This window comes from Haliotis cracherodii, unplaced genomic scaffold, assembly GCF_022045235.1.
Source record: "Haliotis cracherodii isolate W230 unplaced genomic scaffold, xgHalCrac1.p SCAF_19, whole genome shotgun sequence".
Taxonomy (NCBI): domain Eukaryota; kingdom Metazoa; phylum Mollusca; class Gastropoda; order Lepetellida; family Haliotidae; genus Haliotis; species Haliotis cracherodii.
The window spans coordinates 16,892,971-16,965,059 of NW_027266274.1; the positions used below are offsets into that span (position 1 = coordinate 16,892,971).

At 42.4% G+C, this 72,089-nt stretch overlaps 4 protein-coding genes and 1 long non-coding RNA gene across 11 annotated transcripts in view; 1 reads left to right on the forward strand and 4 right to left on the reverse strand.

The window, feature by feature from the left end:
* Positions 1 to 3,877: 3,877 nt before the first annotated feature.
* Positions 3,878 to 27,781, reverse strand: LOC139466615 (uncharacterized). The gene is made up of 13 exons (XM_071248202.1): positions 27,727 to 27,781; positions 24,623 to 24,704; positions 22,736 to 22,786; positions 16,050 to 16,643; positions 15,100 to 15,111; positions 13,860 to 14,072; positions 11,129 to 11,140; positions 10,469 to 10,732; positions 9,012 to 9,167; positions 7,802 to 8,148; positions 6,268 to 6,361; positions 5,580 to 5,659; positions 3,878 to 4,732 (listed from the first exon to the last, which is right to left on the reverse strand). The coding sequence occupies exons 2-13, from the start codon at positions 24,681 to 24,683 to the stop codon at positions 4,613 to 4,615; spliced, it is 2,004 nt and encodes a 667-aa protein (XP_071104303.1). The 5' UTR covers positions 24,684 to 24,704; positions 27,727 to 27,781; the 3' UTR covers positions 3,878 to 4,612.
* Positions 18,832 to 20,000, reverse strand: LOC139466808 (uncharacterized). Its single transcript, XR_011653630.1, has 3 exons — positions 19,956 to 20,000; positions 19,698 to 19,709; positions 18,832 to 18,882 (listed from the first exon to the last, which is right to left on the reverse strand). It is a non-coding gene; the product is annotated as an uncharacterized lncRNA (long non-coding RNA).
* Positions 25,550 to 26,174, forward strand: LOC139466616 (uncharacterized). The gene is made up of 2 exons (XM_071248203.1): positions 25,550 to 25,783; positions 26,025 to 26,174. The coding sequence occupies exons 1-2, from the start codon at positions 25,550 to 25,552 to the stop codon at positions 26,172 to 26,174; spliced, it is 384 nt and encodes a 127-aa protein (XP_071104304.1).
* Positions 27,782 to 30,429: 2,648 nt separating the features above from the next.
* Positions 30,430 to 50,181, reverse strand: LOC139466798 (SCO-spondin-like). Its single transcript, XM_071248492.1, has 23 exons — positions 50,079 to 50,181; positions 45,769 to 46,527; positions 44,399 to 44,941; positions 42,010 to 42,195; positions 41,533 to 41,718; positions 41,093 to 41,278; positions 40,720 to 40,905; positions 39,539 to 39,724; positions 38,728 to 38,913; positions 38,053 to 38,238; positions 37,698 to 37,883; positions 36,710 to 36,895; positions 36,355 to 36,540; positions 35,824 to 36,009; positions 35,439 to 35,624; positions 35,013 to 35,039; positions 34,451 to 34,645; positions 33,909 to 34,091; positions 33,589 to 33,744; positions 32,631 to 32,977; positions 31,946 to 32,036; positions 31,385 to 31,464; positions 30,430 to 30,456 (listed from the first exon to the last, which is right to left on the reverse strand). The coding sequence occupies exons 1-23, from the start codon at positions 50,179 to 50,181 to the stop codon at positions 30,430 to 30,432; spliced, it is 4,743 nt and encodes a 1,580-aa protein (XP_071104593.1).
* A 15,016-nt stretch (positions 50,182 to 65,197) lies between these two features.
* LOC139466796 (SCO-spondin-like) overlaps positions 65,198 to 72,089 on the reverse strand; it is an 85,336-nt gene continuing 78,444 nt past the window's right edge. For all 7 annotated transcript variants that reach the window (XM_071248489.1, XM_071248491.1, XM_071248490.1 and 4 more), the window contains 6 exons: positions 71,353 to 71,538; positions 70,859 to 71,002; positions 69,763 to 70,103; positions 68,927 to 69,032; positions 68,405 to 68,490; positions 65,198 to 66,364 (listed from right to left, as the gene is read on the reverse strand). In XM_071248489.1, coding sequence (XP_071104590.1) covers positions 66,326 to 66,364; positions 68,405 to 68,490; positions 68,927 to 69,032; positions 69,763 to 70,103; positions 70,859 to 71,002; positions 71,353 to 71,538 — 902 coding nt within the window. In that variant the 3' untranslated portion in view covers positions 65,198 to 66,325. The remainder of the gene's footprint in view (positions 66,365 to 68,404; positions 68,491 to 68,926; positions 69,033 to 69,762; positions 70,104 to 70,858; positions 71,003 to 71,352; positions 71,539 to 72,089) is intronic.

The window sequence follows — 72,089 nt, forward strand, 5'->3', positions numbered from 1 at the left end:
ATAGCTGGGCAGGTGACCAAATGCGTGTCTGTACACGTCAAGCTCTATGTGTGCAGATAGTTGGCCTCCTGGTGACTTGACTGCTGTCTTCAGTAACCTCTCAACAGTAGCTGAAGCGAGCCTCAGGCGCTCACCGGACACGGGAGGGCAGTTGTAGTCCTCCAGGAGATGGGCAGGGATGTGGCAGGGGGGCTCCAGGTTGCGTCTTCTAGGGGGTAGTCCGCCCACTTCACTAGATAAAGAAGACCCTGCAATAAATAATGAAAAGTATAATTTCGATTCATATCACCTCCCTCAGGAATAAGCTAATATTAGATACACTCAGGTAACACGTGGGATAAGTTGAATGGAAACACATTGTATGTCATAATTTTAATTATCTCCATGTCTGATGGTCCCTCTCTTAGAACATGAGGATATGAATACAATGAAGTGAGTAGTCATTAAATATAATCAGATGAATATATTTTGTTTTTATACTAGCCCTTTGGGCTTGTTGGGTTTTTGAGTTGATCTCAACCCAGTTATTAGTTAATGTTCAATACAAAATATTCATCTTATTGAGTCCTATATTCTAAATAATGTTGGTAAGTGTGTGAGTAGGGATTACGCCGTTTTGAAAGTATGTCAGTTATATCACGGCGTGTCAGCTTAAAGTGGGAGGAAAGCCCGAAGTGATGCCTGGCCAGCTAGAAACATACTCGGCGAGAACCGGCACTCGAACTCACAATTGTATGTTACTGGTGTGCCCAAGTGACGCAAGTCGACACAGCTAATTGCGGAGACCCACACAACTGCGACACCCGTGCCCCCATAATATTTACGAAAACAATTAATTGAAACACCACGTTTGGATAACCGTTAACCATAATAAGTAATAAATATCTTACATGAACACATAATGCAGTATCTATAAATATAGCTCTTAATATTTTTTCTTTGTCTGAATATTTCTGATATGAGCATAACTATGGGAATTATCAAGAAGATTTTCAAAACGCAAGTACAATTTATCGCAAGTCGGACAGAAATCTTGACAAATTTTGGTTGATATCATAAACAGAGAACTTCTCATCTTGATAATTTTTTATTTTAGTTTCAGAGACTTTTTACGCAATAATTTAGGCTTTTGGTACATTTCGCAAAAGTTCCAGTTGTTATAATGCATAAAATAACGGATCCTGCATTGCGGATTGTCAATTTCCTATTTTGAATTGTTTGTTTTCGGAGATGTGACACGTTTTGTCAACCAGACAACTTAAACTATTTGTCGAAAGTATAGACTATAAAATACATATTAAAATCAATAAGTTAATATATCAACATACCTGGAGAGACTTGCGCTTCCAAATGAGTTTCTCTACGAGGTAGATTCCAACTGTGACACGATTGCTGACAGATTTGTTAAAAGAAACAGTCTGTCCTTCATGGAGCACTCTGTAGTTTGTGACAATTCGAGGGCGAAGTTCCATGTTTAACATTTGGCGAACTGATGACACACACCAATGAGATTCCACACACATGTAGAGCTTATTCTTTCAATCCAATTGAACACAACATAAACAACATTTCAGTGCTTTCATTGTCCCCTATGTCGTAACGAGGATAACAGTACAAATATTGTTGTCATAGAAATTAGAGTAGGACAGGTGTAACTCTAATGGACCAAGTCATGTTTTCATATCAATAAAGTTAGTGAGTTAAGATTTAACGTCACATCGGCAGTATTTCAGCCATATCGTGACGAGCATATCAATAAAGGATTGTGTAGGTACACATAATCGTGTATATATAAATTTGAAGATTATCAACATTTCCTGGCTAAATTAACATTGTTTGTAATGTTAAAAACGACAGCAGTGGATATTAATGGTTATGATACTTTGTATGAAGGTCTTATAGACTGGTTTTAGAATGGCTCAGATGACGCAATAAATACAATCGTTGTTGTGCCTTTTGTAAATGTAATCTGTATTAACATTCAATGTTAGATTGTGATCAGGCTTATTTCATTTACCTCATAATCGTTTATTGTTCCCTAAACATTCAAACGCAAATAGGTTTCTTGACACCAATTCAGAAATTATTAAACAGTTTAGCGAGCGCTGCGATATCTGAACATTTCAGTGATGCAATTATTAACAAAACTGCGACAATGGAGGAAGCCATTTATCGAAAAATATTTCAGCTAATAATATCTTATAATAAACATCAATATGAGTATGCATATTGATGGCTTTATTCAGTTGAGTATGCAACCTGGTATTATCAATAATATAGCAGGAGTAGAATCTTATTCATTGTTATATTTATTCAACTACCAATACAATGTTTTCGAGAACTAAATGTAACGACAAGCTCCCGTGATGAAGCACACTGCAGGGGTCTGGTCATGGACTCTTGGTCCTAAGCCAAACCACATGTGCTGTTGTCTATATTGAAGGGCATTAAAATAATCAGAGGGTAGAACCACGCTTCTTATGACAAGACGAGTAACATGCCCTTGTTAGTACGGTTGGTTGCACATATGTGTGCATGAAGCGCCAAGTGAGCCATGGCACAAATATTTTGACATGCTATATCTGGCCTGCTGGTTGTGTGGATGGGTTTGTCAAGTTGGTGCCTGCTGGTTATCAGGACGTGTATATGCAGATATGGTAGATGTTTATGTACAAGGGTATACCTAAATGGCGAAGTATGTTTGTAGTTTGAAGGGCTTCTTCCAAATAGAACCGCAAAAGTTAACCCAGAAACAGGTTCGTAGAGAACCGGAAACGACCACACAAGATCTCCGATAACCTAAGTCAGTCAGAAGTCAGGCCATACATCTTCTCGAATCGCCCTCGTGTCAATACAGGCACAGCCTTCTAGAAACTGTCACACAACGGAACTTCTCTCACGATCAATCTGTCATTAGGGTACACTGCGTTTGTTAACAAACAAAGGGACGTAACTCTGAATCAGACTTCCGGTTACAAGCTAGCCACTCACATTCGGTATTTTAAGAGCGTTTCAGTCATTTACCGCCATTGACAATCATTGCTCAATAATCTGACAATAATGTGTACTGCCCGATAGCAGGGGACAGGGCTTCATCTTTCGGGGTCCTTCTGGATGGGATAGTATCTAGAAGGCTGGTTAACACTGCGACTACAGCCCCATAGTGGGGACAGGGCTTCGTCTTTCGGGGTCCTTCTGGATGGGATAGTATCTAGAAGGCTGGTTAACACTGCGACTACAGTCACAATATTCCCGACAGGTACAACTCATGGATCAAGTAGTCAAACAAAAATGCAGAGGAACATTTATTTGCCGTTGATGAATATGTTTACAGTTACAATACAGTATACAATATATAACAGGCAGCAGTGTAGTAGGAGAAAGATGGGGAGAGGAAGGGATATCCGGTATTGCCAGCAGCATACCACGTGCTTCAACGTTCAGCCTGTCTCGCAAGTGTCCCCCCTAACATACAACGTTCAGCCTGTCTCGCAAGTGTCCCCCTAACATACAAAAAGCGACAAAAGCAGGAAGGGATATGTAGTTATCTCGTGTATCCATGTGCTCAGTGATGTAGCGCAATTTATTTGTATTCATTAATGCAAAGATATTCAAACTCAGAAAGAGAAGCTCTTTCAAGCTTATTTCCTTGTCGCAAAACTGATTGTCAGTTGCATAGGCTGAATAGGGGTGTGAATGGCGGGAGGGGTTGAGGAGAGTAGCGGGTGCAGGTTACATGAAGCAGTAGAGCTCTACAGGGTGGCCAGAGGTGGGGGTCGTGTAAGAAATGCGTCTAATAAAAGGGAATACATAGGTAACCTATTGCATAATAGAGAAAACAAAATATAGAAGGAAGGATACGACTAGCGACAGTGATAGTCATAGTGATAAGGGTAGAGACAACAATAGCAATAGTGATAGCCATAGAAATATTTATAGCCATAGAAAAAGTGATAGCCAGAGAAATAAATAATAGAGCAATAGTGATAGCCATCATCAATGGTAATAGCCATAGAACATTTGATAGACACAACAATAGTGATTGCGATAGCAATAGTGATAGCCATAGCAATAGTGATATGTCGAAAGTTGACATGCCACATACAGGGAGTTATCATACAGAGGACACTAGGGGAAGACATGTGCGGGCTAGAGATGCATAGACAGGAAGTAAGCATACAGAGGACACTATTGGAAGACACGGGCTAGAGATGCGCAAACAGGAAGTTAGCATCCTGAGGACACTAGGGGGAAATACGGATGGGCTAGAGATGCGCAAACAGCAAGTTAGCATACAGAGGTCACTATTGGAAGACACGGGCTAGAGATGCACAAACAGGAAGTTAACATACAGAGGACACTAGGGGAAGACAGGGGAGGGCTAGAGATGCCACAAACAGGAAGTAAGCATACAGAGGACACTAGGGGAAGACAAGGGCTTGAGATGCACACACAGGAAGTAAGCTTACAGAGGATGCAAGGGAAGACAAGGGCTAGAGATGCACAAACAGGACGTAAGCATACAGAGGACACTAGGGGAAGACACGGCCTGAGATGCACACACAGGAAGTAAGCATACAGAGGACACTAGGGGGCAGCCACTTCCTAGAGTTTACTCTATAACGGGCGGGGGGCTTGTGGTTCCGACCAAGGCAGCATTGACGCTACCCTGCTTGAGAAGGTCAGAGGCCCTCTTGTATTGATGAGGGTTGCAGCCCACGTACACCACAAACTGTAAGGAAACAAGCCACTGCATCACACACTTGTTGCATGCGTACATGAATTTTCGTAGCATTATGTATCTAATTGGCATATTCAAAGATAGCACACGTTACAAGGACATTCTGATTGGCCTTGGTATATAGCAATACAAGGGGTCTTTTAAAGTAATCACATGTAAGTTGATATTCTGTGTATTTGCATTAAGTGATATTCCACCCATAGAATGACTAGCAGACTGCTGTGGTATTCTGACTTGCGTCCCCACGGAATGAGTTAGTTTAGATGCTTCATAAGGGCGCTCTGAAGTAGCCCAATTCTTTGAATTTCAAGAGAAATACTTCTCTGAAATGCCTTAATACAATCAGAGGGGTACAATTGTGAAAGAACTTGCATTGTGGATTGTCGGTCCTTCACAAGCCGATTCGTGGAGAAACATTACCTCACAGTACCCAGGAACACCTAGCTCCCAGCCATTACCTCACAGTACCCAGGAACACCCAGCTCCCTGCCATTATCTCAAGGTACTCAGGAACACCCAGCTCCCTGCCATTACCTCACAGTACCCAGGAACACCCAGCTCCCTGCCATTATCTCACAGTACCGAGGAACACCTAGCTCCCTGCCATTACCTCACAGTACCCAGGAACACCTAGCTCCCTGCCATTACCTCACAGTACCCAGGAACACCTAGCTCCCTGCCATTACCTCACAGTACCCAGGAACACCCAGCTCCCTGCCATTATCTCACAGTACCCAGTAACACCCAGCTCCCTGCCATTACCTCACAGTACCCAGGAACACCCAGCTCCCTGCCATTATCTCACAGTACCCAGGAACACCCAGCTCATGAGTCTTACCTGGACAATCTTCCCGTAGTAGCTTGGATGTTGGAGACCCTTGCCGATACTCAGCGGGCACTTCGTCGGGGGTATCTTGCCTGAATGGAATCAATCGGATCAGTTGTAGGAGGTAATCCGGATGTATTGGAGGTTTTCAACGTCGATTTGATACATGTTGAGTTCATTCGAAACCAAAACCGGTTCGAGATATTTGTGTTCCATTATTAAATTGTCAGTATTTCAATGTTCCAAAATTTGCGTTTCAGTGTAAGCGTTTCAGAATTTCAACATGAATATGGGTATTAGGTAAGAGCGCAAGCAATTATTGAATCTCAGAAGAGAGCAATGGTTTACACCCTCGCCAGACTGTCAGTCATGTAGTGGTGTACCCTATGTTCCTCTCACCATTCAGCTCTGTGCTGTGGCCTTGTCACTTGCCTCTTACCCAAACATTTGTCACTTCAGATAAAGCTTGTCACCATGTAATACGCATGTCTCTTCCCAAGGAAGGTGGTCATCCAATAATAATAATACACCCTAGAAATCCGTCAACCATCAATAATTCATTTATCTAGTACCCTCAAAATTGTTTTTTTCCAGTAATGATGTTTGTGTCACTTACGATAGAAATCCTTTATCCAGTAATGATGTTTTGGTTACTTACCATAGAAATCCTTTATCCAGTAATGATGTTTGTGTTACTCACCATAGAAATCCCTCACCCTGTATTCCTTTCCAGTGACGCCAATCATTTTGCCACCATGGATTTTCAACATGGCAAAACTCCACCCTGTCGCACCCTGTAATGACAACATCATCTACGAGTCACGTGCCAGGACGTGTCAAACAACTAACATGTGTGAGAGGCCGGCGTAAATCTAAAACGTCAACGCCAGGGTAGGTAGCGTCAACTTACAGATTTGCAAAGAGATTGGCGTCAATTTACAAATATGCAAAGAGACTGGCGTCAATTTACAGATATGCAAATAGATTAGCGTCAATTTACAGATATGCAAAGAGATTGGCGTCAATTTACAGATATGCAAAGATATTGGCGTCAATTTACAGATATGCGAAGAGACTGGCGTCAATTTACAGATATGCAAAGAGATTGGCGTCAATTTACAGATATGCAAAGAGATTGGCGTCAATTTACAGATGTGCAAAGAGATTGGCGTCAATTTACAGATATACAAAGACATAGGATTTCGATTACAGAGAAACACACAGAGTTGGTGTCAAATTACAGAAAAACTTTATATTGCTGTAAACACAGTGCTAGAGTCCACAAAGAAAAGTGAATGATGTCATATTACAGAAGCAGGGTGGTCGGTGTCAGATAACAGAGAGACAGAAACATAGCTGTAAACATAGTGTCAGATGAAAGAGAGACACAAACATAGCTGTAAACATAGTGTCAGATAACAGAGAGACAGAAACATAGCTGTAAACATAGTGTCAGATAACAGAGAGACACAAACATCGCTGTAAACATAGTGTCAGATGAAAGAGAGACACAAACATAGCTGTAAACATAGTGTCAGATAACAGAGAGACAGAAAAATAGCTGTAAACATAGTGTCAGATGAAAGAGAGACAGAAACATAGCTGTAAACATAGTGTCAGATAACAGAGAGACACAAACATAGCTGTAAACATAGTGTCTTATAACAGAGAGACACAAACATAGCTGTAAACATAGTGTCAGATAACAGAGAGACAGAAAAAAAGCTGTAAACATAGTGTCAGATATCAGAGAGACAGAAACATAGCTGTAAACATAGTGTCAGATAACAGAGAGACACAAACATAGCTGTAAACATAGTGTCAGATAACAGAGAGACAGAAACATAGCTGTAAACATAGTGTCAGATAACAGAGAGACACAAACATAGCTGTAAACATAGTGTCAGATAACAGAGAGACAGGATCATCGCTGTAAACATAGTGTCAGATAACAGAGAGACAGAAACATCGCTGTAAACATAGTGTCAGATGAAAGAGAGACAGAAACATAGCTGTAAACATAGTGTCAGATAACAGAGAGACAGGATCATCGCTGTAAACATAGTGTCAGATGAAAGAGAGACAGAAACATAGCTGTAAACAAAGTGTCAGATAACAGAGAGACAGGATGGTTGTGTCACATTACGGATGGAAAGGGACAACATGTCATTTTACCGAAGGTCATTTTAGCACATTGGCCCTTGCGTTGTGTCTGTTCAGTCTGACGCACTTACCGGACACGGCACGCACATCACAAACGTGTTGCCGTAGTTGTTTTTGACGTAAAAACAGACGCCGTCGGGGACCACGATGATGTAGACTGTGGCTTCTACGCCATCGCAGAGGGAGTTGCTCACGACGACGCGGGTGACGTTGTCGAAGCGGAAATAGTAGAAGGATATGGTCAGCTCATCGCCATAGTAACCGTTTCTGAAGTATGGCACGCTGAGAGAGCTGCTGCCATCCCACACTGCTGCAGGGATGTCATTGTGGATGTACACGCCGTGGTTGTCCACGTGGTGGTCGTGAGCGACGTCTTCAGTGTTGTAGTACAGGGGAAGGTACAGAACAGGCTTACAGACTACAACAGTATCAGACACACACAGATTAAACACATCGTTCATCTCAAAACGAGTTGTTTCAAAGCGCATCCTACAACATCAGACATGTCTAAATATAGAACAGCCTACAGCCTACAACATCAGACATGTGTAAATATAGAAGAGCCTACAACCTACAACGTCAGACATGTCTAAATATAGAACAGCCTACAACCTAAACATCAGTCATGTCTAAATATAGAAAAGCCTACAACCTACAACATCAGACATGTCTAAATATAGAACAGCCTACAACCTACACCATCAGACATGTCTAAATACAGAACAGCCTACAACCTACAACATCAGACATGTCTAAATATAGAACAGCTTACAACCTACAACATCAGACATGTCTAAATATAGAACAGCTTACAGCCTACAACATCAGACATGTCTAAATATAGAACAGCTTACAACCTACAACATCAGACATGTCTAAATACAGAACAGCCTACAACCTCCAACATCAGACATGTCTAAATATAGAACAGCTTACAACCTACAACATCAGACATGTCTAGATATAGAACAGCTTACAACCTACAACATCAGACATGTCTAAATACAGAACAGCCTACAACCTACAACATCAGACATGTCTAAATATAGAACAGCCTACAACCTACAACAACAGACATGTCTAACTATAGAACAGCTTACAACCTACAACATCAGACATGTCTAAATACAGAACAGTGAACAACCTACAGCGTCAGACATGTCTAATTATAGAACAGCTTACAACTATAACAACATCAGACATGTCTAAATACAGAACAGCCTACAACCTACAACATCAGCCATGTCCTTCAGGGAATGTAGGACACTATTTAATACTTGCCTGGAATGAACGGCACGCGGGAGTGAATGTCACAGTTGCAGGAGGTCTCGTTGTATGCCGTGCCTGGTGCACACGGCCGCACAATCCATTTGGAGTGTTCATACTCCAAGTACACGTGCGTGTTGGCAGGGTGGGCCTTCTTCTCTAGGCACGGGTCTGAAGTGCAAGGACACGTTTTAAAAACATCTAAGTACTGTGTGACCTCCGTCAAAAACATCAAGCATAGAACACTCTCCGTCATTTCTTATTTCTTCATGTCCAACGTTGAACATCCTGTACGCTAGAACCAGCGTTGTCCCAGTCCTCACAGTGGGCTGACGGGGTCAGGACGGAGAGGGATGTTAGCTGGAGGAGGGGGGTGGGGTTTAACGCCGCTTTTAAAAGTGTTCCAGTTATATCGCGGTGTGTCAGCTTAATGTGGGAGGAAAGCCCGAAATGATGCAGGTCTCAGACGTTTACCACTTCGTTGAAACCCACGAGCACGGTTATGGTGCTGACAAACCTAGAAACATAATCGGAGCGAACCGGGATTCGAACCCACAATCATAGGTTTCTGGCGTGTCCAAGGGACGCAACTCTGCACAACGAATCGCGGCGCCTTAGTCGACTGGGCCACCCGTGCCCCCTGGGTGCTTAAGAGATTCTGACTATATGACTACGGTTGAAACATCGGATCAAGGAAAATCCTCTACAAGATATGCACTGTAATAACTATAACGACTTAAATGACATTTGTGCTACACATGTAAGTCCCGAAGATTTGTTATGTATAAACATAACCAGGCATCAGTACAATAAACGTTTTGCTTCACTCAACACCTGAATCTGATTTAATTAGTTTTTTGTACTGGATTCTCAGGCTCAATCAATAATCAATATCCGATCAAAGAACGAGTTATTGCTAGGTCCTAATTGCATAAGAGACTGGACCTACTGCACAGGAAACTGGACCTACCCATCAAACAGGAGATTGGGATCTACCTACCACACAGGAGTCTGGATATACCCGCAACACAGGTGACTGGACCTACCACACAGGAGACTGGACCTACCCATCATACAGGAGATTGGGACCTACCTACCACACAGGAGACTGGACCTACCCGCCACACAGGAGACTGGACCTACCACACAGGAGACTGGACCTACCCGCCACACAGGAGACTGCACCTACCACACAGGAGACTGGACCTACCCGCCACACAGGAGACTGCACCTACCACACAGGAGACTGGACCTACCCGCCACACAGGAGACTGGACCTACCATATAGGAGACTGGACCTACCCACCACACCACACACATGAGACTGGATCTACCCACCACATAGGGCAATGGACCTACCAGACAGGAGACTGCACCTACCACACAGGAGATTGGATCTACCCACCACAGAGGAAACTGGACCTACCATACAGGAGACTGGATCTATCTACCACATAGGAGACTGGACTTACCCGCCACACATGTGCAGGTGTCTCGGTTGTAGATCTGCTTGAATGCGCACCACTTGACAACCCACTTCCCGTTCACGTATTGCTTGTAGGCATTGGGGTTGCTGGGATGGTACTCCCTGTTGTAACACGGGTCTGGTACACACGTGCACGTGTGAGGGTCATACATCTCTCCAAGTGGACACTCCTTGACCAGCCACGTCCCTGAGACCAACTTCTTGTAGCCGTAGGGGTTGCTTGGATCTGGGGCCATGAACTTACATGGATCTGTCAACCACACAATAAATATACACATGAACTTACGTGGACCTCTCAAACACATACATATACACATGAACTTACATGCACCTGTCAACCACACAATAAATATACACATGAACTTACATGGGTCTGTCAACCACACAATAAATATACACGTGAACTTACATGTCAACCACACAATAAATATACACGTGAACTATCTTGTCAACCACACAATAAATATACATGTGAACTTACATGGGTCTGTCAACCACACAATAAATATACACGTGAACTTACATGGGTCTGTCAACCACACAATAAATATACACATGAGCTTACGTGCACCTGTCAACCCACTTTCATCACCACTAGAATTGATTACAGGATTGTGTTATTTTAAACTGTATACCGTTTACTCACCTGGCGGGTTGGCTGAAACGAAAGGATGAAAATAATAACACACATGGCAATCATTTCCTCGACAAAAACAGGGCATTGGCAGAAGCATGTAAATACTATCTTAGAAACATGTCAGCTACATGTCAGTTATATGTCAGTTTCATGTTAGTAACATTTGAGAAACATTTGAGAAACATGTAAGAAGTGAGGGCATTGTCAATAGCATGTTAATACTGTCTTAAGCCCCATTCACATGGACAAAATTTACTCATGTAAGCAAATTTACTCATGGAGTATATTTACTCATGTAAGCAAAAGTATTTACATTGCGTTCACATGACGTTTATGCAAGGCAGAAGTACACATCATTTCATAATTAAATTGGACTTTTATCATTTGAGGCCATGTCGCTGTCGAAGATAGTCAACCAGGGGCGAAAGAGAGACCTTCCATACTTTCTTAGTATGGGATTAGTCTTAGGATTATGCCAGGAAAGAGAACTGTGGAAGAGAGAACGTTCTCAACACTTCTGGAACAATGTCGTCAAACGATCATTTGATGATAAACTGTGATGATAACTTTCGCATGACACGTGAAACATTTTATGTTCTTTGCAATGAACTACAGCCGTATTTTCCTGCACAGGAAATGTATGTGAGGGAACCATTGGAGCTGGATCACAAGGTGGCCATAACAATTTACTCGCTTGCCTCCTCTGCGGAGTTTAGAGCAATCAGCAACCTCTTTGGGTTGGTATCTCAACCGTGCATAAATGTGTGCCTGATATCTGCAATGCAATGCAATTACAAAACAAATGTTGGCAAAATATGTGAAGCTTCCAGTAGATGAAGAATTAAAGGTTGTCATTAATGGCTCCCAGGAGACATGGGGATTCCCAAACTGTGTAGGGGCAATTGATGGAACCCATATCCCCATAATTGTACCTTCACTAGCTCACGGTGACTACCTCAATAGGAAAGGATTTTATTCTATTTCCCTACAAGCATTGTGTGACCAGCAGTACATAATCACCGAGGTGAATGTAGGATGGCCGGGTAAAATTCATGATGCCAGGGTCTTTGGCAATTCAGAACTGTACTATAGAGGAGAGACAAACGACTTATTCCCAAACTGGACCAGGCAGTTGAGATTGCCGAACAAGCAAGTATCAATGCCAGTTGTGATTTTGGGTGCAGCTTACCCTTTGAAGCCATGGCTCCTAAAGCCATACACGCATATCATGAGATCATTAGTGTTTCAAATTTGCTGTTACTGGCCGAATATTCCCTCATGACCGTTCCGAGAGCTGTCTCCAAACTTTTTTTTTTTTTATTCTCTTGTCTGTTTTCACATCTTTCTTCTTTGGTTCCCTATTATCTGTCTTCCCATCTTTTTCCCATCTTTCGCTTGTCTTGCCACTCTTATTATCATTTGAATCTTCATTATCTTCCACTCTGTTAGCTGTATTATTTCCATCATCACCCTTCTCTTTCGGAGGCTCTTCTGTCTCGTTGTCATCTCTTTCATTGTCCTCCACTTCTTCTGAGTTTCGCTTTCATCTGTCATGTCCTCATTCGCAAAATGCTTATTTCGAGCCATGCTTTCCACTAGCTTTACATGGGAAGTCGCTGGTCTTTGTCCTAATATCTCATTCAGCTTGTTATAGAACTTGCAGAGTTTTCGCCCTTTACCACTTGTCTTCATGTTTTTCTTGCAATCCCAAAATGTTCTCTTCAACGTGTGCATGCGTATTTTGCACTGTGCATTACTCTTATGAAATCCTTCCATTTCCATTTCAGCTGCAATCATTGTATATATTGCTCCTTTATTCCTCTTTGGATCTTCGAGCTGTTTTTCAACATTTTTCTCATTCCTCAGCGATAACAAACGCTCTGTCTCTTCATCACTCCAAGAAAGTCTACGGGTAGACTTCCTAGCATTTGTTTTAGGATCAGAGCTCTTTTTAGGTGGCATTTTCTATGGCAGACTACTAAACCATGCACACTCCAGACGGCTGTCTGGACGAGAGTAGCTATGATGCAATCCCTGTTGCTAAATATAGCCCTTACGAAATTACATTCGGAATTCTTTACTGATTATCAGTATCTTGGATTTAATATGCTTACGTAAGCAAATAGAGAATCTGTTCACATGACCAGAAATACTCCAGGAGCATTTATACTTATGAGTAAATATACTTTTACGAGACCTCATCAGGTGTAGCTAATATACACTCATGTCTCTTTACTCATGGAGTATATTTACTCACGTAAGCAAATGCGTTCACATGCCACAATAAGTAAATTTACTTATGTAAGTATATATACTCACGTAAGTAAATGAGTCAATGTGAATGGGGCTTTAGAAACTTGTCAGTTACATGTCAATAACATGTCAGTTACATGTCAGTTGCATGTCAGTTACATGTCAGTTACATGTCAGTTGCATGTCAGTTACATGTCAGTTACATGTCAGTTGCATGTCAGTTACATGTCAGTTACATGTCAGTTGCATGTCAGTTACATGTCAGTTGCATGTCAGTTACATGTCAGTTGCATGTCAGTTACATGTCAGTTGCATGTCAGTTGCATGTCAGTTACATGTCAGTTGCATGTCAGTTGCATGTCAGTTACATGTCAGTTACATGTCAGTTGCATGTCAGTTACATGTCAGTTACATGTCAGTTGCATGTCAGTTACATGTCAGTTACATGTCAGTTACATGTCAGAAGAATGGAGTAAAGGCTACTTACAGCAACTGGGGACGAGGTATGGCCAGTTGCAGGCCAGAGCCTGTGCGTCCCACACCAGGCCTGGTGGACAGTGAAACGTGTAGTACACCCCTTTATCCCGCACGCACTGGTAGTAGGTGTTGCAGTCCTTTGGGTCTCTCACGTAGCCATAACCTTTGTCGTAGTCGCATTTATCGCATACGACAAGGAATGTTGCAACTACCTTTAGAGCTGCTAAAGAAGAGAATGCTCCATAAAGAAATATTTAAAAAATTCATTAATTAATCAATATCCCATTGATGAAGTGAAGTAGTACCTCAAAGAGGTGAGTTAAACACTGATATGTTATCATCTGGCGGAATAGATGAAACAAAGGTTAACGAATCTCAAAATCCATATTGATTTGCAACTGCCGATAACAAATATGCATGTAAACAATGCCTAAACAAGATCAATCAAGCATCAATGTAATTGTCTGAACAACAGACACGCCTCACAAGAATTATCCACATAAAAAGATATCATACAATTTCCTTACAACATTCGAACCATTTGGGTCGTTGTAAGGAAAACTGTTTAAGTTGACATAAAGAGGGACACTGTGACATCTGCTCTCAATGGCCAACATATTACTGTGAAGACTAATTAAAACAGTCGAAATATTATAATGGGTGCTGTCACTTGATACCCTCGATACCCTCGATATCCCGTCACTTGATACCCTCGATGTCCTGTCACCTGATACCCTCGATATCCCGTCACTTGATACCCTCCATATCCCGTCGCTTGATATCCCGTCACCTGATACCCTCATTTTCCCGTCACCTGATACCCTCGATATCCCGTCACTTGATACCCTCCATATCCCGTCGCTTGATATCCCGTCACCTGATACCCTCATTTTCCCGTCACCTGATACCCTCGATATCCCGTCACTTGATACCCTCGATATCCCGTCACTTGATACCCTCCATATCCCGTCACTTGATACCCTCCATATCCCGTCACTTGATACTCTCCATATCCCGTTACTTGATACTCTCCATATCCAGTCACTTGATATGCCGTCACTTAATATCCCGTCACTTGATATCCCGTCACTTGATACCCTCCATATCCCCGTCACTTGATACTCTCCATATCCCGTCACTTAATATCCCGTCACCTAATATCCCGTCACTTGATACTCTCCATATCCCGTCACTTAATATCCCGTCACTTAATATCCCGTCACTTGATACCATGCCATATGTAGACTCACCTGGTTTGGCAGCTGGAACAAAAAATAGCAGAAGTCAATATCAATATTAGACTTTTACCAATAAATATTATTGTCTGAGCAGTTGACAAACTAAGCGATAGTATATATATATCTTCAAGAGAAAGTGAAGGATCGAAGTATTTTAGTTTAGATATCACACTCCCTCATATCATGCACTTCCATACTCCGCCAATTGATAGCCCATCACATAGTATCATGCACTTCCATACTCCGCCAATTGATACTCCATCCTTTGATATCATACACATCCATAATCCGACAGTTGGTATCCCACAACTTTATATCATACACATCCATACTCCAACAACTGATATTCCATAGCTTTATATCATACACATCCATACTCCAACAATTGATATTCCATAACTTTATATCATACACATCCATACTCCAACAATTGATATTCCATAACTTTATATCATACACATCCATACTCCAACAATTGATATTCCATAACTTTATATCATACACATCCATACTCCGACAATTGATATCTCATAATTTTATATCATACACATCCATACTCCATACTCTGATATTATACATATCCATACGCCGCCAATTGATACTCCATACTTTGATATCATACACATCCATACTCCGCCAATTGATACTCCATACTTTGATATCATACACATAGATACTCCGGCAAATGATACTCCATACTTTGATATCATACACATAGATACTCCGCCAAATGCTACTCCATACTTTGATATCATACATATCCATACTCCGCCAATTGATACTTCATACTTTGATATCATACACATCCATACTCCGCCAATTGATACTCCATACTTTGATATCATACACATCCATACTCCGCCAATTGATGTCCCTCCCAAACGCTTGATGAGGTTTCAGGGAATTCGTTGCTATGTCTCGATGAGACATCGCTACAGGTCCTAGAGGTCAACCAGTGGTACTTGTCTCCTTCCGATTCCTGTCACGATGATCCTGCAAGTTCATGCTGATGAGGAAGTCCCGAGCCAGCTTTGCAGTAGCGTTTTCATGCTTGACGGCAATACTTCTTGGCTGTTGGATAAATGGCAGCACAACAGTCACGAAGCATCTTCCTGATACCACCGGGCAGTAGTGTTGTCTCGTGTCCAATTCTCCAATGACTCCTCCCAATACCATGACGCCACCCTTCCGTAGGGGTGAATGTCCTGTACACAGTTTGATGCAAGGCGTGTTTGTGCACATGTTGTCGGGCATGAGGTCGTAACAGGCAACTCTCATCAAAACTGCCAACGCCGAACCCGCCTGGTCCACGTCAACGTCATTTCGCTGTAGGATCGACGTGCTCGGATACCATGTCCCCTCAATCTCACTGATGTTGTCTGTCGACCGAGACGATGCCCAAGTGTTGTCTGTGCCGATGCAGTCTATCTGTTGTCTGAACTTTTGTTGTCTGAACTGTCCGTTGTCTGACCTGTTTGACCGTCTGTTGTCTGACCTGTCAGACCTGTCTGTTGTCTGAACTGTCAGACCTGTCTGGTGTCTGACGTGTCTGTTGTCTGAAATGTATGTTGTCTGACCTGTCTGATTTGTCTTTTGTCTGACCTGTTTGTTGTCTGACATGTATGTTGTCTGACCTGTTTGTTGTCAGATAAGTCTGTTGTCTGACCTTCTGCTGTCTGAACTGTCTGTTGTCTGACTTGTTTCACCTGTCTGTTGTCTAACCTGTCTGTTGACTGATCTGACTGATCACACCACTAATTACCACATCACTTGATACCACAACACTTGATACCACAACACTTGATACCACACCATTTGAAACCACACCACTTGATACCACACCAATTGATACCACAACACTTTATACCACACCACTTGATACCACACCACTCGATACCACAACACTTGATACCCCAACACTTGTTACCACAACACTTGATACCACACCACTTGATACCACATCATTTGATATCACACCACTGAATACCACACCACTTGCTCCCCCATCACTTGATACCACACCACTTGATACCACACCAATTGATACCACACCACTTGATACCACAACACTTGTTACCACAACACTTGATACCACAACACTTGATACCCCAACACTTGTTACCACAACACTTGATACCACACCACTTGATACCACATCATTTGATATCACACCACTGAATACCACACCACTTGCTCCCCCATCACTTGATACCACACCACTTGATACCACACCACTTGATACCACACCACTTGATACCACAACACTTGTTACCACAACACTTGATACCACAACACTTGATACCACAACACTTTATACCACAACACTTGTTACCACAACACTTGATACCACAACACTTGTTACCACAACACTTGATACCACATCAATTGATACCACACCACTTGATACCACATCATTTGATATCACACCACTGAATACCACACCACTTGCTCCCCCATCACTTGATACCACACCACTTGATACCACACCACTTGATACCACAACACTTGATAAAACACCACTTGATACCACAACACTTGATACCACACCAATTGATACCACACCAATTTATACCACATCATTTGATACCACATCACTTGATACCACACCAATTGATACCACACCAATTGATACCACACCACTTGATACCACACCACTTGTTACCACACCAATTTATTCCACAACAATTGATATCGAACCAGTTGATGCCACACCACTTGATACCACACCAATTGATATCACACCAATTGATATCACACCAGTTGATACCTAACCACTTGATACCACACCAATTGATACCACACCACTTGATACCACATCACTTGATACCACACCAACTGATATCACACCACTTGATACAACACCACTTGATACCACACCAATTGATATCACACCAGTTGATACAACACCAATTGATACCACACCACTTGATACCACACCAATTGATACCACACCATTTGATACCACACCAATTGATACCACACCAATTGATACAACACCAATTGATACCACACCAATTTATACAACACCAATTGATACCACACTACTTGATAACGTGTATACCCAGCCAGGAATTCTTTATGATTATATATCCCACTACTTGACATCCAACTACTTGATTTCATACAATCGGTAAACTCACCTAATTTGACAGCCGGAACAGAAATGAGCAAATATCGTTATCAATATTAATTTGCAAATACTTACAGCAACATTGTATTGAAACAAGTAATACAATTATTAAACAAATTATGAATATCAAAACACTTGACAAAGTAAACGACAGTATATGATGTTCATGTGAACTGAACAGTCAAGGATTGTATCAAGTTTACGTACGACAGCTGATACATAAGGGAAACTATAACATTAATTTGCCACAGCCTGATATCCAGTATTTGACATCCCGTCACTTGATACCTGACCTCTGTATACCCGGCTTTTAATACTGAAATCTTGTCGCTGTAAACTCACATGCTTCGGCAGCTGAAACAAATATGAGCAGATATCAGATAATTTACAGCTACTTGTAGCAACATTGTATTCAAATAAGTAATAAATATATTAGCCAATATTAATGTCCAAACACTTGACAAAGCAAACGTTGCTATATGATGTTAAGATGAACAGTCATAGATTGTATCAAGTTTACTTATGAAAGTTAATACATAAGAGATGATATTTTCCCCGCCATTAGCTACCACACCTCACTACACATCACTTGTTTCCCAATAATGGATACCTACCCACTGTTGAGGCGCCGCGTGTATCATCCCTAAAGTCAGCTGGCTGGGTAGCTGAAATAAAAGGAGCGGATATCAGATCCATATTGATGTCAACCTACTTGACGCAGATATGCATGTAAACCATCATACAGAAATGATCCAATGTTGTTGTCTGAGAAGTTGACAAACACAACCATAGCATATACATGATTCGATATATAATGAACACATTAACAGGAATCAGTGTATTTATAAAAGTCGACCCATGTGAGAGTACTGCTGATTGCAGATCACATAAAGAAGGATATTTCTCAGATTCGAACGGTCAACACATAACAATGGAAATTGTCAGATTTGAACGGTCGATGCATAGAGAGGGAAACTGTCAGATTTGACCAGTCAACACATCAAGAGGGTCATTAACAGATCTGAACAGTCAATATATCAAGAGGGACATTGTCCCAGTTCTTGATACCACACCACTTGATACCACACCACTTGATATCAAACCAATTGATATCAAACCACTTGATATCACACCACTTGATACCACACCACTTGATATCACACTACTTGTTACTACCTCACTTGATACCACACCACTTGATATCACACCACTTGATACCACACCAATTGATATCACACCAGTTGATACAACACCAATTGATACCACACCACTTGATACCACACCAATTGATACCACACCATTTGATAACACACCAATTGATACCACACCAATTGATACAACACCAACTGATACCACACTACTTGATATCACACCACTTGATACAACACCAACTGATATCACTCCAGTTGATGTCACACCAATTGATATCACACCACTAGATACCACATCACTTGCTGAAATCCTGTCGCTGTAAACTCACATGCTTCGGCAGCTGAAACAAATATGAGCAGATATCAGATAATTTACAGCTACTTGTAGCAACATTGTATTCAAATAAGTAATAAATATATTAGCCAATATTAATGTCCAAACACTTGACAAAGTAAACGCTGGTATATGATGTTAAGATGAACAGTCAAAGATCGTATCAAGTTTACTTATGAAAGCTGATACATAAGAGATGCTATTTTTCTACACCTCTCTACACATCACTTGTTTCCCAATAATGGATACCTACCCACTGTTGAGGCGCCGCGTGTATCATCCCTAAAGTCAGCTGGCTGGGTAGCTGAAATAAAAGGAGCGGATATCAGATCCATATTGATGTCAACCTACTTGACGCAGATATGCATGTAAACCATCATACAGAAATGATCCAATGTTGTTGTCTGAGAAGTTGACAAACACAACCATAGCATATACATAATTCGATATGTAATGAACACATTAAAAGGAATCAGTGTATTTATAAAAGTCGACCCATGTGAGACTACTGCTGATTGCAGATCTCATAAAGAAGGATATTTCTCAGATTCGAACGGTCAACACATAACAATGGAAATTGTCAGATTTGAACGGTCGATGCATAGAGAGGGAAACTGTCAGATTTGACCAGTCAACACATCAAGAGGGTCATTGTCAGATCTGAACAGTCAATATATCAAGAGGGACATTGTCCCAGTACTTGATAACACACCACTTGATACCACACCACTTGATATCAAACCACTTGATATCACACCACTTGATATCACACCACTTGATATCACACTACTTGTTACTACCTCACTTGATACCACACCACTTGATATCCCACCACTTGATATCACACCACTTGATACCACACCGCTTGATATCACACCACTTGATATCACACCGCTTGATATCACACCACTAGATACCACATCACTTGCTGAAATCCTGTCGCTGTAAACTCACATGCTTCGGCAGCTGAAACAAATATGAGCAGATATCAGATAATTTACAGCTACTTTGTAGCCACATTGTATTCAAATAAGTAATAAATATATTAGCCAATATTAATGTCCAAACACTTGACAAAGTAAACGCTGGTATATGATGTTAAGATGAACAGTCAAAGATCGTATCAAGTTTACTTATGAAAGCTGATACATAAGAGATGCTATTTTTCCACACCTCTCTACACATCACTTGTTTCCCAATAATGGATACCTACACATTGTGGAGCCGCCGCGTGTATCATCCCTAAAGTCAGCTGGCTGGGTAGCTGAAATAAAAGGAGCGGATATCAGATCCACATTGATGTCAACCTACTTGACGCAGATATGCATGTAAACCATCATACAGAAATGATCCAATGTTGTTGTCTGAGAAGTTGACAAACACAACCATAGCATATACATAATTCGATATGTAATGAACACATTAAAAGGAATCAGTGTATTTATAAAAGTCGACCCATGTGAGACTACTGCTGATTGCAGATCTCATAAAGAAGGATATTTCTCAGATTCGAACGGTCAACACATAACAATGGAAATTGTCAGATTTGAACGGTCGATGCATAGAGAGGGAAACTGTCAGATTTGACCAGTCAACACATCAAGAGGGTCATTGTCAGATCTGAACAGTCAATATATCAAGAGGGACATTGTCCCAGTACTTGATAACACACCACTTGATACCACACCACTTGATATCAAACCACTTGATATCACACCACTTGATATCACACCACTTGATATCACACTACTTGTTACTACCTCACTTGATACCACACCACTTGATATCCCACCACTTGATATCACACCACTTGATACCACACCGCTTGATATCACACCACTTGATATCACACCGCTTGATATCACACCACTAGATACCACACCACTAGATACCACATCACTTGCTGAAATCCTGTCTCTGTAAACTCACATGCTTCGGCAGCTGAAACAAATATGAGCAGATATCAGATAATTTACAGCTACTTTGTAGCCACATTGTATTCAAATAAGTAATAGATATATTAGCCAATATTAATGTCCAAACACTTGACAAAGTAAACGCTGGTATATGATGTTAAGATGAACAGTCAAAGATCGTATCAAGTTTACTTATGAAAGCTGATACATAAGAGATGCTATTTTTCCACACCTCTCTACACATCACTTGTTTCCCAATAATGGATACCTACACATTGTGGAGCCGCCGCGTGTATCATTCCTAAAGTCAGCTGACTGGGTAACTGAAATAAAAGGAGCGGATATCAGATCCATATTGATGTCAACCTACTTGACGCAGATATGCATGTAAACCATCATACAGAAATGATCCAATGTTGTTATCTGAGAAGTTGACAAACACAACCATAGCATATACATGATTCGATATGTAATGAACACATTAAAAGGAATCAGTGTATTTATAAAAGTCGACCCATGTGAGACTACTGCTGATTGCAGATCACATAAAGAAGGATATTTCTCAGATTCGAACGGTCAACACATAACAATGGAAATTGTCAGATTTGAACGGTCGATGCATAGAGAGGGAAACTGTCAGATTTGACCAGTCAACACATCAAGAGGGTCATTGTCAGATCTGAACAGTCAATATATCAAGAGGGACATTGTCCCAGTACTTGATAACACACCACTTGATATCCCACCACTTGATATCACACCACTTGATACCACACCGCTTGATATCACACCACTTGATATCACACCGCTTGATATCACACCACTAGATACCACACCACTAGATACCACATCACTTGCTGAAATCCTGTCGCTGTAAACTCACATGCTTCGGCAGCTGAAACAAATATGAGCAGATATCAGATAATTTACAGCTACTTGTAGCAACATTGTATTCAAATAAGTAATAAATATATTAGCAAAGTAAAACACTGGTATATGATGTTAACACGAACAGTCAAAGATCGTATCAAGTTTACTTATGAAAGCTGATACATAAGAGATGCTATTTTTCCACACCTCTCTACACATCACTTGTTTCCCAATAATGGATACCTACCCCTTGTTGAGCCGCCGCGTGTATCATCTGCAAACACAGCTGGCTGGGTAGCTGTAATAAAATGAACGGATATCAGATCCATATTTTCATCCACCTACCTGGCGCACATCTGGTTGTCTGAGAAATTGACCAACTAAACCATAGCATATGATTCCATAAATAATGAACATGCTACATGGGAACAGAACACGTGTAAAAACTGTTACCGATATTATTGTCTGATGTTTCTTGATCTTCATAAGAAATGAACGCTCAAAAGGTTTTTTTCAAATGTTACTTACAACATTCGATCAATAAGGGATACCGTTAGACCAACTGATCACATTTGACACACAGATGAACATTGTAAAGATTATTTGCAATGAACGACATCTTGATGAACATTGTAATGTCTGCTTTCAACTCATGGCGACGGTTGAAACACTTGCTATCAAAACCTTACTCCTTTACCAACCACTTGTTCCCCACCACTTGTTCCCAACCACTTGTTACCCACCACTTGTTACCCGCCACTTGTTACCAACCACTTGTTCCCCACCACTTGTTCCCCACCACTTGTTACCAACCACTTGTTACCCAACACGTGTTACCCACCACTTGTTACCCAACACTTGTTACCCGCCACTTGTTACCCAACACTTGTTACCCAACACTTGTTACCCAACACTTGTTACCCGCCACTTGTTACCCACCACTTGTTACCCACCACTTGTTACCCGCCACTTGTTACAAACCACTTGTTACCCAACACTTGTTACCCAACACCTGTTACAAACCACTTGTTACCCTCAACTTGTTACCCACCACTTATTACCCAACACTTGTTACCCACCACTTGTTTACCGCCACTTGTTACCCACCACTTGTTACCCACCACTTGTTACCCGCCACTTGTTACCCACCACTTGTTACCCGCCACTTGTTCCCCGCCACTTGTTACCCGCAACTTGTTACCCACCACTTGTTACAAACCACTTGTTACCCAACACTTGTTACCCGCCACTTGTTACCCACCACTTGTTCCCCGCCACTTGTTACCCACCACTTGTTACCCGCAACTTGTTACCCACCACTTGTTACAAACCACTTGTTACCCAACACTTGTTACCCGCCACTTGTTACCCACCACTTGTTACCCGCCACTTGTTACAAACCACTTGATACCCAACACTTGTTACCCAACACTTGTTACCCAACACTTGTTACCCAACACTTGTTACCCGCCACTTGTTACCCAACACTTGTTACCCAACACTTGTTACCCGCCACTTGTTACAAACCACTTGTTACCCAACACTTGTTACCCAACACTTGTTAAACACCACTTGTCACCCACCACTTGTTACCCGCCACTTGTTACCCACCACTTGTTACCCGCCACTTGTTACCCACCACTTGTTACCCGCCACTTGTTACAAACCACTTGTTACCCAACACTTGTTACCCAACACTTGTTACCCACCACTTGTTACCCGCCACTTGTTACCCGCCACTTGTTACCCGCAACTTGTTACCCACCACTTGTTACCCGCCACTTGTTACCCACCACTTGTTACCCACCACTTTTAACCCCACCTCATGTTACCCGCCACTTGTTACCAGCCACTTGTTACCAACCAATTGTTACCCGCCACTTGTTACCCAGCATTTTTTACCCCACTTCATGTTATCCGCTACTTGTTACCAACCACTTGTTTCCCGCCACTTGTTTCCCACCAATTTTGACCCCACCTCATGTTACCCGCCACTTGTTACCCATCACTTGTTACCCACCACTCTTTACCCCGCAAGTTGATAATGGACCATTCATACTCCGCCACTTGCTACCCGCCTAGTGTTAGTGAGACTAAGATATCAAAAGCGTGATTGCTGTGAGATGCTACCTACTGTTTTGAGCGTGGACGCCAAGTTTGACGGCATACATCACCATGACAAGATACAGGAACATCTCGGCTCACTAGAAACTCAGCTGAAAGCACAAAACATATCACTCTAAATGGCAGAAGAAACCATGTTGTGTTTTCAATGTAGTGTTATGCTACCTGTTCTCAGTGTTCGAATTTTTTTATCCTCTATTGTTATCCCCATTTCTTATCCCCCTTTCTTATCCACCTTTGTTATCCCCCTTTGGTATCCACCTTTGTTATCCTCCCGTGTTACCCTCCCTTGTTATCCTCCTTTGTTATCCCCCTTTCTTATCCACCTTTGTTGTTCCCCTTTGTTATCCCCATTGTTATCCCTTTGTTATCCCCTTTGCTATCCCCTTTTGTTATCCACCTTTTTTATCCAACCTTGCTATCCCCCTTGTTATCCACCTTTGTTATCCATCTTTGTTACCCTCCTTTCTTATTCTCCTTTGTTATCCCCTTTGTTATCCTCCTTTATTGGGTTATCTCGAACACATGGATCGGAGAACCTGTAGCTATTTCAAAAGTATTCAAAAGCGTGGAATTTAAAGATATTCCCCGGAATTTTAATCCTCTGTTAAAAAAAATAAACTGAGGGCCAAAAGAAACGTTACCAACATTAACTGATTTGCCAATTTGAAACAAAGATGCCAACTTGTTCAAAAGCAGTAACGAACACATCTCACGAATACAGCCTTCATGTTCTCTGTCGTTCTTTGCACGTGCTTTGCGGATTTTGGGAGATATTGGTGTTTTCAAGCAATTGTTTAAAACATTCTTTCCCAAATTATTGCGCAATTTCCGGGTTTAAGTTACGCACGGATCTGTTCCCCATCATTGGTTGCGATGATTAACACCAACGAATATACCAAGACTGACTGATGTCCAGAGGGAGAGAGCCATAGGTATGCTGCAGATGGGAGCGACACAGAGAGCGGTTGCCATTAACATGAACTGCTCCAAGATGACCATAACCAGACTGGTCGCACGCCTCAGACAGTCTGGCAGAACCACAGACAGACCACGGAGTGGCAGACCAAAGGTCACGACCCCGCAGGATGACCGCTTTTTACGGGTACTTCATCTGAGGAACAGAATTCCTACTGTGACGTCATCAGCTGCCAACAGCTTAGGACATCCGGTCAGCAGACAAACAGTGACCTGATCATTACGACATTATGGTCTCCGGTCTTATCACCCTTTCAAGGGCATGACCTTGACCCGTCAACATCGACGTGCCAGATTGACGTGGTGCAGGCAAACTCAGCGATGGCAACAAAGGGAATGGCGGCAAGTGCTGTTTAGTGACGAGAGCAGGTTCCAACCCTTCAAACCTGATGGGCGGACGACATGGTGAACGTACGGCTCCTTGTTGTGTCCAGGAGGTGGAACTTTACGGGGGCGGAAGTGTGATGGTCTGGGGCGGCATTTGCGGGGATGAGAAGACTGAACTTGTCAGCATCGAAGGCAGTCTGACAGCACAACGCTACACTGACAATATCTTACGGCCAGTGGTTCTTCCTTTCATCTAGCGTCAACAACGGACGGTGTTCCAACAAGATAACGCCACACACGTATTACTAGAGACTTCCTCAATGCCAACAACGTCACTGTCCTGCCGTGGCAAGCTCGATCACCAGATCTGTCACCCATAGAACATCTCTGGGACCAGCTTGGGCGTCGTCTTCGGAAATATCAACGTCTCCCTTCACGAGACAAGCGTTGATCGTTGCCCCCGTGAGGAATGGAATCGGATACCTGCCGTCGATGTGAGGACGCTTGTCTACTCAGTTCGACGCTGCATTCGAAGATGCATTGCCGCTCATGGAGGTCATATCCCGTATTGAACGGTCTGGGCCGTCGTCACCTTAAAGTTGTAACCAATGTTGTTGATCGAATACTGGACAAATGACCCCTTGTCGAGAAATGTCCCTGTTGGAGGTCAAGGACTTTGTTGTTGAATTAGTAAATTCGCATTTTACTGTTCTGAATGATGAATTTCTACAATACATTTGTTATTGATGCTTCAAATTTGTTGGTCATATTTTATCCTAGAAATATTGTTGGTAACGTTTCTTTTGGCCGTCAGTTTAGTTTTTGACATTCAATTTACAGAGAATATAAAATCTTGTTAGAACCTGAGAAATACATACATACAGTAACTCTCCCGTAATATCGTTCAGTATCCGGCAAATATGTTGACGTTGACAAGTAATGAAGGAACTTGGTTGTGTTTGAGTTATGTCCATTGCGTGACCTGGCATAATATCACTTCGATTTACTGACTTAAGAAAATAATCCATTCTATCTGTGTCATGATTCTATCCAACTAGTCCCTATTAAACAAATGTAGTTCTTCAATAGGAATAGGTTCTGTACGCATGCTACACCTACAGGAAGCTAACTGTAACAACAGGCGCGGTCTTGAATTAACGTAGCTATGCCAGTGGTCTAGAATGCAATACTCAATTTGACTTGATTTGACTTCACCTAGATATGATGGCGTCTTATTAAATTGAAACGACTACCATAAAACCGACACGTAACATTGCTTAAGCTTTTCAAACATATTTAAATATTATATATTTGTTGAATATCCATTTAACTCAAACCATGTTGTTCCCCTTATTGTTTTCATTAACTGATAAACAAACACACACACACACACACACACGCACACACACACACATACACACACACACACACACTTCACTCTAATTAATGGTGTTACGATGTTACGAAAATAATAAGGGGAGCAGCATGGTTTGAGTTGATCAGATATTCAACAATAACGCAGGTACTCTAGCGACTCACGCCGTCTCCGTTAGATATTCAACGATAACGCAGGTACTCTAGTTACTCACGTCGTCTCTGTCAGATCAGATATTCAACAATAACGCAGGTACTCTAGTTACTCACGTCGTCTCCGTCAGATCAGATATTCAACAATAACGCAGGTACTCTAGTTACCCACGTCGTCTCCGTCAGATCAGATATTCAACAATAACGCAGGTACTCTAGCTACCCACGTCGTCTCCGTCAGATCAGATATTCAACAATAACGCAGAAACTGCAGTTACTCACGTCTTCAGATCAGACAGCTCCAACCACAGCAACTGAACTTAGAAATTGATTTCGTCATTTATAGAGGCACCTTATATATAATATAATGCCTGTCATGTCTTTAATGGTGGGCTAAAAGTAATTACTTTCATATAATACACAGCGAACTCATACAGACAGAAGCCAAGATTCAAACCGACGCCCAAATTTGCAGCACAATGTTTCACAGTCCAATTGATTAGATGTATAAAAGCAACGCATCCTGTTTCCGGGTCGGGACAAACATTTATTCTAAAAGCAGCATATTACGGGAATGGGTGTGGGGTTGATTGCCTCAGCGGGTGGCAATACCCGGGTCCATGCCGTGGTTTCTCAATCAAGATGAACAACAGTGGCAGTGTGTACATGCACTTGTTGTCTTCTGTGTCCATGCTGACCAACCAATGACGGTTGTAGACTATACACGAGGGGGTAGGGGGGGGGGGGGGTGGGGGGGGGGGGTTTCCAGCCAGGTTTGTTGTACTTGAGTGGTGGGTGAAACTAACACACATTTAGTGTGGTAACAACTGATCTGTTCAAACTCCAGATCTGGAGTGTACACGCATCAAATGTGATGGTCACGTTCAGTGTGTAATTTTAGCATCAACTTGCTTGTTTGTTTGTTGTTTAACGACGCACTCAGCAATATTCAAGCTATATGAAGGCTGTTTGTAAAAAATCGAGTCTAGACCAGATAATCCAGTGAGTGACATCATAAGCAAACATCCATCCAATAGGGATACGATGACATGCTTCAAACAAGTCACGAGCCTGACACCCCGATCACGTTAGTCGCCTCTTACAACAAGCATAGTCGTCTATTACGGAAAGTAATTGAAGACTTATTCTATTATGATGGGTACATTCAGTGTGTAGTTATAGCATCAACTGTGATGGGTACATTCAGTGTATAGTTATAGCATCAACTGTGATGGGTACATTCAGTGTGTAGTTATAGCATCAACTGTGATGGGTACATTCAGTGTGTAGTTATAGCATCGACTGTGATGGGTACATTCAGTGTGTAGTTACATCATCAACTGTGATTGGTACATTCAGTGTGTAGTTATAGCATCAACTGTGATGGGTACATTCAGTATATAGTTATATCATCAACTGTGATGGGTACATTCAGTATATAGTTATATCATCAACTGTGATGGGTACATTCAGTGTATAGTTATATCATCAACTGTGATGGGTACATTCAGTGTGTAGTTATAACATCAACTGTGATGGGTACATTCAGTGTGTAGTTATAGCATCAACTGTGATGGGTACATTCAGTGTGTAGTTATAGCATCAACTGTTATGGGTACATTTAGTGTGTAGTTATAGCATCGACTGTGATGGGTACATTCAGTGTGTAGTTACATCATCAACTGTGATTGGTACATTCAGTGTGTAGTTATAGCATCAACTGTGATGGGAACATTCAGTATATAGTTATATCATCAACTGTGATGGGTACATTCAGTATATAGTTATATCATCAACTGTGATTGGTACATTCAGTGTGTAGTTATAACATCAACTGTGGTGGGTACATTCAGTGTGTAGTTATATCATCAACTGTGATTGGTACATTCAGTATGTAGTTATAGCATCAACTGTGATGGGTACATTAAGTGTGTAGTTATAGCATCAACTGTGGTGGGTACATTCAGTGTGTAGTTATAGCATCAACTGTGATGGGTACATTCAGTGTATAGTTATAGCATTGTATGTGATGGGTACATTCAGTGTGTAGTTATAGCATTGTCTGTGATGGGTACATTCAGTGTGTAGTTATAGCATCAACTGTGATGGGTACATTCAGTGTATAGTTATAGCATCAACTGTGATGGGTACATTCAGTGTGTAGTTATAGCATCGTCTGTGATGGGTACATTCAGTGTGTAATTATAGCATTGTCTGTGATGGGTACATTCAGTATGTAGTTATAGCATTGTCTGTGATGGGTACATTCAGTGTGTAGTTATAACATCAACTGTGATTGATACATCTGTCTATAGGTGGGAACAGTGATTGAAGATAGATGTGAACTGTGATGTAATAGCAACTACACGTCTGTCTTTGCTTCTCAGACAAATTTAACAAATGAACAAGCAAAATATTTTGCAACATGATTTTATTTGCATCTGATTCAATTCAAAACAAAATTGTTTTGATGCCGGTAATAGGGTATAAAAAAAGTAAGAAACGAGAAAACACAGTGGCGACCCAGCGTAGCTATAGCAACACACGGTCTCTTCGCTGTCAGGCTCTCACCAAAACACACATGACGAAATAAACGAAACATGCATGACCAGAGATAAAGGTGGTTCTTCCTTCAATAGTGTATGTCCAGGACCAAACATATATACATGAACATTCAAACACACTGGACATATGGAATGTCACACGTCGACGGTGGAGAGACAGTCTTCTACCAATAAACCACATCAGAGGTTTGTCTATTAACTTACTACTCGTCACTGATCAATAAATATTAGTGTCTTGAAATAAATAAGAGACAGATATTTATATGGAACAGTATGTGGTACAATATCCCTACTTTCTATTAGCGCATCATGGCGTGATCCTATGTACACGTTCCTAAAACAACTATCCTATATCGACTAGAAAATGGCAAATGGAATTCAAAGATGTCATCAGAACGGTGGTGATGTCTTCTTCAGGTGATCAGGGCCGACACAGGTAGATGGTGAGCTGGAGAACAAACAAACAATCATGTCAACAGTACGTAAATAATAAATACTACTATCCGTAACGAAAATATATGAGTGGGTATTGTAGCAATATTCAAGCAATGCCAGCTGGACGAGCGATCTGCTAGGCTATCACATCGCCCATTGAAAGCGAGGAAGTGTTTTGGTTAAACATTTGTTGGCGAGCAAAGATTGGTGTGCTCATGAGATACTCACACATGAGGTACATACACACGAGACACACACACGATACACACACAAGACACACACACGAGATACATACACGGGATACACACACTAGAGACACACACACGAGACACACACAAGACACACACACGAGATACATACACTAGACATACACACATACACGAGATACACACACTAGACACACACACACGAGACACACACGAGATACACACACGAGACACACACAAGACACACACACAAGATACACACACGAGACTCACACGAGATACACACACGAGACACACACAAGACACACACACACAGGACACACACATAAGACACACACGAGACACACACACGAGATACACACACAAGACACACACACGAGATACATACACGGGATACACACACTAGAGACACACACACGAGACACACACAAGACACACACACGAGATACATACACTAGACATACACACATACACGAGATACACACACTAGACACACACACACGAGACACACGAGATACACACACGAGACACACACAAGACACACACACGAGATACACACACGAGACTCACACGAGATACACAGAAGAGACACACACAAGACACACACACACAGGACACACACATAAGACACACACGAGACACACACACGAGATACACACACAAGACACACACAGGACACAAACACGAGATCCACACACGAGACACACACATAAGACACACACGAGATAGACTTACATTGTCTATGTAACCCCGGAAGTTGGCGTAATTTGTTCCTCTGCCGATCTGCATGGCACAGTTGGCTCTCTGAACATTCCCTGGAGAACAACAGAAGATGAGGATGAGTCACAGTAGTGCATCACGTCATTCCAGCAGTCATGTATGTACCATTATCTCAGCAGCATTTACCCTCTGTTACATATCTGTAATTACCCCACTTAGACTTGTCGTTCCTTCCCCACTATGACACACAAGACAAAGTTTGGCTTGTTTGTTGTTTAACGCCGCACTCAGCAATATTCCAGCTATATGACGGTGGTCTGTAAATATTCGAGTCTGGACCAGAAAATCATATGATGGACATCACGAGCATCGATCCACGCAATTGGGATCGATGACATGCATCAACCAAATCAGGGAACCTGACCTCCCTATCCCGTTAGTCGCCTCTTACGACAAGCATAGTCGCCTTTTACGGCAACCATGGGTTGCTGAAGACCTATTCTACCCCGGATCTTCACGGGTCACAAAAAAGAAGTAGAGAGTAGGGGCCACACGTAGAAAGAAGGGGGCACCTACCGAGGAGGGCGGTTTGTTTCATAGAGGATCCCACGCTGCCGCTCAGCATCCCACCGTCAAGCTTGAAGAAAGCCTCGTTCCATCCATTGCTCTGAAACATGAGATGAGGACACAGTTGGACACAACACATCTGGTGCCTGCTATTGAAGCGCAAATCAAGAGACTAGTGACTTATACTAGTGGATAACATAGCGGAGGTCGCTAACCTTCGTATATTTACCGAACTTAAATCCTGCCATGGAGATCTACAACAACACAAGCCAAGTCACTAGAACATGAATAACCCTGTTCTACAGAAGGAACTCACTAGAATAGGATATTCTCTGTGGGATCCAGAGTAAGAACTCACTAGAATAGGATATTCTCTGTGGGACCCAGAGTAAAAACTCACTAGAATAGGATATTCTCTGTTGGACCCAGAGTAAGAACTCACTCGAATAGGATATTCTCTGTGGGTCCCAGAGTAAGAACTCACCAGAATATAACATTCTCTGTTTGACCCAGAATAAGAACTCACTAGAATAGGATATTCTCTGTGGTACCCAGAATAAGAACTCACTAGAATAGGATACTCTCTGTGGAACTCAGAATAAGAACTCACTAGAATTGGATATTCTCTGTGGTACCCAGAGTAAGAACTCACTAGAATAGGATATTCTCCGTTGGACCCAGAGTAAGAACTCACCAAGCTGCTGACCGACACGCTGGCGGACTTGTTAGCCTCAGAGCGGACACCGAAGTACGTAGACGCTGGTCCCCTGGCAATGGAGATTGAGCTGTCCTTGCCACAGTCACCATTAGATAACAAGGCCTGTTTCCTGGTGGCAGATCCCTCCCCTCGGTACCTGATTCTGATGTACACAGTGCTGCCTAACCCGGCGTTAGCGAATCTGGGAATCCTCAGACCGCTCTTGCCGTCAAAGTAGCCCACGCCGTTCCGGACCTTCACGCCGTCGTTTTGGATGTAGACTCCGCTGTCGGACTTGTCGCCAACGTCGTCGGTGAAGGATAGATAAACTTCCGGTTTGCAGGCTGGCAAATATGATAAATAAACATGATAGCTATGTTTGTGATATTTCCGGTGATATCGTGATTTTATTCTGTATTATTTTGGGTCCTGATTTTACAAATGAAATGGGGTGGGGTGGGTCTATTTCTCATGTTGTAAAGCAGGAGGAAGCTATCTCTGGACGAGGCCATCTGTTCGGGTGTCCGGGTATCAAGGAAGGACGAAATCATCTGTTGGGGAGTCAAGGAAGTACGAGACTATCATCTGAGAGTGGAGGAAGGACGAGGCTATCTGTGGGCTACATAGGAAGGGTTTTTTTGTTTTGTTTTTTGTTGTTGTTTTGTTTAAAGCCGCATTCAGCACTATTTCAGCTATATGACGGCTGTCTGGACCAGACAATCCGATGATTCACATCACGCAATTGGGATACGATGACATGCATCAACCACATGAGCGAGTCTGATCATGACCACCCGATCCCGTTAGTCGCCTCTTACGACAAGCATAGTCGCCTATAAAGGCTTGCTGAAGACCTATTCTACACCGGATCTTCACGGACAAGACTGAAGACTAAACAGGAAGAATGATACTATGTAGGGGTGTTAAGTAGGGATAACCGATGACTCTGACTCACTGTCTGGAGAAATGATCCCGCCTTGTATGGAGCACCTGCACTCAGTAGAGTTGTAACTACTTCCGGGGGCACAGGTCAAGGTTATCCATCCGTGACCTTTAGCGAACTGTTGGAATCGAGAGCTGTCACCGGCTACGGGTCTCTTGTCGCAGGCACCTGAAAACGAGGGTAAGTTTATATACTGGGGGATAATGTCGGGGTCTCGTAGATGGGATACGCTTGAGAACCTTACCGTAATGAAATAAGACACCATCGCGTACAAGTTATCATCTTATCCCGACATTCACGTCGTTGATCATCGAGACTTGGGTGATACGTACCCTGACCTCCATCCCCCTTGCAAGGAGTCTTGCACGTTGTGCTGGGGACGCAGTACCCGGCAATGCTGTAGGCCTGGCCCTCGGGGCAACACCTGCCCTTGGACACGCCCCCTACACACTCCCAGTATCCGCTGCAGGTCGTAGCGCTGGGGTAGGACGTCGTCATGGGGTCATTGCACCGCTCTGGAGACACAAGTTCAGTTAGGGTTAGGGTTAGGGTTATACACAACGATGCAGTACTTTGTACACATTTTCTTCACTTTCTTTGAATACTTCACACATATATGTCCAACAACAATATGTATCGGGTTTGTCTTCCTACATTATTCCAACCTGTTCATGTTTACCAGTGCCAGGTGCTTCTACATGTATGTTACATAGGCATGAGTCAGACACTAGGTGCTGAGGGAATTTGTTCCTGCTAAATACAAATGTGTTGTGACCAGGCGAGTGCTACCTATGTAGTATAGAGGCTAGTGATGATGCTAGTGTCCAGTGCTTCCTGTATGCTGGATGATAATGTATGGTGTGACTTGACTCACCAGCAGGACACGTGACCTCCTCTGCTCTGTTGCAGGTCAGTTTGTCCTGGTCCCAGTATAAGCCATGAGGACACTCCATCTCCTGGACCTTGATGAGCTGCTTGTTGTCGAACATGCACTGAATATACTTGTTGCAGTCGCTGGGGTGAGGGTTGTAGCCGATACCGTTGTCCATCTTGCAGTCGTTGCAGAGGCCTGAGGACAGAAGGACATCAGTATAACAGAAGGACATCAGTATAACAGGAGGACATCAGTATAACAGAAGGACATTGCCTCTGTGTCACAGAAGGACATTGCCTCTGTGTCACAGAAGGACATCAGTATAACAGAAGGACATTGTCTCTGTGTAACAGGACATATTACTTTTCGTGGATATAATATCACGATATATTGCGTTTCGGAACCACTGATTTCATCTGTTCATATTAAAAAACATGATATTGATTTACAAAAGTAATCTATGTAAGTTGAAAACATAGTGTTGTTTTAAAAACGTAATATATTCAGTTTGTAAACATAGCGTTGTTATAAAGCATAGTCTATGGAGGAAGTAAACACATACCAAGATCCGGCTTCTCTGTCGTCGTCACTGGAAGAGAAATGAAAACATTTTGTCTCAACTTGGTTCTTTCTTAACGGAAAGGATATGCCTATAGAAATGAAAACGGACTACAGTTTACACTCGAGGCCACTGTGACAGTCGGACGTGACAACAGGCTACAGTGGTCTACACTCGAGGACACCGTGACAGTCGGACGTGACAACAGGCTACAGTGGTCTACACTCGAGGACACCGTGACAGTCGGACCTGACAACACGCTACAGTGGTCAACACTCGAGGACAATGTGACAGTCGGACGTGACAACACGCCAGTAATCTTTACTCGAGGAGCCATGACCGTTGGATGTATGCACGTGACTTACACACGTATTAATTCACACTTGAATAGTATAAATCACCCAGGTTTAGATGGTGGGGCTGAATTACCTGGACATTGTTGTGTGTTGCACGCTCGTGTGACAATCTCCCTGGGTTCCCCAACACAGTCGCTACCCCCGGCGCTTGGGGCGGGGTTGGTGCAGCTTCTCATCCTCACCACCGTCTGGGTTCCCCCGCCACAGGTCAGCGAACACTCTCCTGCAGCCTCTGTCCACGCAGTCCAGCCACCGACCACTACAACACACGACACACACTTACATCACGAGCGGGAGACTCTCGGGATACCATTGGAGTCCATGTCATGTTGATCATTACTGTGAGAAAATTAAAATCATCTGATGTATCTACAGCCTTTGGCGTGGGTATCGTGGACGCTGAATAAAGGTTTGTAAAGTGTTTGTCGATATGATCAAACTATTTGCTTAAAGGTTACCTGGGCAACCCTGGGTGTTACACGCTTGTGTGAATGTAGTTCTGTCATCTCCAACACAGTACTGGCCGTTATAGGCAGGGGCAGGGTTTGTACAGGTTCTGGTTCTAGTGACAAGTTGAGATCCTCCACCACAGGACACAGAACACTTGCCCACAGTGTCCGTCCAATCGCTCCAACCTCCGTCAACTAGAGATAAAATAACACATCAAATATATATCCATTATGAATTGTGTGCAATTTAAGGTTTATGACTCTCCTGAATCTGTGTAATCGTTTTTTGCATTAATGAGAATATATCTGATACCAAGTGGTATTTGTAAACATTGCAATAATAAAGACTGTGGTTGTCAGACCCCCTGGATCAGCTTCAATATGGCTTCCACTGGAGACTCCGTCACACGCCTCGAGAGGAGGGCGAAGACCGGATGTCCCTAGGTGCGACAGACATTAGTGGGGAACGCTCACAGCATGAGTGAGATTTAAGGAGATAAAACCAACAACAATCTACAGTCATTTCAATCTGCTATGTACCTGGGCAGCCTTGGGTGTTACACGCCTGTGTGAATGTAGTTCTGTCATCTCCAACGCAGTACTGGCCGTTATAGGCAGGGGCGGGGTTTGTACAGGTTCTGGTTCTAGTGACAAGTTGAGATCCTCCACCACAGGACACAGAACACTGAGTTTCAGTGTCCGTCCACAAACTCCAACCTCCGTCAACTGGGGACACACAGCACAAATATTAAATTATTCTTAAAAAGGTGAAATTCGCAAATTGTTTTAAAGTTGACGATGTTTGACTAATTGAACATAATCAACATAATCTGTTCCCAAAAACAAATATTGATATTGTCCGTCAACAAGTTGATTTATTTCACAAGCAAAATACCTGGGCAGCCTTGGGTGTTACACGCTTGTGTGAATGTAGCTCTGTCATCTCCAACACAGTACTGGCCGTTATAGGCAGGGGCGGGGTTTGTACAGGTTCTGGTTCTAGTGACAAGTTGGGATCCTCCACCACAGGACACGGAACACTGAGCTACAGTGTCCGTCCACAAACTCCAACCTCCGTCAACTGGGGACAAAGAGAAAACATTAAGCATGTAGGCAGGGTTAACTGATGGAATTCACTTTTTTGTAGTCTTCCATTGCTACATTTTGGCACGGCCTTTAACACGAAGTAAGTTATAGCACTTTCAATAAACTACAGCTTCTTAATGCTAGTCAAAGAAACATCTGGATATTTGGCAACCAAACCCGGCAACTTTCTCTTGGGCGTATGTCAAGGGTCAAAGTTCGATAGTTTCTGTTGTTACTTGTGGTGACGAATCTATCCCCTGTTACTTGTTGTGAAGAATTTTGCTATTGTTGTTTATCTTGACCAATGTTTTGGGGGATGTATGTGGTGACGGTTTTTTTCTTTTGCTATTTGTGGTGACGAATGTATCTCCTGTTGCTTTTGGTTTACGAACTTGCTACTGTTGGTTGTGGTGACGAATGCTTCTACTGATGTTTGAGTGGCGAAAGTTTCTATTGTCACCCGTTGCGACGAATGCTTCTTCTGTTAAATGTAGTGACGAGTGTTTCTGTTGTTAGTCATTCTGACGGTGCAGTGTCACGCTGTGTATTGCTGCTTACAGACAATGCTGGCTACCCACCTACACGGAAGCTACTCCCCCTACCCCCTACCCCCCACCCACAGCACCCACCCCACCCCACCCCCATCCACTGGAGACTCCGTCACACGCCTCGAGAGGAGGGCGAAGACCGGATGTCCCTAGGTGCGACAGACATTAGTGGGGAACGCTCACAGCAGGTGTGAGATTTAAGGAGATAAAACCAACAACAATCTACAGTCATTTCAATCTGCTATGTACCTGGGCAGCCTTGGGTGTTACACGCTTGTGTGAATGTAGTTCTGTCATCTCCAACACAGTACTGGCCGTTATAGGCAGGGGCAGGGTTTGTACAGGTTCTGGTTCTAGTGACAAGTTGAGATCCTCCACCACAGGACACAGAACACTGAGTTTCAGTGTCCGTCCACAAACTCCAACCTCCGTCAACTGGGGACACACAGTACAAATATTAAATTATTCTTAAAAAGGTGAAATTCGCAAATTGTTTTAAAGTTGACGATGTTTGACTAATTGAACATAATCAACATAATCTGTTCCCAAAAACAAATATTGATATTGTCCGTCAACAAGTTGATTTATTTCACAAGCAAAATACCTGGGCAGCCTTGGGTGTTACACGCCTGTGTGAATGTAGCTCTGTCATCTCCAACGCAGTACAGGCCGTTATAGGCAGGGGCGGGGTTTGTACAGGTTCTGGTTCTAGTGACAAGTTGAGATCCTCCACCACAGGACACAGAACACTGAGCTACAGTGTCCATCCACACACTCCAACCTCCGTCAACTGGGGACACAATAATTACAATAATTACAAAACGACAAAACAACAATACAAGGAAGTTCAAACGTGCTGAGTCAATGTAAAGACATCTGTATGTGTCCTTGTTGCTCTAATACTTTCGTTTACTGCTGAACATCGTAAATACGACTTTTTCAAGTCATTGAACATTCCCATGCGGTAGATTTAAGTGGTTTGTCTTCCAATCGACAATTGTTTAAGGGATCCCCAATTCTATGAACAATTGCTGAAGAATAATATATCTATATAGAATATCATGACAATTATTTTAGACTAATCAAAATTTCAATAATAAGACAATCACATTTTGCACTCGGTCACAAAGCAACGAATTCGGAGTTGAACAACTGGGAATATTATTGAAAAAGATAAAGAGTAAACAAACATTCCATTTTTATCGACAGTAATTGAGATTATTGTGATCAATACGATACTGACAGTTTAGGATAATATTTCCATAAATGTTGTTTATACCTGGGCATCCTTGGGTGTTACACGCTTGTGTGAATGTAGCTCTGTCATCTCCAACACAGTACAGGCCGTTATAGGCAGGGGCGGGGTTTGTACAGGTTCTGGTTCTAGTGACAAGTTGGGATCCTCCACCACAGGACACAGAACACTGAGCTACAGTGTCCGTCCACAAACTCCAACCTCCGTCAACTGGGGACGCAAAGGAAATAGTCATTGTACAGATACAAAACAACAAGAATAAAGGTTCGTTTACGGTGTATTGATCGGTAAATGCTCTTTTCAGCAATGAAACTATAAGTTGAAAGTATGAGAACAGCAAATTTTATTTCATCACTATTGTATATGTCCTGCTTGTCTGGTATTTGCGTGTGGTGTTCGTCTGAAGGTTCAAGATTGTCTGGTATTTGCGTGTGGCGTTTGTCTGAAGGTTCCCGATTGTCTGGTATTTGCGTGTGGCGTTTGTCTGAAGGTTCCCGATTGTCTGGTATTTGCGTGTGGCGTTTGTCTGAAGGTTCCCGATTGTCTGGTATTTGGTTGTCGTGTTTGTCTGAAGATTCCCGATTGTCTGGTATTTGCGTGTGGCGTTTGTCTGAAGATTCCCGATTGTCTGGTATTTGCGTGTGGTGCGTGAAATCTTTGACATCGTCTATCAGCCGATGCTCGTAATAATGGTAATGTGTTCCTTATCAAATTGAAAGAATGAGAACGCTAAACACTGCACGTGTTGCAAGACAACGCCCGCTGACTGAAGTTCACATGCTGCAACCACCACGTGATAGTTCCAGAAATGTCACCTAGACAGAGGGACAAGTACCTGGGCAGCCTTGGGTATTACACGTCTGTGTGAATGTAGTTCTGTCGTCTCCAACACAGTACTGGCCGTAATAGGCAGGGGCGGGGTTTGTACAGGTTCTGGTTCTAGTGACAAGTTGAGATCCTCCACCACAGGACACGGAACACTGAGCTACAGTGTCCGTCCACAAACTCCAACCTCCGTCAACTGGGGATATAGGAAGGGTAACGCTACAGATACAGAACTACAGGAAGACCTCTCTACAAGCTGAATACATGATACATGGTACATGATACATAGTACATAATACATGATACATGATATCAAGCTAAATACATGATCATACACGTGGTTGCAATTGCATCTAGGAGTACGATTTATATAAAACACTACAATATACATAAGAATATTAGTATGTGGTCATACCATCAACACAGATTAATACGTTCTATAAGCATGCCAGGTCGAGTGCGCCAAAAACATTGAATCTATATTTGAATACATTGTGAATAATCATCAATCAGAATGTGTCTATTATTACACCAAACGCCGCCATATATGTACTGCATATTGACATACTGAGAAAGTGAGTAATCACAATTATTACACACTTCAGTGTGTTAAACTGAAGTTTCTTAAGTTGAGAAATATCATATTTTCAGTGCATGTAATATCATGTGTTATGATTCAAGGATTTCAAGAATATTTTTCCTAAACTTGAATGTGTATGTTATCCTACCGAAATGCATGAAAAAGACTTTTATTGATCTCAATTACTTTTTGTTATTTTTGTCTATATTCGCAATCACGAGGGTGGTGAAACGGCCCTGCGTGTCAGGTAGGAGGGATGTACGTTTAAGGTTTTACATTTACAATTAAATTATTGAATGTCCCGGTAGACAACTGCAAAAATGTAGATGATTAATTGGATATTACATGTCGTGAAATGGTATGTATCACTCGACACATGGAATATGCTTCTTCACTTTTTACCATCAGAGATACCTACAGAGAGGCAGCCTGTCTCAGTTATTCGCCCGGAAGTACTTAGGTTGATAAGGGGTTGAAAAATGTGTAGAATCTTCCTTTGCAAGATGGTTTCTATTTAGCTTCACCTTCTTATGTCTGTGCTGAGTACTATGGCGCGCAATGTCGGCTATCATTAAAGTCTCAGTAAAGTCTATTAAACATGGCTAATGTACCTGGGCAGCCTTGGGTGTTACACTCCTGTGTGAATGTAGCTCTGTCATCTCCAACACAGTACAGGCCGTTATAGGCAGGGGCGGGGTTTGTACAGGTTCTGGTTCTAGTGACAAGTTGGGAGCCTCCACCACAGGACACAGAACACTGAGCTACAGTGTCCGTCCACAAACTCCAACCTCCGTCAACTGTGAACACACAGCATCGAGGCAAACATTAGGAAGTTATTCTTGATAAAGTTAAAACTCGCTAATTGTTTGTAAGTTTATGGGTTTGACCAATTGAACATAAACGATAATACGTGTGTACATTTAGTGCTCCCAAAGAAAATATATCTTATAGGCCGTAACCAAGTTGATTTCACATGCAAAATACCTGGACAGCCTTGGGTGTTACACGCTTGTGTGAATGTAGTTCTGTCATCTCCAACACAGTACTGGCCGTTATAGGCAGGGGCGGGGTTTGTACAGGTTCTGGTTCTAGTGACAAGTTGGGATCCTCCACCACAGGACACGGAACACTGAGCTACAGTGTCAATCCACACACTCCAACCTCCGTCAACTGGGGACACAATTGTTTACCATTCAGATGCTGGCCAAGAGTATTTATCGTTGAGTTTATTTGGGTTTTAGGACTTAATGGCAAATTTGACTTCATTTTAATTCCAATATAACATACAGTAAATGGTTCGAACTTCATATTGAACGAATTCTAGTGCGATTTAGTTTCTTGGTGACGGTTGCGTTACCAAATTTTACTGATGGCAAAAGCCAAACATTTGTTTCTTTCCAGGGAAATTACCAACAAGACAGTACCTGGGCAGCCTTGGGTGTTACATGCTTGTGTGAATGTAGTTCTGTCGTTTCCAACACAGTACAGGCCGTTATAGGCAGGGGCGGGGTTTGTACAGGTTCTGGTTCTAGTGACAAGTTGATATCCTCCACCACAGGACACAGAGCACTGAGCTACAGTGTCAATCCACAAACTCCAACCTCCGTTAACTGGGGACAAGGATAATTCAATGATGATCATCACCAAAATCACATCGCGTTTGACATGACACCAGCGTGTCGGTCCAGTTTATTGTACCACAGGTGCGCTCACAGATTAGATATACATCACTAGATAAATTAGCTGTACATCAGCAGATATAGTGGATATACATCACTAGATATAGTTTAATTTACATACTTATATACGGTTAATGTACATCACTAGATATGGTTCTTCTGTATAACCATACATACATATATTGGTATATTTGTTATACATAAATGTGACTCGCCACCTACCTGGACATCCGTGTGTGTTACAAGCCCCTGCCAACGTCACCACGGCGTCCCCCACGCAGTACAAGCCGCCATTGGCGGGGGCAGGGTTGGTGCACGTTCTGGTGCGCGTGATGACCTGTGACCCACCACCACACGACACTGAGCATGCGCCGTATGAATCAGCCCAGTGGGTCCATCCTCCTTGAACTAGAGAGGAAGTACAGCGATGAAGAACAGACATACATTGTGGGGCAATATGGAGAGGTGTAACATAGGCGATCTATATACATCAAGTTGCAAAAGTGATTTGGCGTAACGCCGTTCTTAACAGTATTTATTTTATCTAAAACATCGTGAGAATAATTCTGGCATTCGAACCACCCCAGCAATATTCCAGCCATAATTCAACAATATTCTAGCCATATTCCAGCAATATTCTAGCCATATGTCAGCAAAATTCAAGCAAAATTCAAGCAAAAATCAAGCAAAATTCAAGCAATATTCCAGCAATATGATGACGGGGCACACTGCTACTGCCGACTGCTGTGATGGTATGTCGGCCCTGGTTCTCCACAACAGCGACGTACGTTAACGTGAGACTGACGAGACATTAGGGGGCGAGAAACAATAATGTAACGACCACACTACACAAGTATATATATATGTAAACTGTCACCACGGAGACAGCCAGCCACGGAGACAGCTCACTGACAGGAGGGGATTGTCACGTGACGTTTATGAGAAATAAACGCCCTGTTTATTTCGCCTATGATCCCTGTACGCGCTGTCTTCATGTAAACATTTATGACGCCACATTTCAGCGTGTGTGTGTGTGCGTGCGTGCGTGCGTGCGTGCGTGCGTGTGTGTGGTGGCAGTTGGGGAGGGGGGGGGGGGGGGTGGAGGGGGTGGTCAGACAGTTGTCGGCGTTCTACGGTCTACGTAATTAATACATTTCAGGCAGTCAGGTCCAATCAAAGTGTCGTATCGCATTAACAATTAAGTTATCGGCAATACCAGTGTGTAAAGTGGCACTGACAATCCTGCATAGCACCAAGGGAAAGTGTATAGGGGCAATCTTGGTGTTTAGGGTGAGCGTTTAGGGTGATAATTAAGTGTCAGTAAACGGTTAAACACATGTTGTACACTATGGCGTTTATTGGGGCCTGTGTCGAGGAGGTGACATCACTCCAGTCACATCCTTCTCTACATCCCTCCCCCACATCCCTAATATTCCCCGACTCTTTGATGTCGTCATGTGAATCACGAGTTACTATAAATAGGAGTGGTCACGTGACGTCTATCCCCTGTTTGAGATCACGACCAGGACATGGTCATTTATCAGGCAGCTTCTGTGATGGCCGCCATCATCTATCACATGTGTCATGGCAGCGCTACAAAGTATCTTGGGATAACATCAATTGGAAATAAGATTTTAATCCGAGTGGTCGGTGACCCCCTTCTGGTTGTCTGAACCTTACGTAAGATGTAGATTCCTTCTCATAGGGTAGGAACTAGATCCCTTTTCATAGTGACGACATGGTGCTTCGGCCGCATATCAAAGTATCATGTATTTTACATCGCGCTCTGAAAGACTAGCACTACAACTGTTATAACTCGAGTACTTTACATCGCGCTCTGAAAGCCTAGCACTACAACTGTTATAACTCATGTACTTTACATCACGCTCTGATAACCTTGCACTACAACTGTTATAACCCATGTACTTTACATCGCGCTCTGAATGCCTAGCACTACAACTGTTATAACTCATGTTCTTTACATCGCGCGCTAATAGCCTAGCACTACAACTGTTATAACTCATGTTCTTTACATCGCGCTCTGATAACCTAGCACTACAACTGTTATAACTCATGTTCTTTACATCGCGCGCTAATAGCCTAGCACTACAACTGTTATAACTCATGTTCTTTACATCGTGCGCTAATAGCCTAGCACTACAACTGTTATAACTCATGTACTTTACATCGCGCTCTGATAACCTAGCACTACAACTGTTATAACCCATGTACTTTACATCGTGCACTAGTAGCACTACAACTGTTATAACTCATGTACTTTACATCGCGCTCTGATAACCTAGCGCTACAGCTGTTATAACTCATGTACTTAACATCGTGCACTAGTAGCACTACAACTGTTAAAACTCATGTACTTTACATCGCGCGCTAATAGCCTAGCACTACAACTGCCCTGCGCTTCCAACGATATCTCCAATCAAACTGAGCCCAAACCCTTACAGCCATGATGTCAACCGTCCCGCTTGAGCTGCCTGTCACGTGATATAATCAAACAGTGTTTGTGGTACATGAAGGGTACCAATCACGTCACAGTGTCTTTCATCTACAACATTCATGCTTTAATTGCGTGTTTGACTCAGTGACGACCTACCTGGACACACGCGCTTGAAGAGCTGGTCAATAAGCCCGTCCAACTGCTGAAACTGTGCCACCGTCAGAACGTGATCCGAGCCGGAAGCGATGGACTGAAGCTCCACGATGTCCGTATTGAGCCCCACCCCTACGGCAAACATGTTGACCCCTAGGAGCTTGGAAACTCGGGCCGCCTGGGCGGTAGCGCCAGGGTTCTTCGAAATCCCGTCGGTGATGACCACCGCCACCTTGGGGACGCCAGGACGGGCATACCGCTGCAACATGTTGTTCATGGCGCTGATGCCGTCGGCGGTGTTTGTGCCGTCACGGGGATGGCCCAACTGACTGATCTGAAGCTTGAGATAGGCCGCGTCCCCGCTGAGATTAATGACGGCGGATATGTTGGTGCTGTAGAGGACGACTCCGAAACGTTGGTTGTTGTCGTTGATGTTCAGCTGGTCGACCATGGAGAGGAGGGAGTGCTTCAGCGTCTGGAAGTCGATGGCTGAGATGCTGTCAGATCCGTCGACAACGGCGACAATCTCTAGGAGTTCCTGGCACCCTGTAATTCGTAGATGCCAACCAACATGAGACATTGGGTTGTATAAACACAACATGAGACATTGGGTTGTGTAAACACAACATGAGACATTGGCTTATAAAAACACAACATGAGACATTGGCTTATAAAAACACAACATGAGACATTGGCTTATATAAACACAACACGGGAATATCGGTGTATCATTACAACATTGATCCAGGCTCTCTGACATTGACAGATATTTACATATTCTGATAGTGCATAACACGATTCACGTCTTTCTTTAATTCATCAACACATATGATGTTTTGCTTGTTTGCTTGTTTGCTTGCTTGCTCGTTTGTTTGTTTGTTTGTTTGTTGTTGTTTAACGCCGCACACAGCACTATTCCACCTATATGACGGCGGTCTACAAAAATAATCGAGTCAAGACCAGACAAACCTGTGATTGACATCATGAGCATCGATCCACGCAATTGGGATACGGTGACATGCATCAAGCAAGTCAGCGAGCCTGACCACCCGATCACGTTAGTCGCCTCTTATGACAAGCATAATCGCACTTTACGGTAAGTATGGGTTTTTGAAGACATATTCTATCCCGGGTCTTCACGGGTCTAACACATATAAGAAGCCATGTATACATATCACCTTACTTAAAAGAACCATATATAACTTACACATACTCGATATATCTCTAGCAAATACACTCAGCTGTTATCAGATAATTGGGAATCCAACTCGAATCTCCCGCGCGACACACAAACAACTTCCCCAACCAACGGTCAACACACGCGAGACTCCCTCACTCATTCACTCACTCACTCTCCGACCTACAGTATTTACCTGATGGGGTGAGGTTGATGCCGCCGCCCAGGACAGTTTCAGCAGAGTTGTCACCGTCACCAACGACAACTGTCTGTCCAGGGTAGATAACTCGGACTTGATTTTCTCCACTGTCTCCAGAGTCGCCTCCCATGACCCCAATTGTTGGCGATGGTAGATGTTCGCCGCTGTCGGAGTTCCCTCCAGTTGTTACAGCAACGGGCACATGTTCCCCGCTGTCGTCCGAATCACTTCCTGTTGATGCAGTCGATGGCACATTTTCCCCACTGTCATACGAGTCACCCCCTGTGGTTGCAGTCGAGTGCACATGTTCGTCACTATAATCATAATAATCCCCAACCGGCGATACATTCTGTTCCTCGCTGGAAGCCATGGTAGGTTGTGGGTAGACGGCGGCGGGTTTTTCCACCGAACTATCTCCGCCGGCCATGACGCTGCCAGCCCCCTGCTGCATGTAGTGGTAGATGTTGGGAGACACACCGCCGGAGACGAAGGTGTTGGTGGGTTGTGCGGGCGGGTACCAGCCACCCTGCACCCCGCCACTCCCCTGGCTGGAGCGCCCTCCTGATGACCCGGGATACATGGGGTAACCTTGGTTTCCTGCGTTTCCATAGTTACCAGGGTAGCCCTGTACGAGCGGGTTTCCGTAGTTGACAGGGTAACCCTGGTAGTTTCCTGTTTGGCCTGTTTGGCCAGTGCCGTAGTACATGTTCCCTTGGTAACCGAACCCGCCCGTCACCTCGCCGCTGTCGCCTCCACCTGAGGATCAAGAAACATTTGTCAGCAACATCAATGAAGGTCATCTCAAAGCATTCCATCTCGACATACGTTCTGTAATTAGAACTCGACCCTACACGATTAGCTGCTGGTAGGTTATGCATGGCTGGGCCTATCCCTGGAAGGTATCAGTCTACAGTCATATCATGTATGGCGTGTCCCATAATGTGCATATGTTTTGTAGTTGTTCGAACCATGCTAATGTGATATACCTGTCTACAGACACATACGAACACGTGCTAATGTGAAAATAATAATAATAATGATAATAATAAATATAAATATAATAATAATCATCATCATCGTCATCGTCAAGAGCCTGAAAGAATGTCACTGGATATAGCCTTTGAGAAGATAAGTTTTAAGTCCTCATTTGAAAGACTGGAGAGTTGGTTTTGATTTCAGTATGAGAGTTGGAGAATTCCACAAACAACGACAGTAACACTGAATAATCTTGAGCCCAAAGTCTCTAACTTGCAGCTGTACATGTTGATTTGACCTTATACGTGGAGGGACCCACTGTATACAGATACATCAATACTCGTGCCAATGTGATCCCACTGACCAGATACACCAGTACTCGTGCCTTTGTGATCTATCTATATACAAACACATCAGTACCCCTGCTAATGTCATCCACCTGTCTACAGACACAAAAATACATGTAACGGTATTAATTACTCCCCGACAGTCTGGGCTGGACCTAATTGTCAAACCCGGGTGATGGTGAGATTAGCTTATGTTGTCGTCATCCGTCACGTCCAGTGGCTACAGCATCTGGCCATGTTAGAACATGCGACCTGAGGAGGTCCTCCGTCAACAGTTGACCATCGATGTAGGGGAGGACAACCCTCTCTATGTCCCGTGTGACGTCCCGGACGTCGCACAGAAAGTAGCATCAATCAGTGCTGATTGCAAACGCCACCTGGCCATTCCTCCGACACAGTAGGTGATTTTAGTGAGGGTTTATATAAACCTTCTGAATACAATGACCTCTCAGATCTCAGATCAACTTGCCATTCCTCCGACACAGTAGGCGATTTTAGTGAGGGTTTATATAAACCTTCTGAATACAATGACCTCTCAGATATCAGATCAACTGGCCATTCCTCCGACACAGTAGGCGATTTTAGTGAGGGTTTATATAAACCTTCTGAATACAATGACCTCTCAGATCTCAGATCAACTGGCCATTCCTCCGACACAGTAGGTGATTTTAGTGAGGGTTTATATAAACCTTCTGAATACAACGACCTCTCTTACACATACGTGAGTTAGGGATGGTTTATATAAGCTTTATGAATACAATGACCCCTCTAACACGTAGGTGAGTTAGGTATGGTTTATATAAACTTTATGAATACAATGACCTCTCTAACACAGCAGTGTGAGTTAGGTGGGGGAGTTTCATGAATCTGCTGAATACAATGACCTCTCAGATACAGCAATGTAAGTTAGGTGGGGGGGTTTCATGAATCTGCTGAATACAATGACATATCATCCGGTTGGGACATACTCTCCCTGTTTTGTTGATATGCGAGTCGTATTCTCTGAACAATCTAGTTGTGTGGAGAAACAAGAACCATACCTGCAAATCTATCATAAATATTTAAATACAGTAAAAAAAAGTTATAACGAACATGCTTATACCGAACTGACGGATATAACGAACTGTTTTTGGGTCCTCTCCATTTGCTGTATAAAGGCAGTATGTGTGCTTTAAACAAACTACGGTTAAAACGAACTTAAATTAATGGTCCCTTTTGTTCGTTATAACCGTAGTTTACTGTAATTTCTTAAGATCCTTAAAAGCAATTACGTAGTAATTTTTAGAGAAAACATAAAAAATGACAGCAATGTCATACCTGAAATTATTCAGAACTATTGTCGGGATGAGCGTTGAAAACAATATCTTACCTTCCAACAATGTTGAAATACTTCCCGAACAAAAGACATATTCAGGAAACATGAACATGCAAAGGTGAGACCCTACCTGGATCCTAGCTGTAAATGTCACTCGTGTCTGCAGGCGACACATGACACCACGTATAATACATTATAGCACATACAAGGAGGTGGGGTATGACATTTCAAACATTAAAGACCGACCAATACCGTGTCAACATTGCTCAGATCAAAACACATTTCAATATTAACATGTCTGTAAGTACCCTTGGCAACACAAACATACCAAACTAACGTGCCTATTTTACCCATGCCCTAAGTTCTGAACCTCAAAACCTGCCTCAATTCGGACCTTCCTCCAACGTTAAGCTGACACACGAGGCTGAAATGCTGTTCATATTGGTGTTAAACGCACTCACTCACTCACTCACTCACTCACTATGTTCCCGAGGGAGTGAGTGAGTTGGGTTTTACGCCGCTTTTAACAGTATTCCAGTTATATCACGGCGTGTCAGCTTAATGTGGGAGGAAAGCCCGAAGTGATGCAGGTCTCAGACGTTTACCACTTCAGTGAAATCCACGAGCACGGGTATGGTGCTGACAAACCTAAAAACATAATCGGGGCGAACCGGGATTCGAACCAACAATCATAGGTTTCTGGCGTGCCCAAAGGACGCAACTCTACACAGCGAATCGCGGCGCCTTAGACCCGTGCCCCCTATGTTCCTGAAGTTTGTGCTGGACGCGATCTGACTCCACTGACTTCAGTGTACGTACAGACACTTCCACGACAACGACAGGTACGGTGATGGAGATAGTAGGGAGTGGATTGCTTGGAGAAGCCAAACCTTCCATCCTTCCTACCAATCCAGAATTGGTCTTCAGCGACCTTGTTTGTCGTAAGAGGCGACTAACGGGATCGGGTGGTCAGGCTCGCTGACTTGGTTGATTCATGTCATCGTATCCCAATTGCTTCGATCGATGCGTATGATTTCAATCACTGGGTTGTCTGGTCCAGACTCGATTATCTACAGACTGCCGTCATATTGCTGGAATATTGCTGAGTGCGGCGTTAAACAACAAACAAAAAAACAAAAAATAAATCCTAGCATTCCTTCTTATCATTCCTACTTATCCATCCTCATAATGCTGGTAAATGCAGCATTATAAAATGCTCTAACTTTCGTGATGTTTTTACACCCAAGTATATTTTACTAATAAATCAACGGTTTCTTCCAGTCGACGCCATCATATAAATTATATTCATTAGCAAGGTCATGCATGAAGCTGTGCATGGAGCGACCGCATACACGGCGGTTCAAATCTCCTCCGGGAGCCAGTTGGACTTGTTTAGTCACAGATCGTGTCGTCCTCCTCTGTGATATCACATGAACCATCTATCACATTACAGCCTCTGACACACTTGCCAGCATCAATCTGAACCCTGCCCCAAATGAAACAGATCGGATGCACTTCCAAATGAAAATCTCTTTTCTAAATGACCAAGTAACAGTTTTGCGTTTTATTATGTTGCTGTATAAGGGTGAGTGAGTTAAATCGGTAATATTTCAGCCATATATTGACGAGATCTTTAAGTTTCTAAAAAGTGATAAGGGTTTTGCTTTTACCTGTCTGTGACCAGGGTGCACCCCACGTCGAAAATCCCTCGTCATCATCTGCGACAGTTCCACATATGTTCAACATCAACACCGACAACAAGAGCAGCTTCATTTTGTTTCTTCCTTGTTTCTGGAACGAACAACAATTTAGTCACATCACATATAGTTTTTAGGAATATTTTTTTCTTAAAAGGAGAGGAGATATTTGTGATTTTTAAAGTCATTCAATCCCACCTTAATTTTGTTTTTACATAGAAAAATATTTTTGCCAAATATATGAACCTATTTCAATTTGCTTTTGTTCTTACCACTTGTTCCCCTTGTTTGCTTCTTGTTATTAAAGGCAGATGTGACCCCCTGCTGGCACGGAGACTTATATACACCACCCCTCATGTAGGTATGACAGCCGGGTCACGTGGTCTGACGTCATCAGTGCGTCTCGGAGCGGCCAGGCAACCCACCAGACGAGTTCTGATTGGTGGTCACTCCTGTACCATCTCACCAGTAAATGTTAATCTTTTGTCTTGCTAAATCAAATAATCAAATACTGCTCCATGTTCATAAGTACGTCATGGTGAAAGAAGGAAGAGACGGAAGTACCTTATTTTATGGTACATCGAATGACAGGTACTCATCACTCGTAACATGCTTTTTGCGTCACAGGATTTAGGCAAAAAATAGCCTAGCCCTATTTTAACCAAGTGTATATTGTTGTTTACGTTATACCAAACCCAGTGGCAACAGTCCACGAATATTTTTAATAGTAGTAGTAGTAGTAGTAGTAGTAGTAGTAGTAGTAGTAGTAGTAGTAGTAGTAGTAGTAGTTTTATTTTATTTATTTTATTGTATTGTATTGTAATTTTTTATATCATTGTTATTATTTTTTATTATTATTATCATTAAAATAAATAATTTAACAAAGAGGGTTTAGATGATCCTGGCACCGTCAGGTTGGTTAGGCTTATCATCAGCTCAGGGCCCTTGCCTCCTCTACACGCAGCCCAGACAGCGAATGGGACTTCTCCCAGGAAGCGCTGCCTAGTCAACACACCCAAAACTTTTCGGAGAATGTGAAGGCTCCCAAACACTGCAGCCTTCTGCATTTACCAGATTGTCAGAAGGGCTGTATTCCTGGTGGCAAACCCGGGTGCTCTCCCGATGTCAGTCAACAGATTGGGAGCGTGACATTTCGAAAGCGAGGTCCGCATATTTGCCATGTTTTTCCTGAATCTTGTCAATCACATATGTCAAAAGGGACAAAAAAAATCAATAATATAAATGGTCATTTTTATCATTATCATTATGTTTTTCCTAACCGTTACTGGTGGCGGTGGAACTTGTATCCGCATATATTATAATATTATGTCCATCAACGGTAGAGACTTGAGGGAGGTTTTATTCTGCTGTTGATTACGGAAAGTTGTTAAAGTGCTATCGTTTTCATCATTTCTACCATCATATTTCTGATTTCATTATTATTATTATTATTATTATTATTGTTGTTATTATTATTATTATTTTAAATATTGGCGTCTGGCATATGGCGTTTACGCTTGACTGCAGTTTTATGTCCTCAAGACGTATGTAAAACAAGCAGTACTGAGCCTTGTGACTCATCATGGTTGTACATTAATCACATGCATATTCCCCCAATGACACATTCTTAATATCGGCATTCATCACAAGACAAACAGGATCAAGGAAATGTCAGCGTCTCCGTGCCTCACTAACCACACTGCCTCACCCTCATCCCCCTCCACACCTCCTCGTGTCTGCATTCTGTGCATCTACCTGTAATCAGTCACGTGGCTCAGGTGGCCACTGTTCCCATGCTGGCAATGGGGTAACGATTCATTGGAAGGAGTTGGTTTTCTGACTATCTAGTGAGGATACAATGTGGAGATCTTTACATTCAATTGATGCTTGAAAATGGATTCCTTGATTTAAACCATGTCACAGCCTCAGCACAAGTTGCCTTAAGAAACATCTGCACATGATAGTTTCGTCATTCAAATGCTGATGCATACGAGTATCTAAGTAATGTGTACTGTGCTTTAGACTTCAAAATGGCGTTTGACACAATAGTAGGGGTCAAATAGCAAATATAAGCGACCGAAAACATTTCCATAAGCATATAAAATCTCTACTAAAAGCTAGTAAAGGCTGCTAAAAGTATATTGTACGATTCCGACTGTATCATGAGGATGTGTTTATGAATCACTATCAAATTTTAAATAGTGATGCCATCAGGTGTTCGCAAACAGGTGGCGTATCCTGCCCCGCCGGTGGCCCCCTTTCACAAATACATGCAAAGGCAATGGTTGGTTGGTTGGTTGGTTGGTTGTTTAACGCCGCACTCACTCAACAATATTCCAGCTATATGACGGCGGTCTTTAAATAATCTAGTCTGGATCAGACAATCCCGTGATTAATATTATGAGCATCGATCCATGCAATTTGAATCGATGACATGCATCAAACAAGTAAGCGAGCCTGACCAACCGATCCCGTTAGTCAAAATAGGGAATTACATCATACACCATGTTTGGCACTGATACGTCAAATTTAGAAATGTCCTCCACGTGTCCGCCATCAAACCTTTTGAAAGTTTTGATTGTTGTAACCTTGATCTTCTGAGCCAGAATCGAGTGACGCTCTTTGAAATTTTCGCAATAGGAGTATGCTCGATTGTACCACAGACTTGTGACATACAGTCACCCAGGGCTGGAGCTGCAGGAATATTGCTCGACATACAGAGAAAGATGACTATTGGAAAATTGAAGTCATCCCTCTTGTCGTACAGTCTTACAGTGTGTTATCACTCCGAGTTTTTATGTATAGATGCATACATCTAAATATGAAATAAATGAGTCTAGTCTCGTATATTCTCGTTCAGGTGTGTAGACGAGTAAAAGAGACTCCCTATTTGACCGTTACTGAACGATGTTAAATCCTCAATATACCTGAAATTAAGGTTAACATCAGATCCCATGCGTACATTTTGCCACTCCGAGCAGAAATGTTTACTTGTATGCAGACATCAATGGATTGAAGCAGGGTTTTCACAAATAACCTCGAGTCTGTTCTCTTAAAGACGAAGGGGTCAATTTTATGTGTTTGAAAGATAAGTCATCAACTGATGAAACCCCTGTACACAAACCACACTGTTCTGTTTGTTCAAATCCAAGTGGAATACAAAAAGGAGTCCACACAACACTGTAACATTTAGTTGTGGCCCTGTAATAATCTCGTAAACTCTCTTCCTTTAAAAAAAGGATGCGAATGGATCAATTTTAGGTGTGCAAAGAATAGCCCTGTTCTCTTATAGTGTAGAATATGTAAACGCTTTTGACCACTATCTGCCTTGTAGTACAGGAAATGTAAACATTAGGGTGAACTATCTTTCTTGGGTAAAGATCATATAATCGTTTCTAAGCGCTTTTTTCGTGTAGAATAGAAAACGTAAACATTATAGAGCACAATCTTTCTTGCGGTCTAGGATATGTAAACGACATAGAGCACAATTTCCCTTGCGGTCTAGGATATGTAAACGACATAGAGCACAATCTCCCTTGCGTTCTAGGATACCTAAACAGTATTGAGCACAATTATCCTTGCGGTCTAGGATATGTAAACGACATAGAGCACAATCGTCCTTGCGGTCTAGGATACCTAAATAGTATTGAGCACAATCTTTCTTGCGGTCTAGGATATGTAAAGGACTTCGAGCACAATCATCCTTGCAGTCTACGATATGTAAACGATATAGAGCACAATCTTCCTTGTGGTCTAGGATATGTAAACGATATAGAGCACAATCTTCCTTGCAGCCTAGGATATGTAAACGATATAGAGCACAATCTTCCCTGCGGTCTGGGATATGTAAACGATATAGAGCACAATCTTCCCTGCGGTCTGGGATATGTAAACGATATAGAGCACAATCTTCCTTGCAGTCTAGGATATGTAAACGATAGAGAGCACTATCAACCAGAGTTACTTTGTGTACAATGGTAAATTACTATTTGTTGCTGGTGTGACAGAGATATATCAATGAATCGTAGTAATGACATTTTTCTGTAAGAAAATACGTGTGTGTGCATGAGACCCGTGACATTGGTAAAGATACATTGTCATACATGTTGTAGTTCAGTGCTGATGGACGCTCAGCGGAGGATGTCCTTCTCAGTCAAGATCATCGTGTGTCACGTCACCTCCCAGGGTGCGACCTTTTCTGGAGCTGTGTCTTACACGTGTCGATTACCGTGCCCGTGATGTCGTCATGCTGGTCATGGGGTCAGTGGTGCTGGTAGGTGTGGGAACATGCAGTCCAGCCCTTGTCTGACCAGGGGTCACACCTCCCGGACAGATGTAACAAAGTAACACAGGTCATCGATCAAGTGGGCGAGGCAGGAACACAGCTGATTATCCCTGACCTGACTTGCATCAATGTATCATATAAGCCCTGCATCATCAACACTCTCCGTGTCTATACCTGCACTCTGCATTAAGACGAGATATACTCAACATCACACAAACTCTCCATGTCTACACCTGCACTCTGCATTAAGAAAAGATATACCCACATCATCAACACTCTCCATGTCTACACCTGCACTCTGCATTAAGACGAGAGATACCCTACATCACCAACACTCTCCATGTCTACACCTGCACTCTGCATTAAGACGAGAGATACCCCACATCACTAACACTCTCCATGTCTACACCTGCACTCTGCATTAAGACGAGAGATACCCCACATAACAAACACTCTCCATGTCTACACCTGCACTCTGCATTAAGACGAGATATACCCAACATCACCAACACTCTCCATGTCTACACTTCAACTTTGCATTAAGAAAAGATATACCTAACATCACTAATACTCTCCATGTCTACACCTGCACTCTGCATTAAGACGAGATATACCCTGCACCATCAATACTCTCCATGTCTACACCTGCACTCTGCATTAAGACGAGATATACCCAACATCACTAATACTCTCAATGTCTACACCTGCGCTCTGCATTAAGACGAGATATACACCTCACCATCAATACTCTCCATGTCTACACCTGCATTCTGCATTAAGACAAGATATTGACCTTTTTCACACTTCGCTACTTCCGGTTTGAAAGCGAGGCTTGGAGAGCAGAAGGTGAAGGCTGGATAGCACATGAAACACATGGAGATGTCAACAAGGCAACCAATCGGGACAAACTGCGACAATTTAACCATTCCGGTACATTTATCGTAAGTATTGAACATTATTCTTATTGACAAACTATTCTACTGTTATCTGGTCTCCTTATCGATATAAATTTGAGTCTGGCCGTTCTGTTGTGATTTCAATTTAAAATATCCATGACCACCTGGTAACTCCCAGTGCAGTTTATGGTAGCTCAACAGACTTAATACAAATGCTACTGAAATCTTGTAAAGAATAATTCATTGTTTACACACCATTAAGCCAAACTATTTATTGTGAATTTAAATAACTTTGCGGGTTGTATTTGAAGTCGAAATATTGACCTTTTGACCATATCTAGATATATGTCAGAAACTAACTAAATTGATATGTTGATATAATGTATCAAATTGTAACCTACTGAGAATTTACAATCGTAACAAATCAGAAGTTTGCATCAGTTGCGTATTCGATGTAAATTGTTATGGACTCAAATGCATTCCAATAAAATATTAGACCTCTCGATCTACTTGTGCTGTTGTGATTGTGAACAGTTGATATTTTGATTGTCAATGTTGACAGATTAGATAGCATGAGGTGTAATATTTCAACTGAATTATTACATAAAGGTTGTGTAAATATTTAAAATAGAGTACAGTTTGATCTGCAATTTTGGTAACAATTAATATTTCTACCAAAATGATATTTACTTTACTGTACCAATTTAATCATGTCATGAAATGAACAAAAAAAACAACTAATTAATGTCCAGTAAATGTTCAATCTACATGTGCTCTTTATATAATTTACAGAAACAGATAACTCTTTAACAGTTTGTATTCAAATATTTCAAATGCATAAATTGATATTGACATTACTAAAATTTTAAAGTATCATAAGAATTATTTTTAAATTCCCATGCGTATTGCAATCATAACTCATTTATTCCCTTTGTTTAATTGTGAAACCCATCTGGTTTTATGTCCACAAACATGTGTCAAAACTTTTAAAACAAAAAGATTTCTTTTGTGCAAGCAATTGCCATGTATTATTGATTATTAATCATATCAATTTATACATAAGAATATAGTTGTGCTTACTGTGTCATTTTGCAATAATTATATTGTTATGGTGTAATATTTTACTATTGTTAACAATCTTTAGAACTTTAGTTTATTTCAATCAAGTCAAGTGGTGTGATCATTTTGATATTTTTTTTATAATTCAATCAAAACGAGAAAAATAAAAAAATATAAATACATAGAAGAAATTTGTTTTCCTTGTCAAATAACGATGATAGCATGAATTTATCTCATGCTCCTTGTATAGCATGCTCCTTGTGAAAATTCATTCCATTTCTTCTTCGAATGTACCTTATATGATGATTTTAGGGAGACATTACTGACAGCTATCGATAATCTTGGAGGACTAAAAACTCTACATAGTATTCTTTTTGGTGATCCAAACTTAGATGTTTTCCTGAATACAAAAATATTCTTGTCTGTACACAAATTTATAGAAACGACTAACAGATTCAGTAGCTAGCATATTATTGTTTCCAAACTGTTATTCATTAATATTGTTAAATCTATATTCTACACTAAAATGTATAATATTAGGATATGTATGAGATGCACACTGTCTTCACTTTCCAGCACATTGTACATATCCTTCATATGAGCACTGTATATATATTGCGCATTATGTTTCCACAATGTGAAGCTTCAACTGTAAATTGTTCATTTTCATTATGCAATATTATGTATAACTGTATATAGGGAGAAGGCGGTAATAAGTGCTGCCCTTTGTCTTTTTGGACAATAAAATATGTTAAATAATATTTCATCTTGTGATCTGACAAAGTTAATATTTTCAAGTCAAGATATCAACTTTAGTAAACCACATGAAGGGATAAACATTGCATTTGACAAAACAAATTCAAGTCTTATATTTTCTTTGTGATCTTCATGACCTAACTCAGAAAACGATAGTGTCAATGAGGCAGACTGACTGTAGGTGTGACAAAACGTGATATTTCACCTGATTTTCACTCCAGCGAAAGTATGTTTTCAACATGGTCAGAGTAAACAAAGTATTTCAGGATTAAATACATACCGGTAATACAAATATCAAAACGTGTTTCATTAAAACAAGAGTGAATTTCTGTGTGACATTGATATAAAGAGCTGTAGTACACTGTCATTAAATTGATGCATCTGTTGAGTTTACTGTTTACAAAGAATATACAGTTTGTGTTTTCGACATATCAGATGAATTGATTCCTTCAAGATTGTTCTTCAGTAGCATGTAATGTTACACACTGTAATTAATTTTCCTTAAACTTCTCTATTTCAGAAGAATGTTGTTTTCTAAATAAGCAGTATTTTGAGAGAAGGTGAATATGCATTGTTTATAAAAAAAATGTTATTAAAGTAGGAATATTATTACAATATTATTGAATTATTCATTTCATGCAAGCGAATCAACACAATGAAGTAATAGTGTCTGGTGACGGATGTCTGGAGGAGCTTTCTGCTGACAGTAACACAATGGTTACAATGTGCGTCCTGTCAAAGGACAAGGAAGTGAAAAGCCATAATCATTTAATCAACAAATGTACTTTCTGTCACATTTCACTTAAATAGAACGAGGAAGTGAAAAGCCTTATTCACTCACAAATCAACATGGCCAATATTTATCGGACACTGAAAAAGCACATTGTACCATTTGTTTTCGCCTGGAATTTAATTAGGTGCTTTTGACTGACAAAGACACCCAGTCCATGTTAATTTTTGAAAACTTATATTGTGAGAAATAAAGATATGAAAATTTTGGTTTGTTTTTCTTTGTTAAATATGAGAAATCCAGATTGTTCCATCAACATAATTTGTACCGATACATATATTTTATCTTGGCTTGATTACCAGTTGAAGTTGATTCCTTTTTATCTTTTGTTATTTTATCTGTACTCATATCTGATCAAGACATTTTCAAACTATTCAGGATAAATGTATTAGTAGCTTCCTTTTGATATACAATAATTTTATTACCTATCATCATACAGGATTAGGTGAGGGTGTTCAAGAAGTTGGTAGTTGTATCAATTCTTATATTTCTTCAATTTCATACATTATTTATATTTATCCATTTTTAGTTTCCTTTTAACTTATTTTAAACAGTTCACACATTATTACTTTTGTCGAGCATGGTGCAATCTCAATCAGCAATAATCAGTTAAGTAAGTGATATTTGAAAGTATCATCTGTCATTGTACACACTGAGTAGAGTTATCGCCCCTTCTGAAAATCTTTTTCGACACACGAATTATTTTCAGAATTAACATTGTAATATGTTAAGATGAAAATCTTAGCAGAAAAAGTGTCTTTTGTCAACTGGACTCATGGCAAAACGATAGTGCGTTGTGCAGCAAACACCACTATGAAACGTGAAATAAACATGATCTCAATCTTGATCTAGAGTTCGCCAAGCCACGCATTGACTGAGCAATTTTGCAAAAGTACACTGACGTGTTTCATGTTATGCGGTTTATTTACGATACAAAACTTATGTCATTGAATGTACTGTCACATTGTACCTATATGCCGACGAGGTTATGATAAAACAATCTAATTCTGAAATACGTATCTCGAAATGCACCTTTCGATTCACTTCCGGGATCCCGACAGCAAAATGCTAATTCCAGTGTATTACAGGCATATTTTATTTGGACCTCATGATTTAATGTGAATTATCTTCTGTATTAGATACAGAGGATACCATTTTTGGTTGTTTAAAATGTCCATCAGTGAAATGCACAACATGCTGTCTGTTCCCTATCAGCTGATGCGACTCACACTGCATGGAGCTATGCTCTCCAAGCCTCGTTTTCGATCCAAGATGGTGAAAGTGTGAAAAAGGTCAATACCCCGCACCGTCAACACTCTCCATGTCTACACCTGCACTCTGCATTAAGACGGGATATACTCAACATCACTAACACTCTCCATGTCTACACTTCAACTCTGCATTAAGACGAGATATACCCAACATCACTAACACTCTCCATGTCTACACCTGCACTCTGCATTGAGACGAGATATACCCTGCACCATCAATACTCTCCATGTCTACACCTGCGCTCTGCATTATGACGAGATATACCCCAAATCACCAACACTCTCAATGTCTACACCTGGCTAGCTGACTTGGTTGATGCATGTCACCGGATACCAATTGTGTGGATCGATGCTTATGATGTCAATGACTGAATTGTCTCGCCCAGACTCGATTATTTACAGACCGCCGTCAATGAGCTGAAGTATTGCTGAGTGCGGCATTAAACAACAAACAACAACAACCTGCAAACTGCATCAAGACGACATATCATTACATGGGTATCTGTTTAAAGAGGAGTACAATTATTCCCCGACTTCCATGAATTATTTCTATTGATGTCTGTTGTGGGCTACAAGAGCAACTGAATAATCCAGATAATTATTGTTCAGTTTGGAAGTTAAATGTTAACCTGTCAAAAACTAAAAACAATTGTTTTTTCGTAAAGTAGGGATTGTTAAACAACGTGAGAAATGGTGTTATCGTAACGAACTTGTAGAAGTTGTTTCAGAACATAAGCATCTTGGACTAATGATGACGCCATCTTTAAGTTTAGCAAGAGCAGTGTTACATTTGACGTAAAATGGGAAAAGGTCACCAGTAAATGTTTTAGAATAACATTTTTCAAAATGTTTGATTAAAACATTAAACCCATCTTTCTTTGTGGATGCGAGATATGGGGACATCAAAGATGAGAGGAAGTAGAACGGGTCCATTATCTGGCATGTAAATATTATCTTGGTTCAGGAATTAACACTCTCAATGTAATGGCTTTGGGGGAATGTGGGCGGTACCCATTGTTTATAAATAGTTCGGTGAAATACATCACATACTACTTCACATGCCATCTAATAGACTTCCGCGTGAGGCTTAGAAATTGTTGTTTACTTTGTTTCAGTAGGTAGACAAAACTGGACAAGTAATGTTAGACTTGTTCTGTCTTGTTCAGGTCTATGGATGCTGTGGTCTCCCAATAAGTTGGATGTGTGGCTAGTTTTCTTAATCCTTTATACTCCCGTTTGAAAGATATGTACAGCAAAGAATGGTCCAATATATTACCACCTTGTACTAGATATGAATTATACACATTTTAAGATTAGCCTAGAAACAGAGAAATATTTAATAGATTCGATCTTGTGTATATTTGCTACCGACTTTGTTCGTGCTCGAGTTGGATGTACAAGGCCTAATATTGATACCGGGAGATTCCAAAATGTGAAAGATTATGTATATATTGTCATCTAAACAATATGGAAGATCTGTATCATTTTACCTTTTCATGTCCATAAATAAATAAATATGTAATTCGACCGTCAGTCCTACAATTTAATCGCCTTATAGCAACCTCAAATTGTCAAGATTTAAAATCAGTTATGTCATATTTCAACTATGCCTTCAAGGCTCGGAATTGTACTTGAAAAATGATCCTATACTGTATTGTGTCCACTTCATGTACTGTATGGTCTATCATACAATACACATTGGATTTGAAAATATACCCCCACACCTTCAATACTGTGTTCACCCCACAGTTGTCAAACATGGACGCTGTGCTGTGACACGTGATCTATAACGTCTCTGTGTCTGAAGGGACATATGCTGTCTACAACATTATAATTCTGTGAGAAAACTTATGACTCCGCTGATGAACTGCTTACACAAAATCGGAGGCTTATTTAGTGTGGGAGGGGCAAGAGCGCTGTTAGTCAGGGATTGGCACAGTCAGTACAGCAGCATGTAGTGCTGACAGGTCAACCAATGTAACGAGCACAGTCAACCTCAGTCATCAGTTCCCAACTGTAGGCGGACAAATTGGCCCGACGTGACAAGCCGACAAAAGTCCCGTCGATCCTCGGCCACACTCACCCACGGAGGCGTTTGGGGGTGGGAGAAAAGGGGTGGCAGCAGGAACGAAATGTAGATGTAGTCAATGACGTTGTAGTCAATGATGTTGAAATCACCCCAAATGTGGCCAATGATGTTGTAGCTGTCCTCCATGTAGGCGGTATTATTTTGGTAATCCTAGATGTGGGCAGAAGTCATTATGTCAGAAGTATGCAAGGATGTGTTCAGTCAATGACGTTAGATTTGTCACGGATACTGGGTAGCTGGCAGCAATGTATCTCCTTGTGTCTTGCTCGTTCAGGCTGGATTATATGTCAGTTATGATTGACAGAAATCATTTAAAATATTACAAGCGTATGCCTACATTTATGCAATAAACTCCAAACTTTACTATTTATGGTGAACTCAAAATTGTCATACAATGGTCACAACAATGATTGTATCTGGGAATAAACTTTGACTCTCACCAAATGAGCTGGTGAATGGTTAAGATGTATCAATGTTACAGTATTTGTAACTTCCACTTTTAACTTGCATTACAGTTATTCTCTGGAGAGCACGGAATTAATTTATGCATGGTTATGTCAAACTTTTTAAGACCAATTATTGTTTAAACCCTAAGGTCAGAACAATTCTGATAGATCAGTATCATCATGACTGGAGACTAAAGGTGTTTATTATACCACGTTTAATCAGTTACGTTTCATTAAACCTGGCACGGGTTAGTTGGTCTGGATAAATCTGAGGCTGTTTATGGGCCTATTCTAAAGAATTTTGTATTTGTCATTTTCCATGACGTCCTCTACATACTAGTATACTCGATCTTACCATGGATGAACCTGTGTGTCAAAACCACAAGCATGGAGAAGACGGTAATGAAAATATCGAGCCACTCCATTATGTTGCTTCAGATACTGTGTTTGAGCTGGACATCCACTGGCAATGTTTTGGACAGTTTCATTAAATAAATTAATCGCCTAATCTACATTTCATATTTACATTTTGATGCAAAATCACACACTGACAGGTTCGAATGGGAAGTGACTGGTCCTGAGCAGCAAATTGAAAGCCTTCTGTTTCACTTTCAGGCCAGACGACTTCATCCAAGCGAAGTACACTGGAGGTTCACTGACCTTCTCACCACAGTGTACATAAACTTGATGCAGTGGTCGTTCAGATAGCCTCTCCTTAAAAAAACTGAGACCGGGCCGATTTGATATTGCACTTCGCTCAGTTGAAGTACCGTCCAGCAGTACAGTAAATGGGATCAAATCGTCTGTCACCTTTACATCTACGGGTGCCCTCCCCGCAAGGTTGTATTCTCTCTCCTGTTTTATTTATGTAATACACGAATGACTGTATCAGTAATTTTAACAATTGTTTTTACCGTTACGTTTGCAGATTCATAAAGCAATCTGAAATTTGTCCACTGGTGCAAGATTAATTTTCTTACTCTAAATGTTACAGTGAGTGAGTGAGTATGGTTTTACGCCGCTTTTAACAGTATTCCAGCAATATCACGGATGGGGACACCAGAAATGGGCTTCACACATTGTGCCCATGGCGGGAATCGAACCCGGGTCTTTGGCGTGACGAGCGAATCTTAATCTTAAAAAGACAAAGGAATTGTTTATAGATTTCAGAATAAAAGAACACAGAAATTTTGCCTGATGTTATTGATAACGAAAATATCGATTTGCTTGAACAAAATACGTATCTTGGCACCATCATTGATTCAAAACACACTTGGAATGCTAACAGGGAGCCTATTATTAAAAAGGGCAAAAAGCAATTGTATTTCTTTCGGTGTCTTAGGTATTTTAAACTTGATAATACAATACTCTCTCTTTTATAGAACATCTATTCAAAACATTTTAGTTTTTAATGTTAACTGCTGGTATGGGAGCATTTCTTTTCAAAATGAATCTAAAATACATAAAATTTTAAATACAGCAAGCAAAATGTCAGGTACCTAATTTCCACACATCGGCGAATTTTATGAGCAACAAATTGTCAAAAGGGGCATAAGATACTGAATGACAGCAGTCATATACTTAATTCTGAATATCAGTTTCTTCCTTCTGGCCGCCGACTGCGCATGCTGATGCTGGAAACAAACAGGGCCCGGAGATCATTCATACAGGCCAGTTTTTGTTTATCTGTGTGATACTTTCTAACAAGTTGCCTCTCTGCCCTCTGCATTACCCAGATTGTCAGAAAGGCTGTTTTCCTGGTAGCAAACCCGTATTAGGAGGCACCAAGATCAATGGGGAGTCGGACAACTTGGTCTTATGGATGCAAGCGTGACATGTCGTGATCGAAGTCCGCATATTTGCCAAGTTTTACCTGAATCTTGTCAATCACATTAGTGTCAAAGGGATAAAGAAGTTGATGACATAAATGCTTTCATTGGATTTATCAAAAAGGACAAGATCAGGTTTGTTGGCCTGGACAGGTCACAGGCTTATACGAGCGTATTCCAAAGAATATTTATCATTTTCCATGACGCCCTTAGGGTCGTAGCAATGATGAACCTCAAATCACCAAGGATGTGGAAGAGGGTAATACAGGGATACAGCCATGACATCATGCCGTGCTGCTTGTGCCAATACCCGACATCCACTGACAATGTGTTGTTATTGCTATTGTTTATTACAGCGTTATTATTGTTATTATCTTATGCGCTTGAAATTTTGCGGATTTGCCCGTCTGATGTACAAGTAAAGCACAATTATTCTAATAAAAAATCTTTGAGCACATAAAACTCAAAACTTTGTGTTCGGTTCTAAACTCAATTTAGCGCGTTTAATTCTACAAGAAACCCAACATTGATAATACAGTTTGTGTATCGCCTACGTCGACAGAGGAATATTATCTATAAATAATATTTGTACTTCTTTTTGACGAGTCACAAAGCTTGTGTTTTCTTATTCTGATATTCCATTTAGTATTAGTTAGGTCTGACGGAATTCATGTCTTGAAGATCACGTGAATCGATGAACCGTGCCTGTAGAATACATCGCTTGAAATATTGCGTTGTGAATTCAAACAATTATTTCTGGCCCGTCGTAAAGCGTTTGATGTGTCTATGTATGCGGAACAGCGTCGGTCACGCATTGCGCTCGTTACGTCAAACAAGTTTTGTTTTGACTACACTCTCATAACTAATACCCCTGCATGTCCTACGTCAATGTCCTGACAACAATCCCAGGTATTAAGATACTATATGTATTTTGCTGTAACAAGCTTGTCATTGTGACGGCAGCCCTACCTCCTCCACCGAGTGACCCCGTGGAGACTACAGCTCACCACCACCACCAGCACGGTGTAGGGGGCGATTAATGACCTGTCTGAAGACTGCCCCGGGCACTCCTTGTCGTCATCAATCGTCCGCTGCTTACATCTGTCCGCGAATCGGTGTATACAGCCTGCTTCGCACAACATGTGCTTTATTTTAACTACTAACAGTCTAATTATACTCGGATTCTATTGGCGGGATTTGGGTCAATATTTTTTAAATTTCATTCTCTTATGTAGAATGAGCATGTATCCATTTTTACTATCCATGTCATACGAAAACCATTTGAAATGTGGGGGTGGTCTATGTATATGGAGCGTGCGAGTGTGTGTGTGCGTGCGTGCGTGCGTGCGTGCGTCCGTGCGTGCGTGCGTGCGTGCGTGTGTGTGTGTGTGTGTGTGTGTGCGCGCGCGTTCGTGTGCGCGTGTGTGTGTGTGTGTGTGCGTGCGTGTGCGCGTGTGTGTGTGCGTGTGCGTGCGTGCGTGCGTGCGTGTGTTAACATTTAACTTAAGATAGCAGTGGACTAAAATGTCTGTGTCTATAAGTCCAATGTAGACATGAACGAAATGAGATGACATTGATATATCTGTTATTGGGGTGTTGATGGAGCCAGCCGCCAGGTGGCGCCAGCACTGACAAAATCAAAGCAGTTGTTTATTTTTTTAATTATATTTTATTGCGAAAAATCAAATGGATTTGTGACACATTTACGAGGCCTTCTAATCCGTGTACAGCTTTACTGAATTTAACATACGTACTTTCACATTTGCAGATATTATGACACACATCTTGAAATATAACTAAAGATGAGTATAATATATTATCATTGTAATCCCTCTACATCTGTCGGACAATTATATAAATACACGGGTAACAACTGCCATAGATTTGTGATCGTGTGATCAGAGAGTTTCGAGAGGCCGGCTCCACAGGGACAAATTTCCCCCTGATCAGTGAACAGCCATGGTTACCCGCAAGATTATTGAACATCTGTGATTGGTCGGCAGACCGTTGAACAGTTGTGATTGGTCGACTTATTTTTTGATAGCTGTGATTGGCCAGTTGATGTGTGTTGACAAAGCAATGGCAGCACTACGCGTCCAGCCCAACGCCTAACAGACTCTAGACATAATCACCATAGGGGTGGAGATATGTACAGAAACACATCTTGTCTGAATGACTACCGATCTTGTTGTTACCTTAAGAAAAAGTCAACGCCAGAGAATAATTAGTCTCCTCCATTGATTCCATCAGACAGATTCCATGTACAAGACTATCGAAAAATAACAGCACGATCGGCGACATATCCGCGACGGAAACACCGGGTGTCACAATCAATATCTTATCCAGCAGATAATGATGCGAAAAAACGTAATCGATATGGTAATATTGATATATTGTCCACATACTACACACCTGGCGAGTTATGACGTATTATCTGATCTGGACATCGGAACCTGCCAGGTAGTCTCCAGGGACACCATCCGTCATGCCAACATGCGCCCAACAAAGTAACAAGGGCGACAACTCTACACTCAGACATGGACACCGGGTGTTCATACATACAGATCACGGGACCATCCATGGCAGGTGCTGACCACACCGCGTGGACGAGACATATGGCACGGATATGTTTACTGTACTAACACATTCAGAGATGTAAAAGAGGCTACTATGTGCACACAACGATAACATGGTTTGTATATATACATTGAATGTCTTCCTCCGAGGTTGTCTAGCCGTCCTATCACTCGGCAGAGTTATCTCCCCCTATTCAGCACACTCTCGCTCGTGAAGGCGGTGTTAGATCAGATAGTTGGGATCACACTGGTAGATATCCAGCTGAAAGTACACGGGAGTAGAAAACTGATTATCACAAACACATTAGTCATACGCTTGAATCATACGCTTGGATCATACGCTTGAATAGTACGCTGGAACCATACGCTTGAATCGTGCGCTTTATATGTGTTAATCCTTAGTTTTACAAACACGTTATATCGCCACTTGGCGTTGGTTTTGTCACGCGAGATGTCTAGGGGACATTCACAATGGTAACCCTGACCTTCAGTGAAGACCATTCAAAGGTCAAAACCTCTCCACTCACTTTACGAATAACTGAATGACCATTTCAAGATGACATGTGCCATGCTTCATTGAACTAAGGCCATTTAGGTCTGCCTACACACACACACCACGGCCATCTCGGTCTGCCTACACACATACCACGGCCATCCCGGTATGCCTACACACACACCACGACCATCTCGGCCTGCCTACACACATACCACGACGATCTCGGTCTGCCTACACACATACCACGGCCACCTCGGTCTGCCTACACACACACACACACACACCACGGCCATCTCGGTCTGCCTACACACATACCACGGCCATCTCAGTATGCCTACACACACACCACGGCCACCTCGGTCTGCCTACACACATACCACGGCCATCTCGGTATGCCTACACACACACCACGACCATCTCGGTCTGCCTACACACATACCACGCCCATCTCGGTCTGCCTACACACACACCACAGCCATCTCGGTCTGCCTACACACATACCACGGCCATCTCGGTCTGCCTACACACATACCACGGCCATCTCGGTCTGCCTACACACATACCACGGCCATCTCGGTATGCCTACACACACACCACGACCATCTCGGTCTGCCTACACACATACCACGCCCATCTCGGTCTGCCTACACACACACCACAGCCATCTCGGTCTGCCTACACACACACCACGGCCATCTCGGTCTGCCTACACACATACCACGGCCATCTCGGTCTGCCTACACACATACCACGGCCATCTCGGTCTGCCTACGCACACACCACAGCCATTCCGGTCTGCCTACACACATACCACGCCCATCCCGATCTGCCTACACACATACCACGGCCATCTCGGTCTGCCTACACACACACCACGACCATCTCGGTCTGCCTACACACACAGCACGGCCATTTGGTCTGCCTACACACACACCACGGCCATCCCGGTCTGCCTACACACATACCACGGCCATCCCGGTCTGCCTACACACATACCACGGCCATCCCGGTCTGCCTACACACACACCACGGCCATCCCGGTCTGCCTACACACACACCACGGCCACCTTGGTCTGCCTACACACACACCACGGCCATCTCGGTCTGCCTACACACATACCACGACCATCTCGGTCTGCCTACACACATACCACGGCCATCCCGGTCTGCCTACACACAAAGCACGGCCATCACGGTCTCCCTACACACACATCACGGCCATCCCGGTCTGCCTACACACACACCACGCCCATCTCGGTCTGCCTACACACACACCACGACCATATCGGTCTGCCTACACACATACCACGGCTATCTCGGTCTGCCTACACACATACCACGGCTATCTCGGTCTGCCTACACACATACCACGGCCATCTCGGTCTGCCTACACACATACCACGGCCATCTCGGTCTGCCTAAACATATACCACAGCCACCTCGGTATGCCTACACACATACCACGACCATCTCCGCCTGCATACACACACACCACGACCATCTTGGTCTGCCTACACACACAGCACGGCCACCTCGGTCTGCCTACACACACACCACGGCCATCTCGGTCTGCCTACACACATACCACGGCCATCTCGGTCTGCCTACACACACACCACGGCCATCCCGGTCTGCCTACACACACACCACAGCCATCCCGATCTGCCTACACACACACCACGGCCACCTCGGTCTGCCTACACACACACCACGGCCACCTCGGTCTGCCTACACACACACCACGGCCATCCCGGTCTGCCTACACACACACACAGCACGGCCATCTCAGTCTATCTTAACACATACCATGGTCATTTCTCCCTTGAAGTTCTGCGTGCGCGTGAGGTCAGTCCCTAGGGTCACCCCACACTCCATCACGTTGCTCTTCGGTGCTGCAGGGAAAGAATAAAATCTTATAAAAAACTATATTAAAAAATCTAATCTCGATACAAAATTCAAGGACCCCAAGAACATCAACTGGTCAGTCCCTAATAACACACTCCACGTTTAATAACTCACAAACACACAGTTTACATGTTTATTTGACACACACGCATCATGTTTAAACACTCTCGCACATACAGGTCATGTTTAACAGCGTAAGCTAATGTAGCTGTATACATAGACATCTTACTCACTCACTCGCCCGCCTGAACGCCCGCCTGAACGCCCGCCTGCAGGCCCCCAAAATTCACGCACCCATCCACTTATGCAGCCACCCCCGACCGCTCAAGCACCCACCCATCCACCCACCCATTCACCAACCCATCCATTACTCGCTCGCTCGCTCACTCACTCACTCACTCACTCACTCACTCACTCACTCACCGTATGTGTGGGTGAAGAACCTGGCCTTGTCTGACTTGATGATGCCGACCAGCATGTTACCGTTATACATCAGAATGACATCCTTCCAGCTGGAGGCGGGGAACCCCTGGGGAATCGAACCACGTGTTACTGACAAGTTATTTGCACGTGTTATTGACATGTGTTATTGACATGTGTTATTGACATGTGTTATTGACAAGTGTTATTGACATGTGTTATTGACATGTGCTATTGACATGTGTTATCGACATGTGTTATTGACAAGTGTTATTGACATTTGTTATTGACATGTATTATTGACATGTGTTACTGACAAGTTATTTGGACGTGTTATTGACATGTGTTATTGACATGTGTTATTGACAAGTGTTATTTGCACGTGTTATTTGCACGTGTTATTGGCATGTTTTATTGACATGTGTTATTGACATGTGCTATTGACATGTTATTGAAATGTGTTATTGACATGTGTTATTGACATGTGTTATTGACATGTGTTATTGACATGTGCCATTGACATGTGTTATTGACATGTGTTATTGACATGTGCTATTGACATGTGTTATTGACATGTTTTATTGACTTGTGCTATTGACAAATGTTATTCACATTTGTTATCGACATGTGTCATTGACATGTGTTATTGACATGTGTCATTGACATGTGTTATCGACACGTGTTATTGACATGTGCTATTGACAAGTTTTATTGACATGTGTTATTGACATGTGTTATCGACATGGGTTATTGACATCTGTTATTGACATGTGTTATCGACATGTGTTATCGACATGTGTTATTGACATGTGTTATTGACATGTGTTCATGTGACTTACCTGGGTGGACATGGTGACCGAGTGCACGGTGCCAAGCCATGACGTCATTTCAAACACCAGCTGGTCATTAACAAGCGCTATAACGAGGTTTTCTTTGCCATTACAGTTGGTACCACTGACAAGCACCTGTCTGGACAGGCTCGGCACGGAGTCCTCTCTATACCGCAGGAACAACACCTGTGGGTCTTGGAGAGAGGCGGGCGTGGTTTTCAGATCCACATCAATCCGACCCATCCCAAATTTAGCGATGTTGCTTTGAAAATTCACATCATAAGCTTGGACCCAAGAAGTGGAATTGATAAAGGCTTCATTGAACACCACAAACGTTTGAGGGCTGCAATCTGCAACAGAGCGAGTATGAGTGAGTGTGTGGACTAGCGGGTGGGCGAATCAGTGGGTGTCTGGACGAGCGGGTGAGTCAGTTGGTGTGTGGACTAGTGGGTGGCCGAGTCAGTGAGTATGTGGACTGGTTGGTGGGTGAGTCAGTGGGTGTATGGACTAGCGGGTGGGTGAGTTATCGGATGTGTGGATTAGCGGGTGGGCGAGTCAGTGAGTGTGTGGACTGGCTGGTGAGCGAGTCAGTGGGTGTGCAGACAAGCGGGTGGCCGAGTCAGTGAGTATGTGGACTGGTTGGTGGGTGAGTCAGTGGGTATATGGACTAGCGGGTGAGTGAGTTATCGGATGTGTGGATTAGCGGGTGGGCGAGTCAGTGAGTGTATGGAGTAGCGGGTGGATGAGTCAGTGAGTATGTGGAGCAGCGGGTGGGTGAGTCAGTGGGTGGGTGTGGACTAGCGGGTGGGCGAGTCAGTGAGTATGTGGAGCAGCGGGTGGGTGAGTCAGTGGGTGGGTGTGGACTAGCGGGTGGGCGAGTCAGTGAGTATGTGGAGCAGCGGGTGGGTGAGTCAGTGGGTGGGTGTGGACTAGCGGGTGGGCGAGTCAGTGAGTATGTGGAGCAGCGGCTGGGTGAGTCAGTGGGTGAGTCGAGTAGTGGGTGGGCGAGTGAGTGTCTTAGTGAGGGGAATATAAGAATAAGGGGGAGTGGGGAGGGCCGTGAGAGAATAAAACAAATTTGAACACAATTATCCCTTGTAATTACCATGGTTACGCCGCTTAATGCAAGCACATTCGAGGATACTGAATTCTGTGTTGGCTGGGCAGTCAGTGGACAGCCATCCACTCCGTCCCGCATCTATCTGGAACTTGGAGATGTTCCCCCAGACTGGCAGCTTGTCACACACACCTGCAACAGAACACATGTGACGTTACTAAATACAGGCTTCATAGCTCGTCACAGACATCGTTAAATAGATAGAGCTAAAAAGCCAGCATACCTGTTCTAGCATACACGGAGAAGTCAGAGATGGTTGACAAGAATGATGTTCGATGCAAGTCCCTATTTGGACTTGTTCCATATGTGCGAGTGTTTTTTTAGCTGAATATTAAATGGCCTTTGCATGTGTTTGTGATTGGTCCTACCAGTGGGACAGGATACGCTCACCTTTTCGTGAACACCTGCTATCATAACTATTTGAATATGATTCATAAACACATGCTGATAATGTGGAAAGGGTTTTTTTTGTTTTTAATCACCTGTCCCGAAGCAGGATGACGGACACTGGTCCTGGCAGTTAAGGTCGAACTGGCACCCCCGGGCGGTGTATCTGTACCTCTCGGGACAGCATTCCGCCGCGACCCCGCCCCTCGAGTCACATGACCAGTATCCCCGGCAGTTCCCGTCCATGGCGTAACTCAACACACTCCCTGTAAGACACTTCTCTGAAACACAGCGACAAACCATATTTTAAAACCCATGTCAATAACACACGTTCAGGATACCTTATCTGTGACACTAAGATACCATTCAGAGGTCTCTTACAGCTGTACATGCATCTAGTATACAACATGTCGCAATCATCCCGAAACGTGTACACATATCAATCTGTGCAACCATGCATCGCTCCTACGCCAATTTTACAGTGTGCGTATATCAGTCATACATCGCTCTTACAGTGTAAGTATATCAGTCATACATCTCTCTTACAGTGTACGCATATCAGTAATACACCACTCTAACAGGTAACGTATATCAGTTATACATCACTCTTACAGTGTGCGTATATCAGTCATACATCACTCTTACAGTGTACATATATCAATCATACATTGCTCTTACAGTGTACGTATATCTGTCATACATTCCTCTTACAGTGTCCGTATATCAGTCATACATTGCTCTTACAGTGTCCGTATATCAGTCATACATTGCTCTTACAGTGTGCGTATATCAGTCATACATCGCTCTTACAGTGTACGTATATCATTCATAC

Coding starts and splice junctions, on each gene's coding strand:
- LOC139466798 (XM_071248492.1), bottom strand. CDS start 50,181: ATGAAGCTGCTCTTGTTGTCGGTGTTGATGTTGAACATATGTGGAACT. Junction 41,719..42,009: donor TAACACACACGGATGTCCAG/GTAGGTGGCGAG, acceptor CCTTGTCCCCAG/TTAACGGAGGTTGGAGTTTG. Junction 31,465..31,945: donor GAAACAAACCGCCCTCCTCG/GTAGGTGCCCCC, acceptor GTTGTTCTCCAG/GGAATGTTCAGAGAGCCAAC.
- LOC139466616 (XM_071248203.1), top strand. CDS start 25,550: ATGCTGCAGATGGGAGCGACACAGAGAGCGGTTGCCATTAACATGAAC. Junction 25,784..26,024: donor CCAACAGCTTAGGACATCCG/GTCAGCAGACAA, acceptor TGTTGTGTCCAG/GAGGTGGAACTTTACGGGGG.
- LOC139466615 (XM_071248202.1), bottom strand. CDS start 24,683: ATGTTCCTGTATCTTGTCATGGTGATGTATGCCGTCAAACTTGGCGTC. Junction 22,787..24,622: donor TGGCGTCCACGCTCAAAACA/GTAGGTAGCATC, acceptor ATTTTATTACAG/CTACCCAGCCAGCTGTGTTT. Junction 8,149..9,011: donor CCGCGTGCCGTTCATTCCAG/GCAAGTATTAAA, acceptor ATACTGTTGTAG/TCTGTAAGCCTGTTCTGTAC.